Raw genomic sequence first — 72,089 nt, forward strand, 5'->3', positions numbered from 1 at the left:
AAAATATTTCGGTTCATCCACATTTTCGTTCTCAACTCTAGGTAAGGGGAAGTTATTGACTGTATTTCACCCAAACCCCTCTTTTCTACCTGGACAGAGTAAGTGAAGCTCTCCTGTGGCTTGCATGTGTGACATGATTCATAGAGAATAGGACAATGGGGTTCTCAATAACTAAAAAGAAAAATCAGAATTGTGCTAGATCTGGTGATGCAATGGGATTGTGCTAGGTTTTTGTAGAATAATATAATGGAGCGATGTAAAACAGAACATATAAACCTGCAGGGCTTAAGTCCTATTAAGAAGATTTTTATGTGAATATTGACACTGAAGAAAATTAGTTTGATTTTATAAAGGAGCAATGGACTGAAAAAAGGATAATGCAATGAAAACTTTACATTAAGCCTGTTCTTGGTTCAACTCAACACAAGGTGAATATATACCAAAGCCCAGATACGGTCAAAAATTATTAAATGGTAGTGATTGCGAGATGTTTTTTCCTTTAAAAGTAGATTCTGCATTGGATAAGGGAGAAATCTCTTGTTTCTCAACCTAACCTATGGCAACAGCTTTAGCTTATTCCATGGCTTCCTTTAGCAAGGAAGTAAGCTGTAGTTGGGTCTGTAGAGAAAGGAGCTCACTGACAATTGATGTAGTGGTTAGATGAGGAAGAGAGTGCCATTTTAGGAGTGCACTGGACAGAAGTGTATTATTATCTGGGGCAGCCTGGAAATGGACACATTATCTGTGTTCGTATGTTTATTCTGTGCCAGGCTTTTCACCCTTCCACAAATCTGCTAAATGATTAAATACATAATGACATACATTGATAACATGCAAAAAAAAAGCTATAGAAATGGTTGTGGAGACCATTACTTATTTCTTTGATTTTGAGAAATTCCTTTTCTGCCTTGTTAAACATTTACTTTCTAGCATGTCTTTTAAGCAAAGTGGGGAATCCATAACAGGAAAATGATGTATATCAGTATCTCTGAATTTTAATATATACTATAGCTATGATACACAGTATTCAGTCCTTTAAAGTATTAAAGGGAATTTCTGCAAAAAAGCTGTAGATAAGAGTGTTTAAATGGATTTGTTCAGTAGACATTTAGGATTTAAACCTGTGCAAAATTTTTCAAAGGATTGTGATTTTCTTTTTCATTGGCTCCCCTAAACTTCAAGTCATCATTAGAATTTGTTTTAGTTTCGAGACTTCAGTGGAATTAAAAATCAATCTTGTTCATACAGCTGCATGTCATTAGACCGACAACTGGATTTCAGCACTGCTCCACAAATTCTAATCCGCTTTAATCTGCTTTCCTCTTTTGAGAAACATTCATTCTATTCTTGTTTTTTGTATAGCACATTTTTGAATGCCACAAGGCACACTTTTTAAAAATATAAACATGTTTTGGCCTAAGACTTCCTAGTAGAGCTCTAAATATCCAGCTTCAACAATCTCATTAGCCAACATTTTTATGAAAATAATAGATTGTACCACAAAGCTTTGCTTAAGGACCTAAAATAATAGTGTGAAGTTGCCCTTCAGACTCGATTTGCTTTTCTCTCCTGCTGGGGGTAAATTTGATGTGATTGCCATCAGGTGGCTTAATGGATAATGTTAGAAATTTTAATATTTATTTTTAACAAGGTTGATGGTGTACTTTGCTGAAGGGATTTTTGAAGCCTAATGCAACTCCGACCCTTTTTTTTTTTTTTTCCCTTCTTGTACTGAAAATAATGTGACGATCATATACTTTTGTAGAATAGGTTCAGAAAAGTGTCTTTGGTATACAGGCTAGTAATATGTTGGCAAAAAATAATGCTTTTTAATTAACCCATCTAGTTTCCATACTTTTCATTTTCCTGGTGAAGGCCATGGACAACCAAAGGCTAGTAATAGAATCCACAGGGAAGCTAGCTTTGAATAACACTTTAAAATATGTCAGGGCACACCTGCTCAGAGACAGTTTAGGAGTCCCATCACTGTGACTACACTGTTTTCACTCGGAGAAACTCCACATAGAGAACACTTCAACCAGGAATAGATCAAGGGTCCAAATTCTATGTGATGACAACACCACTAGATGCTAATCCATAATTCTGAATTTTATAGGTAGAAAAATGTGCTTTGTACACTGTTCAGATATTTTATCTTTGCTCCAAATAAGCTTTTCAGCAGCAGCAATAATACCTGATTTGTTTTCAGTTATCTAAAGTCTCAAGTTTAGGAGGCTGCCATTTCCTGCTAATTCAAGACAGAATAAAGAAATGTGTGTTGCCTGAATGTTTTTGACATGTAAGTCATGTGGAAAGTTTACCTAGACTGGCAATGAAAATAGAATATTGTTATACAGTATAACAGTAAACATAATGAACAAAATAAAGAACAGAAGAGTAAATGGATATATAATATTAAAAAAAAACAGCTTAAGGATTTTTTCACACTTAATTGTTCCAAGCAAATTGTTAGTGATTAAAGATTGTCTGCACTTTGTGTTTTCCATATCTAAAAACAATGTTTTTATTGTTTTGTACATAAACACTCCAATGGTACTGATGCACACCATGCCCTGTGTAGCCCTAGAGAGATAAAGGTGTATTACTACATACAAGTCTCATTTTCTTTGAGGCTATCTACTCATTCATGTGGCTTCAAATTACCATTCAAACATGTAGTGTATTTTAAACCTTCTATATGTCTTAGCCCCAATTGCACTTTATTTATAGTTTAATGACTTTCTAAGGATAATGATTAACTGCTTTAGTTGAGCTATATTGGGCACCACATGCTGTGTACACAGACACCCTATGACATAAATATTTCTGATTGTGCTTTTTCTCTTTTATACACTTACTAAACCCCCATCCCCAGGGAATGTGACATCAGCCAGCTCCCAAGTGGGAACAAAACATCTTTTAGCTTTAGCAAAGAGTTCTAAAGTGCATCTAAAGTAATCTAAAGTGGAAGGGTGTAATCGGAGCAGCTCAGAGTCCCATTGACCTGTTAGTCACCTCCATTTAGACATGCAAACCTGTTAACTGTAGAAAAGAGTGTGTGTGTGTGTGTGTGTGTCGTGGAAATTGGTGCCTAATAGAGCAGTAAAGCAGATCAACTCCTGCAACCGTTAAGAAAATATTAGCATAATCTTTAAAGTTAATGCATCAGTCTTTGGATGAGATTATAACTTAGGGCAGGCAGAATTAAAGCACGCTATGAAGTAATTCCTATATCATATAACAGCCAATGAAATTTAGATTTATGAGGGTTGTGTGAATTCTTTACTGTGGATGTACACAACACACAGCATTATTTTTCCCATTTATAAAAAAAAAACCAACTCTTTCGTTGGTGCAACACAAAAATTAATGAGAGCACATACGCTGGCTACTACAGTATCCAGTTCAATAGAAGTCTGGTACCTTTTATATAAAAAATACAACTTTATAAACACTGAAAGAGAAAGCAGACCACTGAATATTTAAAGATTTGCCCAGGCTATAATAATCAGTTCATTCAGATGTTGTTTTTGACACCTTTTGGGGTGAGAACAATTTGCTTTGTGAGCATTATGAAAATAAAAAGACAATATTTAATAAGTGAAGAATTAAGAAATATACTGAATACTGTAGAAGATGTGACAATAGTCATTATCCTTGTCATCACTAGTTTAATGGTTTATACAAGTTAGCTGATTGCATCCTGCGTATTTTTTTTTTTTTAATGAGACCCCATTCTTTTCATATTATATGAAGATGGTATGACAATAGTAAACACTAGAATTCATGTTACAGACTTCCAAATGTAACATAAAAAAAGCAGAAAATTTAGTATTTCAATGTCTGCATGAATTTAAATTGACTATTTATACACAGAGCTGCACTGACTTTGCTGGATACCAGGCCATGAAGAAAACAAAAGAACTTAAAGATCTGAGAGAAAATCTGTTGATTTATATAAATCATTAAAAATAAATAAATTAAAATCTATCCAGAGATCAGAAAATGCCTTTTTGGTAGTGTTCAAATTTGTGTTCAAAGTTAGGGGTTCTGTTACTAGGCCACAGTCTTGTAGACCAACAGACTTCAGCTACAATTGCCAGGATCATTTGTCGAACTTCCAGGAAAAATCCACAAGTCACTTCAGCTGGGGTACAGGCTTCAGAGCAAACAAGTGGTGTTGCTGTTTCAAGATGTACAATAAGGAAGTTCTTGAACAAAAATCAGTTGTACAGTCGAGTTGCAAAAAAAAAAAAAAAGCCTTTACTGTGGCAATACCATAAAACAGCCCACTTACAATATGCCAAACAGCATCTAGACAAGCCTTAACACTTCTGGAGCAAAGTCCTTTGAAGTGATGAGACAAAAATTAAATTTTTGGTCACAACCATAAATGCTATGTTTGGAGAGGATGCAACAAGGCCCATGACAAAAAGCACACCATCCCTATTGTGAAGCATAGAGATGGATCTTAGAAGTTCCGGGGTTATGTAAGTTACAGTGGCACAGGTAACTTAGTGAAAATTGATGGCAAGATGAATGCAGCATATTACCAGAAAATATTAGAAGGCAGCTTGTATTTATTAGTCCAGAAACTGCGCATGGGATGCACTTGGTTCTTCCAACATGACAAGGATCCAAAAGATTCGGGTCAAGTTGACCCTTTGGTGCTGGAGTGTCCATCAGTCTCCTGACCTCAATTTCATTTAGCCACTTTGGGAAGATCTCAAACATGAAGATCACGCGAGGCAACCCAAGAATTAGCAGGACCTGGAAGCTTTTTGCCACCTGAGAAAATCTAGGGCCTCATCCACAACTATCACAAAAGACTGCATGCCATAATTGATGCTAAAATGGGCGATAAACAGTAGTAAGAACTAAGGGTATGCAAACATTTGAATGGGGAGCATTTCATTATTTTTCTTATTATTGTGTTTTGTTTAATGGCTGTGATGTTCTGTGTTGCCTTAGTTTAACTTGGACTTCATTAAAAGTAAATGAATATAATGTGTACACATACTCTAGGGGGTTTGCCACCTGTTTACTTCACTTGCCAACCCCCTCAGCCTGCACTATATGCCAGCCACTTCACGTCTCTGCCACTTGTGTTGTGTTGTGAAGATGGGTGCTGAATGCACCCAAAGGAGATGCGGTCGCTCCTCTGAAACCCCCTTTTAAATGGTGATACAATGGGAAACTTTTTTTTTTAACCTCCTTTGTTCGATCAGCTACTGGCTTGCTGCTGCTGCCATGCCGCGTGATTTGCATCTTATGCAGCACTTCAAACATTTAAAAGCCCATACAGCAGTGGTCCTACTTTGTCTTTTAATTCTGACCCCGGGCGTGGTTAAATCTCTTGGCACAAAGTCTCCTCTCACAGGATGCGAGTTCTTTATAATTATAAACTAAAAAAATATAAAGTGGAATAAGAATCTGAAAATCTAACAATATCACGTTAAAGTACGATAAATTCTGAAAAGAATGATTCCAAACATATATATGTAGATTTTAAAATAAGCCCGATTTTAAAGTGTGACAAAGTCATATAAAATCGTTGCACTTTTAGGCTTAGGATTTTATGTATGTGTGTATGGCTTTTTTGACACCGTAACAGAAAAACTTTTGTGTCAAAGTGTTCTAAACTAATTTACTAATGTATTCTATAGTTTGATGTTTTAATATGTTAGTCAGTGAATTATTTACAGGGGATTTTAGCAAATTCTTTAGCTGGTTTTAGTTCATTTTGTGAACTGCTCTTCTTTTGATATGTTGGTGTTGCTGAAACACAACAGTATACACAAAGCTTGATTAAACCAGATAATTGCAGTAAGGAAAAGGTGAAGGAGAACTGGCATTGCTAGCAAGGTTTTTATTAAACTGAGTATGGTATGGAAGAGTAGAACAAAAATATGTGCATATTTGGGTGGCAACAAACTAATATAAACTGATATTTGGAAGAGTCAAAGTCAGGGAAAAGAGGAGGATGGAAAATAAGAGTTAGATATCTGTAAATGGACTGGGTTTGTCATTGAAAGTTCAGTCCACATGGCCCAAAATAAGAAATCAATATGGACAAAGGAAAATGTTCATACCGTTGGCTCCGATGATCCACAGGGATAATGATGTGCAATGAAAATATATAGCTTTCAGATATCTATCCACAATTAGTACAGCAGTGTTGCCTACAGAATTAAGCAAATCTGTAATGAAATTGACCAAAAGAAGTGTTCAGTCTTTTAGGGGTAAGCAAGGGCTACAGTGGACATGTTGGTTCACAGAACAGTGATATAGACCAGTTACAGACTTCACCCTCTTTTACAAATGAATCTATGTTCAGCTCACACTAGTAAGCTAACAAAAATGTCTGCAAATTGGGTCCTTTATGTACCCTTTATGTTCATCTGTCAAAAATTTGTGAAGTCATTACACTTATACATGGAACATATGGAAGAATTGTTTTTTTTTTTCTAGTTGTAGGTTTATGATATGAACATTAATAATTATGTGAATGCAACCCACTGAAAAAGGTGCTGCAGCTTTTATGACTTCTACTTCCAGCATGCAGTGGTAGTCATTTATATATCACTTGACAAAGCTGGACCTGGTTTGGGCTCTGACTCAGTTAAAGAATGCTCACTTACAAATTGAACTGTAATAAAAAGATGAAAACATTAACTTAAAAAAAATTGCTGGCTCCTTAATTTGATCCAATCATGTTTGCAAGTAAATTGTTAGCCTCTCTTACATGTTTAACATGCATTTTACAGTTTGGGAGAAGATTAGACTATTGCCTATATAGACAGACATGAAGTTGCAGAGTACATCTCTAAAAATGTCCTTTAAAATGATTGAAAAATGCCAAGTACATTGCCCCATCCTCAGGGCCTTACTAGATAATCGTAGTGACAGAGGCTGTTAAATTAATTTTCTACTTACTATATCACTAGAGAACGTGCCAATTATTTGCTGGGTTTTCTTTGATCTATTTCTATACTCTTGGTCTCATGGTTGTACAAGGAATATATATACACACTTTAGTTTGGCAATTTGCCACTAGGCAATAAATCGATAAGACAAATATACGATCTGCAATGTGGTAATGACAGATGGGCAGTAGTGGCTGGATGGTTGTGTTCATTTCCCATTGGGATTAATAAAGTATCTATCTATCTATCTCTGGTACAAAACAGAAGCAAAACAAACCAGTTTTTTTTTTTTTTTTTTTTTTTTTATATATCATTTCTTAAAGGCAGTATTGTGTTAGTATATAAAATAAAAATCAAGCAAATGCAAAGATTGACCTAAAGCCCAAAACAAAGAAAAACAAACTGAAACAATGATAGAACTAAAATGGAGATTTGCCTAGAACACCAAAAATCCTGACATCCCTTTATGAATTTATTCCCAAGGCTCCAATTAATAGTGTGGTTAATATGCCCCAGATAACAATTTACTACAAAGTAGTTGAAACATATGGAACTGGAGGACAATTTTACTCTGTGTGGACCAAACTTCTTTTCCTTGTTTACTGTCACATTTTGTACACAACTTTAGCAAGGAGTTTGCCAGAGATAGGGGAGGCAGCAGAATGTCAGGGTCAGGGTTTATGTGAAGCACAACCAGTGAGTAGAAAATCTTTTTTGAAGGAGATAATGTGGCCTCCTGCAAACACTTAATAACCACCACCATATCCCCAAGCCCTGCAGGTAAGCCTTGTCAGCTGCCAGACAATCTGATTTCTAGTACCTCTGTTTTGTTCCCAACTAACACTCTGTCTGTCCTGTTCTGGCCCATTACACTTGTGGGGCACCCCCATGACATGAGTCTATCGCCTTCTAGTGTCCCTTGACTTACCATATTCACACCAACTACTACATTTGCCATTGTTACAATTCCACTTTCCTGGAGACAGCACATGAGTTTTCCCTTGCCTTGCTTTGCCTTGATGTTCACCTTTTTATTATACGGAGGGATTAATTCAGGCAATATTTGGAAGATGGATGAATGGTTTAGAACTGTGGTATTTTCATTACATGGAGAATAACGTGAATAAACTATATATTGAAAAGAATGTTCATAGAAAGTATTCCAATTAATAATGCAACAGCAAGAAAACAAAATAACTGTTGCCCTTCTAAAATTACATGGTATAGATCTTTTACCATCTTATAGTTACAGTATGGAGTGCTATCTCAGAAAATAGCACACAAGCAATCTCCCTTTATATCTCTTATTTCTGCACAGATACACACTGGAGCTGTGAGGCATTACTTCTAGCCACTGCACCACCATGTCATCCTATTAATGGAACATTTCATAAATGTAATGTCATTGTGAAGAGGGAAACACATTTTATTTCTTTTCTTTCTCAGTGACAAGAGGAAGCTTTGTTGTTTTTTTTTTTTTTTTTGTTTTTGCCTTTCATTTTTTTAAGGCATCTGGGAAGACTATACTTTTCAGATCGCTCTGATGAAAACTGTCAGGTTGACAGGAGTTTTATTTTGGAGAGCCGGTGATATGACTGCATTTTTTAGATACCTCTGATGCAGACTAGCAGCACGTGGCAAACACGAAATGAAAGGTGTTTCCTGAATGTGCTGCATTCTTGGATTCAATGTTAAAGCTGAAATGACTTTCTGTGTGTATTTTTTATTGCAAAACTCAATTTTATTTCTTTGCATCTGTTGCTATGTCTTACAAACACTAGCGCAATGTGAAATGAAGCAGTTGAAGTCAAATTCTTACCTCTGTTTATTATTAATAAGAATAAAAATAAGGATTCCTTTTTATTTTCATTTAACCCCTTGTGCTTACTATTGTATGTTTGAGCACTTTGCTGTGTTGCTGGCTGTCATTTTGAATACAAACCATAATTTTAAAGGCAATGTTTGCAGATGCTTTTTGTGTTGAGAATTTGAAGAATTCTTGACATCAGTAGCAGTATGAAACTGTTGATGAAATGGTGACAGATGGGTAGATATTGCCCTTGTTTTGAAAGAAGCATTAGCATTTCATTTCAAATAATTTTTTGCAAGAGCTTTAACTCACACATTTTCTTCAAATAGTTTAAGAAATGAAAACTTACTCTAAAAAGATTACAGCGTTAAATTTCTATGATTGCATATCAGAAGGTGTCCCCGCAAATAACAGCATCTACTGAAAGCTTAACAGTCTTTCTTGAATACAGACCGTATTGGTGTTCTGCTCCATTAAGAGCCAAATATGCCGATTCTATGGCTATGAATAATTCATAAATTCGGCACAGTTATTAATAGCTATCAAAATGAAATTGATAGAGGAAGAAAAAAAAGCAATCATTTTGCAATAAATGATAGAATTAGCCATTTAAGATGCAAAATAATTAATATTTTCACCTGTTGTGTAATATTTTTAAAAATATGCCCTTACTGGAAATATGTATCTTTTTTTAAATTTATTTAATTCATTTTTCGGGCAGCCATAAAAAGGGTGCTATTGAAATTGTCATTAGCCATTGTATTTTATACAGCAGCACCCATCTGTCATTGTGCCGTAAATCATTTAGCAGTGTTGCTGTGAATATGGTAATTTTCTTCTATTATTCAAGGGGTAAAATGTTTGATCTTTAACTGACAACTAGCAATTTGTAAAAAGAGTCTAAAATTTGCTAGCTGACAGTTTTGACAAATGTGAAACAAGAATGATAATGTAAGCAATTTAATCCAAAAAAGTGTCAAAACCTCATTACGAGACTAAATGGCTTTTTTTAATTTTGACAATTATGATACCACAGAGAGCTTGACCAAAGTTGTTTACCTAGTTTATGTGTCAAAGCTGTAAAGTTTCCGTTAAAGTCTACAACTTCATTTATCTTAATATATTGGAAATGAAATAAATCATGCAGTATCTTTATTAATTACTGCCTAGCTTAATAATCTTGTCTTTATTTAGGGATGTTGTATTTCTTTGTAATGATTTTTTTTTATTGGAGTTAAGTAACCAACAAGAGCAAAAATAAGCAATCTGTTTGAACAAATAAAGTGTTGTGTTATTCAACACTGCCAGGTTCTAACCTTACTCAACCCAACCTCATCCAGCCCTGAAAAGTTGGTCATCAAGGGATTTAGAGCAGACGCGCCTCGTTCTCCGATTATTCGAGGTTTAACACACACACTGTCAAAGAGCAGCATAAATATAAAAAAAAATGAACACAGTAAGGAAAGAAACAAACATGGACGGATTTAAAAAAACACCATCTACCTTCAACTCCAAAGAGGTATAAACCACACTCCTCATTCATCAGCACCTTCTTAGAGATTCCTATTATCAGTGAACCAAATCAGATTATATCATCAGACAGTTTTTACTTTTTGTTCATAATTTAGATTTGAGTGGCATAAATGTATGTGCTTATGTTAGGGCATTTATTTGGGGCATGGAGCAAACTACTGTAAATAAAGGATCAAAGTTGGTTTGAAAAGTGTACCCTCAGGGACAATAGTTGAGAAACCATTTCTATTCATTGAAATGTGTCAGAAGATATTTCTGAAGAAAGCATAATGCCTGTGGTATTCCCTAATTTGCAAAATTGCACCTTTTTATAAGATTATTTGCTGTGAAGCAGCCATCTTAGGAGTTGTCCTCATCCTTGTTTTTGATCTAATAACATCATTTTAAGACCTCATGATTATGGCATACACTTCACCAGAAAAGCACTTTCATTAAAAATGACTGTTCAAATTGCTGTATTTAACCTGATCTACAGTACATTTATATTTTTTCCTCTGGTTCTCAAAAAGTAAATATTACCATCAAGGAGAGTGCATATCCATTCCTAAGCCTTTTTAATGGTAAACAATTTAAGATAAATGGAAATGTTCTGTATATGCTTTGATTATCTATCACTAATCATTATGTACCTATTAATCAAAACACACATACATACTGTATGAGGATAGTACTACAGGTTATATATATATTTTGTTTCTGTCATAAAGAGCTCCTCCAAGCTCTAATGAAAATTAAATGGAGATTACTAATGGATTTTATTTATTTTATTTATTTACATTTTGATTTTTATTACCAGAACTCTGTGTACAGCATTTGCTCTGAGAACATTACCCCAGTGACCACCGCTCGAAATGGGAATGATGCTTGCTTAGCAACACAAACATAACATGGCAAGCAATATTAAAAAGGAAAGAACGAATATATAAATAAATTCCTCTTTCCACTTGGGTGCGGAAGCAAATAAATGACTAAAGAAATGATGCTCATTTCCTGCTTTTAATTCCAAATTGTTTACCACTGTATTTTGGTGCTGCTTGGTAAATGTCATGATCTACTTCTTAGCATTCAATGAAGTATAATATCTCAGCCTACTAAATTACTGTCAACCTTATATACTAGTCTAGATATTGCAGCTAATCTGACAAACCTTCCATGAACATATTTGTGTCAAAATAACCTTCACATTGCCTTGGGTCTGCTCAGAAGAATAGCTGTTGTAGGTGAAAAGCAACCAAGTAATAATCATATACATTAATTTGGAAATCTAAAAGGAAAATAAAACATCAGCAGGGCTTTGGAAGGCCACAGGTTTGAGATACACTCTGACAAAGGCAGCCAAATTCTCTTCGGCTTCACAAAGTTAAATGTTTACATGAAGCCAAACCAGCCTTTTAGTGCAGGAACCTTGCAGTATGTTATAAGGTGATGCAATAAAAACTGACATCAGTTTAATTTACCCTTTACCAATAATTTAAGAGAACAGGATGATTGTCAATACTGTACCAAAAGTAGAAGAGTATAAATATCATAATCTATTTGGGGCTGGGGTCTCACATGTTGTTGTGGTACAGTGGGGGACTTTGGAATAATAAAGGATGAAAACCACTGGACTAGATGGAGGCATTGTATGACATCAATGTGGTCCACAACTCCAGCCTAACAAAGTGTATTTTATTAAATCAAATAATGCCAATGTTCCAGGAAGATTATTTCAGAGAAATGTCTATCTTTGATTTTTTTTTTTTTTATAGTAGGATTTATGTCTTTACTTGCTTACACCAAGTCACTGTCCTCATTCCTTTCTGTGTTCTCTTATCATACAAGTAAACTTCAGTTGTGATGTTCTTCAGTTGTCCTGCTGCATCACTGAATTAATTCATATGCTAAACTGTAACACACACTTCATTGACTTAACTTGGTTTGTACTGAGTCAGGCAAAAAAGTTTTTATCATTGTCTCTCACTGTATCCAAGATATCTAACACTTAAATTTATTTTATTTATGTATTTATTTATTGGATGTTGTTTTTGAAATGGTCAAGTATAGAATCGAATATTGAAAAACAAACTAACATTAACTAACTGAGAAATGTAGACCTTGCCTAATGTGCTACAGAATGCTAAAATTGGTTTATAAATTAATCTAAATCTGGTTACATAGAGTAATAATCCATTACCAATCCATTAACATGCACAAGAAAATTATTAAAATGTTTTAATTATTTGAATTTCATAAACAGTACAGTTATGATTAATATAGGAATGTGACTACAGCAGGGCAGGAAATGATGCTTTCCACTTTTAGGAATATCATAGCTCAATGCATCCTGTATATTCAGCAACATTATTACGTATTTCAGTTTCATAACTATGGTAACTACTGTATATGGCCATTTCTAAATGAGAACTTTTATATAACAACTGAAGTACAACTACAGAGTACAGTATAGATTTTTGAATTTAGTTTATTTTTTATAAATCCATCTTTCTGAATAGGCTCAGATAGCTGCATACAGTGGGGAAAATAAGTATTGAACGTGTCAACGTTTTTCTCGGTAAATATATTTCTAATGGGGCTATTGACATTAAATTTTCACCAGATGTTGGTAACTAACCCAAGTAATCCACACATACAAAGAAATCAAAACAAGTAAGTCCATAAATTGTGTGTAATAAAGAGGAATTTAATAAACCTGACCCTGATTTGTATGTTATGCATTTCAAACAGACCTAGGAAGAAAATTCAAGAAAGTAGGAGTCGCAAAGCTTAAGGAGTGTTTATGAACAGTTACATAAAGTGGTGGTGTTAGCTTAAAAAAAGGCATCATGAGAATATGTGAAATGGTTAGAGGTTAGATGGCATTTTGGTTTAAACAAGTGTTTTGTTGGAGAAAAAATATGACTGGACAATGCAAATTGAGCCTGCTTAAGGGGGTACTTAATATCAAAAAGTCAAGGCTCATAGGAGTAGCATTTTGAATATATATATATTTTTTTTAAATGTCAGTGGTCCAGTCATGAAGTAATTCAGGGTGAAAAATGTATCAAGGATGAACAGTAACGTTTTCATTGTACCAGAGATCTTGCATTTAAAGGTAATACTACTATCAAGGACATATCCAAGGTGCTTCAGAGTAACTTCATGATATAAGAATTAAGGTTTAACGGGAAGATGTCAAGATTCTTGAGGTGAATCCGCAACAATTCATTTCCTGTACTCCTGTGCTGAGACATTTATTTTAAGTTCTTAAGTCAAAGAGGTGGATTGTCTGCTTTCCCATGGTAGATGTTTTCACACTGAGCTGTATGTCATCACTATAAGATCAGAACCTTATGGTTCACAGTAGATAATCAAGCAATTCGCTGAAAACATGCATACGTTAACAGAAATGGACAAAGGGGTGCAAGGAGCTGGATTCACCTTCACAGACAACCAACAGCATGCCAGTGTGATAAAATGGCATGCTGTAGAAGCTACTTTTGGTTAATTCAGGATAATTCTGGAGGTTATGGTGCAGAGCCATGTCAAAAGTAGTAATTTTCCAATTTACTGTGCATATATTAGGCATATTGAATATTTAAAAAAAATCATGATTTAAGGACGGGTGACCTTTGAGTAAGGACAGTTGGCAATGAAACCCTACTGTGATGTGAAATTTGCAGAAAATAATCCTAAAGTCGAACAGTTGGTTACCTTGGCCTCATCAGATCTTTTGGCTATATCTTCTACACACCTATCCTCTTTTTGTTTTCTTGCACTGTGTGAATCTGAGAAACTGGTTCTTCCTTAGCTGTGCTCCAAGATGTTCTCCATCTGAAATATACCATGGCTTTTAAAAAGTCATTACAACTTTTGATTGTTATAAGGACTTACATGGCCTACTTTGGATGTAGATGGTGTAAGAAGACGCTATATAACGCCTGACCCGATACAGATTGGACACAGGAGGCACGTGTGAAATACCAGGACTTTTATTTATCTTTAGCTGGAGGGCACGTCTTCCCCGTAATCCCCCCTGCCACAACACAGTCCCAAGCACTAGTCACCACCAGTACAGCACCAGCACAAACACTTTCTTCTCCTTGCCACCACCACTCTTCCTTAGCAACCTTGTCCTCCTCCACCCGACTCTGGCCACTGAGTGGTGGTCGCTGGCTCCTTTTATAGGTCACCTGGAAGTGCTCCAGGTGTTTGATCACTGAGTTCCGGTGGCACTTCCAGGTGTGATGAATCTTTTGCCCACACGGGCTCAGGTGTTCCAAACACAGCACCCCCTGGCGGTACCTGCGGGACCCAACAGGGCTGTCCCCAACTCCAGTTCCCAGGGAGCCCTGTGGGAAACCCAGGCACTACTCCAGCCCAGGGGGGTGGCCATCTAGCATCCAGGGGGAGGTATTGCACTTTCCAGGGCTGCTCCCCCTGAATATAGTGTGCAGGGGCGTCCCGGCTGGGCATGGATGCCAGCTGCCTGCCACAACGGTAAGACACTTGGCACTGGTGCTATGATGTCATTTGCATGCAAGTAAAATACATGTCATGTACAATTAATCACAAATTTGTGTTTTGAGGGTTAGAAGGCATATGGTCATAGCTCTAATCACATCATAAAATTTGCCGATGACATGACTGTGGTGGGTCTCATCAGCAACAACGAGTCAGTATACAGAGAGGAGGTGCAGCAGTTAAACTGGTGTAAAGCCAATAACCTGTCTCTGAATGTAAACAAAACAAAGGAGATGATTGTTGACTTTAGGAAGACTAAGTGACCATCTGCCATTGAACACTGACGGCTCAACTGTGGAGGTCGTCAATAGCACCAAATTCCTGGGTGTCCACCTGGCAGGGAACCTCACCTGGTCCCACAACACCAACTGTTTAGCCAAGAAAGCCCAGCAGCGGCTCTGCTTCCTGTGTAGGCTGAGGAAAGCCCATGTTCCACCAGCTATTCTAACAACATTCTACAGAGGAACCACAGAGAGTATCCTGAGCAACTGCATCACTATCTGGTTTGGAAATTGCACAATCAGGGATCACAAAGCCCTACAACAGATAGTGAAGACAGCTGAAAAGATCATCGATGTCTCTCTTCCCTCCATCATGGACATTTTACACCACACGCTGCATCCGCAAAGCCTTCAGCATTGTGAATGATCCAACACACCCCTCACATTCACTGTTTACACTGGGGAAAAAGGTACCGAAGCATTCGGGCCCTCACCACCAGAATGTGTAACAGTTTCTTCCCCCAAGCAGTCAGACTCCTGAACACTCATGGACCAGACTGATATCTGAAATGTATTCTGTTCTGCAGTGTTGCACATGTTTGCACATTTGATTTACATGCACCTTATGTGTCTTTGTTTTGTGTCATGGATTCTTTGTTGTCCTGTTTTATGTAGCACCATGGTCCTGGAGGAACGTTGTTTCGTTTCACTGTATGCTGTACTACTGTCTATGGATGAAATGACAATAAATACTCTTGACTTTTGTACTTCTGGGAATGGGGTTGTGGGCATTTGTGTTAAATGTGTGTATCAACCAGAGCCAGTTAAAGTGGGAGCAAGATACACTTTTGAGCACGAATAAAAATTTATCCAGTTGAGCCAAGTACATTCTGGGTATGCTTTAATGACAAAAAGACACTTTGCAGGATTTTTAGGGAGACTAGATGGATAGATACTGTATTAATCCCAAGGGGAAATTCACAAATTACTACTACTAGTGGTAATGTACTATACAAATTGTAGTAGCTGAATAAACTACTACAGGTATTCCTTTTTAAATGTTTCTAACAGTGTATTGGGATAAATGTATTTCTTATGCCCCCAGGGGAAGAAATACCCATTTATATTTTTAAAGGCCGAACCTGCAGGCTGGCTGGTTGATTGGTCGCTCAGAATTAGCATGGTATGACTGAGTGGTGCCCTCCTCCAGGGCTGGTCTCTAACATGTAAAATGTATTTTGAATAGGCTTTAGAAATTCAGCTCCCAAACCAGGTGAAAACCTGAACACTAAATTGAAGGATGAATGAACCTGAAGGTGACAGAATGAGCTTCATAGTGGAGAAAGATGTGAGGTTTTTCCTTCCAAAGGTTAAGACATCCATCCATTTTCCAACCCGCTGAATCCGAACACAGGGTCATGGGGGTCTGCTGGAGCCAATCCCAGCCAACACAGGGCACAAGGCAGGGAACCAATCCTGGGCAGGGTGCCAACCCACCGCAGGACACACACAAACACACCCACACACCAAGCACACATTAGGGCCAATTTAGAATCGCCAGTCCACCTAACCTGCATGTCTTTGGACTGTGGGAGGAAACCGGAACACGGGGAGAACATGCAAACTACACGCAGGGAGGACCCGGGAAGCGAACCCAGGTCCCCAGATCTCCCAACTGCGAGGCAGCAGCGCTACCCACTGCGCCACCGTGCCGCCCAGGTTAAGACATATTTTTGCTTATTATTTGTTGCTGTACTGGGTAGATGGACTATGAAACCGCTTGTGTCATTCACCTTTTTCTAAACAGTTGAGATGGAGACTTTTCATTTTAAAAAGCATTTAAAGGAAAAATGGAAAATTGAGTGCATTGCTCGGTATACTGGACATTGGATAAACAGTCTGAGTGTAAAGCCTTTTTCTGAAACGAGGTTAAGTGTTACATATAGTAAATGTTGCACCTCACAGAATAACCTGCTTAAAATTTGTTCTGCTCATGTCTAAGCAGACTGTGCCCACTGAGAGGTCTCTGTTTCATTCTGAAAAACTCCTCAGATCTTGAAATTAAATTCTGTAAAGCATACAGGTCAACGGCTTGGCACCTTGGCATTAATAGAACTGTTCTTGGGTTTGAGTAAACATTAGAAGCACCTCTTGAGAACACATTGTAAACCTTCTATTAAAGAACTGCTTATCCATGTATTTTTGATTTCAAATCTCATTCAATAGAATAATATTCTTACGGGGGCATTTTCATCTGTCTATAGTCATTGCCATTAAATGCAAATTTGGTAGTAGCTCATCTTCTCACTTGTTTTGCCTTCATAAAGTAGTTATTTAATATAAATTGGAAAAATGAAATAAAATGTAAATGCAAATATTTTTACAGCTTCAGTTGTCTGATCGATGTAACGTAACAGTCGGGGAGTAAGCAGCTAGAACATGTGGATTGTGTTGATTTCTCTTCAGTTTCTTTTTTTGTGTGTTTTCATGAAAGAAGATGTAGATTAGGGATAAATGAATGGAGTCATTTTCAAGCAATGACAGAATCTTGCCCATGGTGGAAAACACTGCAACTAAATGTGCTTGTCAGCGGAGCTTTTGAAGTGGATTGTAATAATAATTCTATAGTTCCTGACCCACACATGTGCCGGGTGACCACCTTACAGGCTCTGATGAGGTAAGTCAGACTACAGCAGGGTGAGAGGGGATGCTAGCACTGATTGTATCTTCTTTTTCTCCTGCAGCTCAGAGTGACTGACCAAGGAGAAAGCCTAGCTCTGCCCAGAACGCCCAGAGAGGCTCTGCCCCTTCTGGAACAGACCCCATAAAAGCAAGTCAGTCCCAGACTCATATTTTAGACTTAATGCTTGACAAAGACAGAGCTCATTTATTTTTTTTAAAGTAATTTTAAATAGATGTTTGAAGCCGTTTTATATTACTTTAAATTCAAAGGTCAGTGTTTTTGTTTTCTGCATTAAAAGGGGTGATTCAGCTGGTACCACATTTCTTCTGCATAACCTGGTCTGTTTTCATCCGGTCACATCACAGGTACACTTTTAGCATGACTGGATGCTAAAATAATTTTACCCTTCCAAAGAACAATACTGCCATTGTTCATTATTAAAAGTTGGTTTAATAAACAAACACAAGTTCTATACTCTATCAAGCAAGGAAACTGCTGATCCAGCAGTCCATTCTTTTTACATTCAAAATTATGGATACCCAAAGTCAATTGTAGCAGCAGTGGATATAAGGCAGATACCAGCCTTTGGCAAGGTGCCAGATCATTGCAGGTACACTTGGCTCACTTACACATGGCCAATTTAGAGTCACCAGTTAATGTAAGACATTATTTAAGACACAGGACACAGAGATACCCCAAATGGATACAGGGAGAAAATGCAAACGGATTTTGCACAGGCTGGGATTCGAACAAGGATTCATGAGATTTGGGACAGAAATTATAAAAATTACACACCGGTGCTAGACCAAAAACTAATCCGTACAAGAAAATGCAAAAGGAAAATAAAAAATAGCATACATGACAAATATCAGAAAGAGCCAGCAAGTGCAGTTCACCTGATATATCAATATAAGCTGAATTGTACTATCAATAACACAATAGTAGTACTTTCAAAAGTATTTTTTGTAGATCAGATAAATTTATAATATAAAACTACAAAGTAAGGTAAATGGTAAAAGTGATAGTTAAAGTACACGATACAGCTTGCAATATCAAGAAAGAATATATAGCACAATACTGTAGTGACTTTCTTATCACAGTAAATCAGATTGGCATTTGAAGGCCTGTAAATGAAGAGACAGCAAGTAATATGCCAGAAAGGACAGGTGTGTTTTGAGAATGGATTTAAATATCAAGACAGATGGAGTTCCACAAACAGACCTAAGAAGAAAATTACAGAGAGCAAGAGCAATGAAGCTGAAAAAATGTTTGCCAAGAACTACATAACTAGGTTTTGGAACAGCAAGGATGGCCTGCATCAGCATATATGAACTGTCTAACAGGTTTATATGCCTTGAACAAATATTCTGCAGTAATGGAGCAAACAGTGTTACAGGTCAGAACGTGTATTTCAGGTCAAGGTTCTGGCAGTAGTATTCAGAACCTGCATTTACCAATTGAAACTTCACACAGGAAGACCATTAAAAATATAATTAGTGGTCTGAGATAAAAGCATGGCCAGATACCACAGCATCTGAACTAGTGAGGCAGGGTTGATGTTTCATCAATTATAAAATGAAGTTTTGAATGCAGTAGAAACCTGGCACTCAAAGGTCGTGCAATTATCAAATGTGACTACATGGCTGGGCACGGAGGAAGATAATTTTACAAGAACCATGACTGAGGAGCAAGTTCAGCTCTTGAGTTGTTCTTTTGATCCACTGCAAAATAATGTATTCACCTTTTGTTTTAAGCCCAAGAAATTTTGCAGCCATTGAGGCAGTAATGTTTTTGAGGCAATGTAACATTTCGAACCATAAAATTACATTTACATTACCATTTATACAGTATTATGCAGGTCTCAAGAAATGTTTTTCATTTAAAAAAAAAAAAAAAAATCAATTCAGAAAGAGTAAAATGATGCTCACGTCATTGTTGGAAGTATCTCAATCCTTTTAATTTCATATGACCCTGTCTTTATACTAAAATAGACTAAATATTCTTTACCTTTTCAAGATGAATATATCCAGTTCACCATTCAGGTCATATCAGCATGTGAAATTTGCGAACATGTATCTCAATGAAAAATTGGTGGAAGGTCTGAGAATTTTGATACTGGAGCAAATGTTGCAAGTAGCAACAAGTCTGGGTGCTAAAGTGAAAGTAGACATTTCTAAGTCACAATAAAATGATTGCATTAAGGCAGTAAGAAACAGTATTGACATGTCTTCCTCTCCAATTTCAAGAAGGATTTGCTCCAGATCAAAGTCAAATAGTTTGTGACGGTCATTTCGGCCTCTTTCCATTTCTGTACTCTGAATGCTCCCTGTAAAACTCAAATATTAAAAAAATGAGCAATTTTTTTTCTCCTTCCAGATGTTGTTGTAGGAGGCCTCTGATGCAGAAATGAAAGAGTTTTTAATTTTTTTTGTTAGTCTTTAGGGATATGTTGTAATATTGCAACATTGGGCCTAGTTGGGAGCAGAACTTCCACATTTTGTACTCACACTCTCTAAACAAATATAAACACCTAAGGGTTTAATTGCAAGTTTTACTGCTCATGTACCACCATAAGACTATATATTATGAATAATAATTGAACAACATTTGCATTTTTATCGATTTATTGATAATAATAATGTAGAAAACAGGATAAAATTGTATTTAGTCAACTTAATGAAAACTGTCTATAACCAATGACTATTCATTTGCAGTGACAGTCCCAAAAACAGTTCTTGTCATCTGAAAAGCAGAGACGGACATTGCACTTGCTGCACAGCGTGTTGGTATATCCTTTACCACAGTGTCTGCAGCGTCCTCTTTGTTTTCATGGGGAAATGTGCAATAATGTCCTTGCACACATCCGGTGGAGGATGCACAGATGACCTCTTGGCTGAGATCCTATTTGCTGGACTCCCATCACCTGAAAATGGCCTCTTCTGCGCATTCAAATGGCTCCTTGATGTTTCTGGGCTGTTATTGCCTGACGATGGTCGTCCTCTCTTTCGTCTGTTAGCAGCAGCATTCATCAATATAAGAGAAGATACGAGTTGCGCCTGAAACTGTCTCCTGTTCAAAATCTCCTTCTTAGGAATGTTGAGGGCTTTGCAGTCCCGCTTGTAGAGGAGCCAGGCGATGATCACAGCAAGGATAATTGTATGCCAGAAGATGTGTATATATACCAGCGGCGTGATTTTATAGGGAACTTATATTTGGCTGCAAATGAGTCCAACAAATCCACACCTCCCATGTATTTATTGTAGATACCCACAATGTAAGGCCTTTCAACTTCAATGTAGGTTCTGGTGGCTTTGTCCCAGCATTGAATTTTTTGCACTGGCTCTGGGCCAGCAAAGGTTGACACAAGTGTAACCGCCCTGTTGTCATACCATTTGACAGCACAGATGTTGTGGTTCCTCTCCACTCTGGCATCAAAGCTTCTTCTCCCCTTTTTCTTCAAGCTCTTCTCATCTTCAAGGTTACAGTTGGGTAGGCGTACTTGCCTGGCTGTTCCCACATAATGAATTCCACAATCAAGTAGCTTAGCTACCAATGGGACAGAGGTGAAGTAGTTGTCTGTGAAGATCTTGTAGTTCTGACCTTTTTGGAGTGTGGAGGCAAGCTTCATCACAACATCACCTGACAATCCAAGTTCAGATTTGGCTCGTATCCCATCAACACTGCCTTGGTACACATCGAAGTCACAGAGCATGCCAGAGATGCCAGTTCTTGCCCACAGTTTGAACCCCCATGGGTGGGGCTTGCCTCGCATATATTGCTTGATGCAGCTGAATTTCCCCTTGAAAGGAATCATCATCTCATTCAGAGTTGTGCTGTTCTGGTACCACCTGCAGGCATTTTTCTCTGAATGAATCAAGCCATGGTCTGAGTTTCCAGAGTTTCTTTCTTTCCTGTCTCCGACACTGTCAAGTTGTTTGTGAAATGTAATGATGTCAGCAGGTCAAAACTCCAAATTATAACAAAGAAATTACATGCAGAACTTTGGAATCACCATAGACATTGCATATCGATTATTCTATTCTAGTTTTTTTATTTCCATATGTGAATATGAAGTGTAAAGTCCATCCATCCATCCATTTTTCCAACCCGCTGAATCTGAACACAGGGTCACGGGGGTCTGCTGGAGCCAATCCCAGCCAACACAGGGCACAAGGCAGGAACCAATCCTGGGTAGGGTGCCAACCCACCGCAGGACACACACAAACACACCCATACAAAGCACTCACTAGGGCCAATTTAGAATTGCCAATCCACCTAACCTGCATGTCTTTGGACTGTGGGAGGAAACCGGAGTGCCCGGAGGAAACCCATGCAGACATGGGGAGAACATGCAGCCCATGCAATATGTAAGGTGCATATGCTGCTTTGACTACCAACCTCACCCAATGTTGTAGAATTACAACATGGACATAATAAGCTCAAAATCTAATTTGATGAAAACGTTCCACAGTAACTTATTTTTTATGTGTTTATTACAATGTCTTGGAGCATTTAGATACTATTTCAGGCATTTTACTTACTTGAATCTTGTTATATCCAGTCCAGTAAAACAAGGGGATGAGCTTCAAGGAGCGGTTGCAGGTTGAATGAGTTCATGACCAAATATACATATTTACTATCCAATAGCATTGCAAGGCTAAACAATATGACTCAATGACTATGTAAATGTGGTCATTTAAAAAAAAAAAAAAAAACATTTACAGGTATATTTTCAGGAGAGCTAAAGGTAATGTAGTAATTTTACAACAGTGGGCCTTGCAGGGATTATTAATACACAGTTTTACCAGGTAGGTCTTCCTGCATTGTAGCTTGGCTTGTGCACACCAGGGATCCCTACAGCCATTTTATAATAAGGCTGACACTTCTGCTGGTTTTACCCAAGCAGGTTGATCTAAAAGGAGGTGTCTGACAAACAACAATCCAAAACTGACTGGTAGTGTTTTCTGATAAACTCCTGTTGGCTGATTCATTCAGGAACCTCAGTCAGACTGGTCATGTAAAACCTGTATGACTGTACATTGTGGTTTATTTATCATAGACCAATGAGTGTGGGTAACTGGCGATACTTCTAGGAAAGTAATTATTCATGATTTTCATATACAGTATAGGAGAGCTTGATTCAGAAAGATTAAACATTGGTAATGAAAAATGGGATCTTTATTTTACTTGTAAGAAAGGAGCCAAAGTGTTTGTGTGAGGCTAAATAATACTGGCTATGAGTTTCTGATTTTGATTGTTTAGCATTGTCACTGGAACCAGACTTCCTAATCCACTGTGGTCTTCCTGCGCTTCATCAGACTGTTTTCCTCAACACATGCACATGCCTGCTGGGGAGGTATGTCTAGGTTCTCAAATGGGTTCTATACAGTTAGAGTTTGAACTGGTGGACAGCAGAGTCATCTTTGAGTTGCAGGAAGGAAATTAGTCAGTGTGTGTTTATACAGTTGCTTAACATTCAGAGTATTTGGCCACTTAAGAAGAGCAGATGTTGCTTCTAGTTATTCAATAATACTACTGAAAGACTTCATATATCATGCAGAAAATGAAGAGAAATGGTCAGATAAATCTGAAACCCAGTTCTAAATTGTTGAAGGATTAATGTTCTAGTCAGGAACTGTACTCAATGAAGACAATGTTTAAAATACAACTGATAGGTTACATGCTCATTCCTGAACATTATAAAGGATATACACAAATCCTATAATATGACTCTTGATGCTACATATCATCATATAACATGTTTTAGATGCCCAGGTAAGGACAAATCCTGAACTGTTAACTGATCACCACTTGACGATTGCTGGTTTGTACAGTACAGGATTCAACTTAAAAAGACCCTGTCAAGAGGAGGTCGGTATGGAACTACAACTGCGATATAATTGAGGAGATACCCAGTCAGTGCCCTGGTGGGTTTATAGGACCAACACTAGGAGCACTAAACTACAATTTACTGATTTGTCCTTGGCCTAGTCATTCTGTTGGTGCAAAACAATAGTGGATTGAAGTTTTAACAGACCTCCAGAGAGGCAGATGACAGCAAGGAGATCTTTAACCTTATCAATGGTCTCCCACTTCCACCTATAATGGATTGGTAAACTAGGGTTGCCATGGCCCTTTAAGTGGGGATTGGGAACCAGAACTACAGAGATGCCTGGGACATATAGGAGCAGTGCTTGTCAGTTAGCTTTTGGAGTTATGGGGGATTGACTCCTGGAGACTCCAAGGAGAAATCTGGGATAGGATGTCCTGTTGAGCTTTGAAAGGCCATTTTGGACACCAGAAAGGAAGGTTTAGAGCTTGGGGGTCAGTGGAGACGAGAGCATTTGCTGGGAGAAAAGTCTGAGGAAAATGATACAGCTACTCTACCAAGAATATAAGAAGACAGAATATTTGTCATTAATATTAACCTGCTCCTTTCTTTGTATTGTAACTTAATTTTTTGTTATAATGAACTTCTTTCCTTGTACAATTTGCAGTCTAGTTTGACTGGTGTCAGCACAAGAGCAATCCACTCAAAAAATCATATACCCAAAGAAATACGGAGATCATCCAGGGAACATCTACCAGATAATTCCTTTCAGGCAGAGTCCAGTTATTGGCTGGACAAAAACATTTCTTGTATTTTGGGAATTCTGGAAGCTGAGAGCTATAGGTTTACAGATTATGCCAAAACCTATAAAACTTCAACCCCGCATTGAAGTGGGAAAAGAGGACGAAGAATGGTCATTACTGTCATGTAATGCACAGTAATAATAATAATTCTTTACATTTATATAACGCTGCACGCTGGGAGGCCTGGGACACAAAAAATATTTTATACATGAGCTATTCAGTATGCAACATGACACCACTCTCCAACACCATGATTCATCAATATAATTCCTAGTTGAGTTTTGAATTTCCTAAAGTACTACTTTCTAACAAATGCCCTGACAATTTATTCCATGTGTTTAAGGTTCTCTGTGTAAAAGAAAACTTCCTAACATTTGTGAGAAATTTACTCTTACTAGGTTTTTGTAAGTGTCACTGTGTTCTTGTTGAAGAACTAATTTTAAAGTAAACACCTGGGATTTACTTTACAAATTCCTGTCATAATTTTAAAAAACATCAGCCATGTCACCTCTTAGTCTCTGTTGCCTTAAACTAAAAAGGGCCACATTTTAAAAAAAAATAATTCTTATGTTGTAGCCTTGGAATTCATCTAATCACTCTTCTGTTAAATTTCATCCAGAGAACGTCTACAACAACATTTATTTATATAGCACATTTTCATACAAATATTGTAGCGCAAAGTTCTTTACATGATGAAGAAAGAGAAAAAGACAAAATAAGTAAGAATTAAAATTAGGGAACACTAATTAACCTAGAATAAAAGTAAGGTCCGATGGCCATAGAGGACAGAAAAAAAACACAAAAAAAAAAAAAAACTTCAGACAGCTGGAGAAAAAAATAAAATCTGCAGGGGTTCCAGGTCACGAGACCACCCAGCCCACTCTAGGCATTCTGCCTAACATAAATTGCCTCAATCAGTCCTCATTGTATTCAGGGTTCTCATGGAAGAATTTGATGATGATGGTCATGTGGACTTTAATCCATCAGTGTAGGGACATCACAGTGCTTTGATTAGGCCATGGTGGCACAGAGTGCCACCACAGAAAACTGGAAAAAGAACAGAAGAGAAAGTAGGGGTTACTACGGATTTTGGAGCCACCATGAATAATAATAATTAATTGAATATACAGAGCATCAGGATTAAACTAAGATGAAACTATGACAAAGCCATTTTAAAGTAATGTGTTTTCAGCAGTGTTTTAAAGTGCTCCACTGTATTAGCCTAGCGAATTCCTGTTGGCAAGCTATTCCAGATTTTAGGTGCATAACAGCAGAAGGCCACCTCACCACTTTTAAGTTTAGCTCTTGGAATTCAAAGTAGGCACTCATTTGAAGATCTAAGGTTATGATTTGGAGTGTAAGACATTCCGAAATATAAGATGGAGCGAGATTATTTAAGGCTTTGCAAACCATAAGCAGTATTTGTCAGTTCTAAATCACACAGGTAGCCAATGTAGTGACATCAGGAGAAATGTGCTCGGATTTTCTTTTCCTAGTTAAGATTCTAGCAGCTGCATTTTACACTAGTTGCAATCAATTGTCTTTTTTTGGGTGGTCCTGAGAGGAGAGCATTACAGTAATCTAGTCGACTGAAAACAAAAGCGTGAACTAATTTCTCAGCATCTTGCAATATTGTAAGAGGTCTAACTTTTGCTATATTTAAGTGAAAAAATGCTGTCCTAGTAATCTGATTAATATGTGATTTAAAATTCGGGTCAGAGTCAATATATTATTAACAAAATAAATAAAACTTTACTACCTTGTTTGCTCCTACAGCCGCTTGCGCCTGATTGGCGCCTTAACGCTGGCCGCTTACCTGCGCACTGCTGAGCCTTTTACTGCTTTGAAGTCGGCCGCAGCCTTTATTTCTTTTCCTTTTCCTTTAAACTAAGGAATCACTGTTATAACGACGCGGTTATTTGCTTACAAATGCCGATATCAGTTACTGCTGCTTTCTACCTTACCTCCTCGATGCTAATTCCAATACAGATAACAAGAACAAAAACAGGTACAAGTAACTTTTCCAAGCGCACCTTCAAACACCCAGCTACTTTTGCTCTTGTGCGGGTGAAAAAAAAGCAAAAAAAACCCTTCTAAAGGGAAAAAAGCTTTAAAAATTCCCACACAGTTCCTTAGCGGCAACCAAAACCCAAGTTTTAAGAGCAAAATGTATTTTTTTTATGTAAATCTCACACCACAGAACAGACCAAAAACTCTCAACAGCCTCTAATGTTTGCAAAGCACACGTCAGCCACGCGTATCAATAATCAACAAAAAAAGTTATTAGAGTATTAATGCAGTGGAGGGAGATCTTGTTACCGAATTATCACGTCCTAGCAAAGCACTATGGAAAGGGTTAGGAGTAAAAATAGAAAGTCGAGACAAATTACCTTAGCAATGTTTTCAGAGAGGACCCAGGCGCCGAATCTATTTGGATGCAGACCTTCAGCTTGAAGAAACACGGCCTCTCCCAGAAGAGGTCCCAGTTGTCTACGAACCTGATGTTTTGACTCTCACAGAAGCCTTTCAACCAGATTTTAATGACCGCAGATGACTGTAATACTTGTTTGATCTTCTAACGAGAGGTAGGGGACCCGAGATGAAGATTCTTGCAGCTGGGGTCCTCTCCTTCGTGGCTTTAATTAGTGCTGTGAAGTCCGCCTTGAGAATCTCCGACTGTTGGTATCTCACGACGTTTACCCCAGCGTGTATCACAATGGATCCCACTGCCCTGTTCTTGTGCCTCTCAATGACTGTCGGCGCTTGTCTCATAACATCTCGGAACAGGGGATGAAAGTAAACTATAGGCACAGAGAGGGTCAAACCGGTTCTGGGTGGAGATGCTTGCCTGTGCCAATGGAGGTGTTCTGGCCTTTAATCCCCGCCTGCATAGCTGAAACAAGCAGAGTTCTTCATCGTTGACGTCGTTGCTGTGACAACAAGGCATGGGGGTAAAGCTCACTTGGCCTTGAAAATGAGCAGCACAGAGTGGAGTCGATGTTACTGAACCACGATTTGCTGTGACAATTTTAGGTGTTGGGGAGGATTTTTCCAGCAGATGAGCCTTCAAATCCCTCAGGTGTCTCCGTCTGGACACAGTTTCGACACTTCTGGTAATGGGACTCCCGAAGGATTTCCCCCATCCCCTTCATGATGCGAGCAGCCTTCCTATGGGCGGCTGCAGCAGAGCTACTTCCGCGGACAGCAAAAGAGTCCTTTGTCATCTCGAAGCTGTGTGAAGTTTTTTTTTTTTTTTTTTTTTTTTTTTTTTACGGTGCCAGGAGTGCCAATCCTGCCACCAACCCCCATGATTTCCCTGCAGGTTGGAGGACTGCTTGCAGGGCCGGATGCAGTTTGACGTCATACCCAGGACAGAAGTCAGTAGACGGATTGGGACAGCATGTGAGTGTGGTGCTCCCGATATCTATGCAAAAGGACAAAGGTCCAAGTCTTTAGAGTCCTGGTACTTCCTGTCTTGCTATATGGTTGCGAGACATGGACGCTATCCAGTGACCTGAGACGAAGACTGGACTCCTTTGGTACTGTGTGTCTCCGGAAAATCCTTGGGTACTGTTGGTTTAACGTTGTGTCGAATGAGCGGTTGCTCATGGAGTTCCAAATGAGGCACATTGACGCTCCCTCACAATGCAGGTAGTTATGACACTACGGCCATGTGGCGTGTTTCCCTGAGCGTGATCCAGCATGTAGGATCCTCATTTTTGGGGACCAGAGTGGCTGGCCAAGGCCAAGGGGTCACCCACATAACACCTGGCTGCAGCAGATAGAGGGCCATTTCAGGAGGGTGGGACTGGACCGCATGTCTGCCTGGGGGTTTCCGAACCTGGGATCCCGAGTTGTTTCGTTGTGTGGTAGGTGCGTTAGCGCACTGTACCAGTGCATACTCCCCAACTTGACTTGACTTTGTGCCATTAAAATATTCACAAACTTGGTAAAAAAAAATATCAGATTATCAGAAAAGGTGTTACACCCCCTCTACTGAGCATATACACTATTTTTCTAACATAACACATTTTAACAAAACAAAAGAGTAAATAAAAGAATTACATGGAAGTGTAAAAAAAAAAAAAAAAAAAGTTACACAGACCTTAACAGTAAGAGTTCACATCGTAGTACTGCAAGTCAATTATTTCTTTTTTTTCTGTCCATAAATTACCTGTCTTGGATCAAACATTCAATACGCTGCCAGAACTTATCATCTTGTATAATTTATGGCTAATTTCTTTTTTTGTGCATTAGACTTTCTGTAATAAATGATTGCAGTATGATCTAACAGTAGCCTTCCTAGCTTTAACAAAGAATGTTGCTTACCTCTGCGTTTTTCAGTTTTTTTCTCAATGAAAGGAGGCACACATTTTTGTTCAGATCCTAACAGGAGAAAAGGGCACTTGGACCAATGAAAGGAAAAGGGGAAGGGACTTGAGCCACTGAAGCTACCCCTTTGTGCATGTCCCTGTAGAAATGTTTTAGAAAGCAAACTCTGCCCAGTTGTCAAGTATTGGATTTAAAGGATCAATGTTGATGTGATCCTAGCTAGGGTAGAATGAACCAATTTTGTGCCTTTGGATACATTTTTGTTGATCCTCTCTATACTTGCTTTATAGATCTGACTAGAGTATATGACTACATGAGCCTGTGGAAGGTGGGGGGGCTGTAACTTTTCAGGCTTGCTGTCTGAAGACAGTTCCTTCTAAAATTTCCATACTCATTTACTGTGATGGTAGTATAACCATCACTGGGACCTTTGGAGGCTCTAATGAGCCAGTAAGACCACAGTAGTAAGTATCCATTGCGAGTGGGATGATAGTATTTAAAAGGTGTATTTCAACCTTGTTAGGCCAGGGTGCATTCTAGTTTTTGGCAGTGCTTCAGCACTGGTTTGAAATTTAAAATTTTTAGCTGATACAGGGCCATTGGACTTTTTTCCATTATTTTTTTATTTGGCTTCATTGGACTATCTGCTTCTACAGAGCCCTTACTAATAACTACACTTTATTATGCGTTTTAGTTATTTATTTAATTTTTTTTTTGGTCTTTGCTGAATTGATGCATATTGTTTTTAATGACTTACTTTTACTTATGTAAACTTTTTATTGTACCCTCTTTTTGATCTTTTTTTTCTTTTTCTCACTAACAAATACTGCATTGTGACTGTTCATACAATTAAACATCTACGCTTTGGTTTATAACTACTTTGTGCTTCATGTGGTTTTTGGGGCATTTTGAGCACCATCCAGCTAGATAGATAGATAGATAGATACTTTATTAATCCCAATGGGAAATTCACATGATATGAACAACTAGCAGGCACTGACACATGCCAGTGTCTCATGACACTCCCTACAAACATTTTCCTCCTTCCTTATGTTTGCAGTATTGATATTTGTATCTTAGAAAGTTGTTTTGTTTCTCACCTCTGCAGGAACAAAAACAACTTTTGTTCACGTGCAAACCTACAAACTTGGACATCTTGAGCAAAAAATGTTAAGCAGTTTTTAATCTTTGAAGCATTAACTACAAGAACAAGTAATACATTGTGTTCTGACAATAGTGTCTAGGAAAATGTAGCCCAAAAATTAGATATCAACATGCAGTACCCATCTCAACAGCTAGGTATGTACTACTTTTCTGTCTTCATTTTATACTCGCCTAAAAACCGATACTCATTATTTACTTCTGTATTTCTGTTTTTGGAAAATAAAGTTAAATTAGAATAGAAAAATTGTCTGGAGCTTGCATTTTCTTAACTGTCTCTCTCTAAAAGTTACCTTTTCTCTATGAAAGGAGATCACACTTAGAACTTGATGTGTGAATATGCAATATTTTGAAGCTCATGGTTAACTTTTACAAATGTTCACAATTGTTGCAATTATAACAGAGGCTAACAACTGAGTAATGAAGTAATGTCAGGTGAGTTTGCTTAGTTTTTAAGTACGATACAGTATGCGTATCCTCAGTCCAAAATTCCAAAACCTGAAATACTCCAAAATCTGAAATGTATATATTTATTTATTTTTTCTTTCTGAGGGAGTTGTCTGGTCCCCTGTGAATCATCGAGCACAATGAAGTTGTGTTTAGGATCCTTCGTGAAGTAGCAAGTGCCAAAACACATCATTTGATAGATTATTGGGGGGGTCGGGGGGGGTCCCCTGTGAAGCGCTGTGGTAATTTCAAACTGTTGCATGGGTTGGGGGTAAGGGGTGAAAACAACAACAACAACATTTATATAGCACGTTTTCATACAAATGATGTAGCTAATAGTGCTTTACAAGATGAATAAAGTAAGGTCCCATGGCCAGGGAGGACAGAAAAAACAAAACAAAAAAAAAAAAAAACTCCAGAGGGCTGGAGAAAAAACAATCTGCAGGGTTTCCAAAGCCATGAGACTACCCGGCCCCCACTAGGCATAATAGCTAACATAAATGACCTCAATCAGTCCTCATGGTTTTCAGGTTTCACGTGGAAGAATTAGATGATGATGGTCATGTGGACCTCTGGCCTTGGGACTGCATGGTGCTTTGATCAGGTGGTGATCAGAAAAAGATCAACAGAGAAAGTAGGGGTTAGTATGGATTTTGGAGCCATGAAAAAAAAAATGTATATGCAGAATATCAGGGTTACACTAAAATGAAGCTATGAGAAAGCCATGTTACAGTAATGGGTTTTTAGCAGTTTTTTTAAAGTGCTCCACCGTATTAGCCTGGTGAATTTCTATTGGTAAGCTATTCCAGATTTTAGGTGCATAACAGCAGAAGGCTGCCTCATCACTTCTTTTAAGTTTAGCTCTTGGAATTATAAGCAGACGCTCATTTGAAGATCTAAGGTTACGATTTGGAGTTTAAGGTGAAAGGCATTCCAAGATTATTTAAGGCTTTGTAAACCATAAGCAGTATTTTAAAGTCAATTCTAAAGGGCCTGGGTAACCAATGTAGTGACATCAAAACTGGAGAGATATGCTTGGATTTTCTTTTCCTAGTTAAGATTCTGGCAGCTGTATTCTGCACTAGTTAAAATCGATGTCTTTTTTGAATAGCCCTGAGAGGAGAGCGTTACAGTAATCTAGTCAACTAAAAACAAGAGTAAACTAATTTTTCAGCATCTTGCAATGTTATAAAGGGGTATAATTTTTGCTAGATTTCTTAAGTGAAAAAATGCTGTCCTACTAATCTGATTAACATGTGATTTAAAATTTAGGTCAGTCAACAATTACCCCTAAATTCTTTACCTTCGTCTTGACTTTTAATCCTACTGGATCAAGCTAATTTCTAAAACACTCATTATATCCATTTTTGCCAATCACTAAAATTTCCGATTTCTCCTTATTTAGTTTGAGAAAATTACTATTCATCCATTCAGAAACACAAGTAAGACATTGTGTTAGTGAGACAAGCGAGTTGGAGTCATCAGGCGCTATTGATAAATTCAGTTGAGTCATCAGTATAGCTGTGGCAGATCACGTTATGCCTTGAAGATAACCTGACCTAATGGAAGCCTGTAAATCGAAAAAAGCAGCGGACCTAGGATAGAGCCTTGTGGAACACCATATAGAATATCATGTGTCTTTGAAGTATAATTACCACAACTAACAAAGAATTTTGTACCTGTCAAGTAAGACTCGAACTAATTTAAGACACTGCCAGAAAGGCCCATCCACTGACTAAAGCAATTTATTGAGAACATTGTCATCAATGGTATCAAATGCAGCACTCAGATCTAAGAGGATGAGAACAGATAAATGGCCTCGATCTGCATTTACCCACAAGTCATTTATTTCTTTAACTAACACTGTTTCTGTACTGTGATTTGTTCTTTAACTTGACTGAAACTTGCCAAGAACAGCATGTTTATTCAAGTGATCATTTAGCTGCATAATGACTGCCTTTTCTAGGATATTACTTAAGAAAGGCAGGTTAGAAATAGGTCTAAAATTTTCAAAAACAGAGAAGTCAATTATTTTTATTGAGCGGGGTTTAACAGCAGTCTTAAGACTGTCTGGGAAGACCCACATATCTAATGATGAATTTACTATGCAAAGAACACTCTGTTAGCGCATCAGATACTTTTTTGAAAAAACTTGTTGGTATTGAGTCAAGAACGCAGGTAGAGGGCCTCAGTTGAGAAATTTATTTTATATAAATCAGGTAAATGTACTGTATCTTGAAAGAATTTGCTTAAAATGGAATACTGGGGTTTTAAAGGATCAGTATTGGGGGGGGATGTACTATATTTCTAATATTAATTTTGTGATAAAAAATGTAGCAAAAGTTTCACTGGAAGTTTTTCGGAGGCGTTCCATTGAGTGACCTGGGTTTAGCAAACAAACAATAGTAGAGAGTAAAACTCTCAGATTACTAAGCACTGTTATTTATAATTTTAGAGAAATAGTTCATCTTGAGAGGTGATGCTATGTTGTTGTATTCTGTTATTTTAGCCTTCAATATCTCATAGTGGATAATCAATTTAGTTTTTCTCCATTTATACTCTGCTCTCCAGCATGTTTTCTTTAAATCGGACACTTTGGATCTTCCATGGTGTAACAGTGCTGGAGGATTTTTTAACTGTCTTTTCAGGAGCGACTATGTCAGCGGCAGCTCTCACTTAAGTATTAAAATTTTCCACCTTACTATTTACATTATTATCACTATTGTAGTAAGTATTACAAATGGACTAGTTGCTTAAAATTTTTGTAAACTTTGAAGCTGCAGATGAATCAAATGAAAGCATTTTTTAACAATATGCTTCTCATTAATTTTATCTCAGTATTTCTATATTAAATAACAAAGTGGTCTGATAAATCGATATACACGATCTGTCTCACATCAACATTTAGTCCTTTAGTAATCACTAAATCCAACGTGAGTCCTCCTTTGTGTGTTGGCTGACTAACGTGCTGGCTCAGATCAAGAGTACAGGAGGCTCATGAATTCTTTTGCTTTCAAGTCATACTGATTATCGATATGAAAATTTAAAGCTGCCAACTATTAGGAACCTATCATAGGTGGTAACCATAATTGACGCATTTTTCTTTGAAGAATTCACAGATTTAGTATTATATTTAGGAGGTCTATACACGGATAATACTGAGACTGAGAAACTCCATGAATAACAATGGCAAGATACTCAAAAAACTTGAATGTTCCAAAGTCGACATCGTTACACTTTAACTGGCTCAAGTAAATATTTGCTAAACCGCCGCCTTTCTTACCTTGGCGATCCACATGAGTAAAGCAGTGATTCAGAGGTGCAGATTCGATTAAAACAGCTGCACCTTCAGAGCTAAGCCACATTTCACTTAATGAAATAGAATAGATTTTCCTATCACTAATAAGATTGTCAATGGAAAATGACTTGTTGGTTACTGCTCTAACATTTAATAAGGCCATATTTAAGGTCTCAGAAGAGCAGAACTGAATTGTTATTCGTATTAATGCCGCTTTGTTCAGATTTTTTTATTTAATTCTATAGTCTGTTTTATAGTTTTAATAATATGCACATCTAGAAGTGAAATAGTAATTAAATTATTTGCATTTATGCGGCACTGTCTGGATTTTTTACATGAGCTGAGGTTGGTTATTAAAGTATTGATGCACTGCACTGTTGAAGAAGAGTTCGCTACAGAGTTATGTCCGAGCAAGGCATAATGGAAAGAATTTGAATTAAAAGTACATAGTCAAGAGAGATGAATTACCTTAGGGATGTTTTTGGAGAGGACTCAGGCGCCGATATAATTGATATTAATTATAATTAATTAATTAATTAGGATGCAGACCATCCTGTCTGAAGAAAGGCGGCCTCTACCAGAAGAGATCCCCATTGTCCACGAACCTGATGTTTTGTCCCTCACAGAAGCCAGATGTTTAATGCTAGCAGACAACTGTAGTACTCATTTGATCTTCTAACCAGAGGTAAAGGACCCGAGATGAAGATTCTCACAGCAGGGGCCCTCTCCTTTGTGGCTTTAAATGCTGCAAAATCTGCCTTGAGAATCTCCGTTTTCAGTATCTCATGTCATTTGCCCTGGCTTGTATTATGATAGATCCCACTGCCCTGTTCTTGTGCCTCTCGAAGACTGTTGGTGCTCTTCTCATAACATCTCGAACATGAGCACTGGGCACAGTGGGGGAGCGAATAGGGTCAAACTGGTTCTGAGTTAGATGCTTGCCTGGGCTGATGGAGGTGATCTAACCTTAAACTCCCACCTGCATAGCTGAAATAGGCTGATTCCCTCATTGACATCATTGCTCCGAGGCACGGGGGTAAAACTCACTTGGCCCTGAAAGTGAGTGGCATGGTGAGGAGTCGAGGTTGCTGAATCGCAATTTTCTGTGAAGATCTCAGAAGTCAAGGAGGATTCTTTCAGTAGGCAAACCTTCAGCTCCCTTAGGTGCCTCCGTCTGGACAGGAGTTTCTGGATCTAGTTATCAAGGGACTGGAGTTATTTGACAATGTGTTCCATCTTGCCATTGGCCACTGTCTGCTTCTGCTTCGTGTCCTAAAGACAAAAAGAAAGAAAGAAGGCCAGATCAGGAAACTATAACATCTACATGTTAGTAGCCCTTGTTTTTAAAAAAAAAAAAAAAAAAAAAAAAAAAAAAAAATTGCCACAAGGGAAAAATTCCACACCCACTGTCAAATTTGTAAAGATGAACGTTTTCTGGAAAGTTGTGTATACATATTTTAGTTCTTCAGTGCAAATATGCAGTACTGGCTCTCTTATAAGGGAACTAAAATTGAGCCTATGTATCATATTCATCACTTTTGAGGTTTAATATGTTACTCACATCAATGCACATTATAATTTTTTTATTTGAGTAAGTTGTCATTTACCAGGTTTGGCTGCATTTCCCTACTTGTTCAAAGATTTCTTCATGATATCTCATTATGTATATGCAAATATTCCAATATGCAAAATACTTCTGATCCCAGCCATTTCAGATTAGGGATACTCAATCTGATAAGTAATAGACTGTCATTTTACACTTCATAATTCCAGGCACAGTTTTGTTCCAAGATAAAAGCAAAAATTAGGTGCAGGGTGGCAGAATAGTTTGGACTGATGCCTTACAGCTCCACAGTCCTGGGTTCAGTTCCTAGTTGAGTAAATGTCTGGGTGGAGTTTTAATATTCTCCCAGCATTTATAAGGGTTTACCCCCTTATACTGTGGTGTCCTTGAAAAATCTGAAAACAGGCAGTTTAGATGAATTAGTCACTCAAAATGAGTAAGCATTGGGATGTACATGAGTATACCTTGTGCTGAACTGGTGTCTCATCCAAGGTTAGTTACTACCTTGTGCACACCTTGTTGGGGTATTGTCCAGCTCCCAACTAAACTTGTTTTGGAATAAATGTTCTTGAGTAAAGAATTAATGCAAAGAAACACTCTGCTGAACAATGCAGATAACTGTTAGTTATTAATGCAAAGGTCAACTGGGATAATTCTATACATGTGTTTACTTGCATGATAAAAACATAGTATAGTGATAAGAACATAACTCATTTTACAAAAGAGAGAAGCCTGATCAGTCTTTTGAAGTCACTTGCTAATGGAAAATAAATTCATATTTGCCTAGTGATTGACTTGTACACTCAGTGGTTAAACTGGTAATGGAAAAACAGACAGAAATTTTAAAAACTAGCCAGCCTCTAACAGGATCAGGGATTAAGAAGATGGAATCAAAATTATATCGGCTCTCATTGCGGCATTTATGATTTGAATTGACTGAGTGTTGGTCCTGTTGATAAATCATCTGCAGTTTCATATCCTCTATGATCATGAAGAGTATAAAATATAGAAATTTGGACAACATGATTGCACACATGAAAGACAAATCTGCACAATTTACTTTTTTCCATTTCCGTAGATCTAACTTTATAAAAAGAATGAAATTTATGAAATCTAATATGACCAATTATTCTGAGTGTATTACAGCTCAAAGTTATACTCATTAAAAAACAGCACGCTGGGGTTGTAAGTCAAGACAAAACTCATGAAGAAAATTACTGATGGGCTGCAGCATCTCCTCTATATTCTGTGGTGTATCATTTGCATGATAATAGCTACCCTGCACGAATGCCTATCACATTTCAGTTATGTAACAACAACAAAAGAGTGTGTTTGCAATACTACAATAACAGAGATCAGAAAATGGCAAACTTAGATTGTTTTGACGATTTACTCGCCAGCAAACGTATTGCCATTCTTGACAAGTGACAGCTTCCAAATGCCACACACTGTTCAAAGCTTCGTCTTCTTACATTTACATAATCCTTGCTCCTGGGCATTTTAAGATAAAATAATATCTGTCACTTCAAGGCTGTTGGAATGCCACCCTGATATGGATTAGTTCAAAGTATCTGTCAGCTGAAAAGAAATTCAGTGTTACTTTTGTGAATCTGATGGATACATGTACCACCTGAACAAGCCAGTAAATGTTAGAAGTTGAAAAAGAACCTTAAGATTTACTGTCAGAGCTGCCAAAGCACACACATTCTACAGTTATCTTTAAGTGCAGATTTTTGTCCTATATTTTTCATCAAGAATAAGTAATTCCTTTGCTTATGTACTGTAATTAGAATATTCTTTTAAGATATAAAATGCTTTCAATGTTCATATTCTCTTGTACACTCTGTTCTTAAAAGCACTTAGAAGCAAGCACCTATTTAATCAATCCTTTTCATTCCTACGAAACAATCAAACATTTAGCCAAAAACTTTATGAAATGATAAGAGTGCTTGTACAACAGAAAATTAAATAGGATGCATCTGAGATTGCATAAAAATGAATGTTTGACTGGGAGATTTGAACAGAATAGATTATTTTTGAAGCTGAGCAGAACAAACTTTCATAAGTGAGTTTCTTCTATCTTCCAGTATACAGCTGCTGTAGAAAGTTTTGTTGTGCTGCCATGGATGACTGAGTTTTTTGCTCATTCATGCTTAATATGCATTTTAAGAATTTTTAGTTGAAATCAGCATTGACTTCATTAATAAAGTAAGTGCTAGATGAGTTATTGAAAGGGAAAGATTTTTACAGGGTGGTGCAGTGGTTAGGGTTACTGTCTAGCAGACCCAAAAGACTGGGACAAGGGACTGAATTGATTTTTCTCCATGTTGCCCAGTTTCCTCCTTGATCCTGGGTGAATGTATATGTGTAAGTGGGTCTTCCCTGTCCAGGGTTTGTTCCTGCCTTGCCCCAGTACTGCTAGCCCAAGGTATAGACTCCACAACCCTAAATATAAGAGGTTATCAAAAATGGAAAGATGGTGTAGCAAGTAGACTAATATTCAGTAAACAGTGATCAACATAACATTATTTATATTCTTGTTGCATTTCTACATAATACCTGCATACAGGTGCTGGTCATACAATTAGAATATCATGACAAAGTTGATTTATTTCAGTAGTTCCATTCAAAAAGTGAAATGTGTATATTAGATTCATTCATTACACACAGACTGATGTATTCAAATGTTTATTTCTTTTAATGTTGATGATTATAACTGACAACTAATGAAAGTCCCAAAAAAAAAAAATTAGAATATCAATTAAGACCAATGCAAAAAAAGGATTTTTAGAAATGTTGGCCAACTGAAAGGTATGAACATGAAAAGTATGAGCATGTACAGCACTCAATATTTAGTTGGGGCTCCTTTGGCCTGGATTACTGCAGCAATGCGGCGTGGCATGGAGTCGATCAGTCTGTGGCACTGCTCAGGTGTTATGAGAGCCCACGTTGCTCTGATAGTGGCCTTCAGCTCTTCTGAATTGTTTGGTCTGGCGTATCGCATCTTCCTCTTCACAATACCCCATAGATTTTCTATGGGGTTAAGGTCAGGCGAGTTTGCTGGCCAATCAAGAACAGGGATACCATGGTCCTTAAACCAGGTACTGGTAGCTTTGGCACTGTGTGCAGGTGCCAGGTCTACTGTTGGAAAATGAAATCTGCATCTCCATAAAGTTCGTCAGCAGCAGGAAGCATGAAGTGCTCTAAAACTTCCTGGTAGACAGCTGCGTTGACCTTGGACCTCAGAAAACACAATGGACCAACACCAGCAGATGACATGGCACCCCAAACCATCACTGACTGTGGAAACTTTACACTGGACCTCACGCAACGTGGATTCTGTGCCTCTCCTCTCTTCCTTCAGACTCTGGGACACTGATTTCCAAAGGAAATGCGAAATTTACTTTCATCAGAGAACATAACTTTGGACCATTCAGCAGCAGTCAAGTCCTTTTTGTCTTTAGCCCAGGTGAGACGCTTCTGACGCTGTCTGTTGTTCAAGAGTGGCTTGACACAAGGAATGCGACAGCTGAAACCCATGTCTTGCATACGTCTGTGCGTGGTGGTTCTTGAAGCACTGACTCCAGCTGCAGTCCACTCTTTGTGAATCTCCCCCACATTTTTGAAAGGGTTTTGTTTCACAATCCTCTCCAGGGTGCGGTTATCCCTATTGCTTGTACACTTTTTTCTACCACATCTTGTCCTTCCCTTCACCTCTCTATTAATGTGCTTGGACACAGGTCTGTGAACAGTCAGCCTCTTTAGCAATGACCTTTTGTGTCTTGCCCTCCTTGTGCAAGGTGTCAATGGTCGTCTTTTGGACAACTGTGAAGTCAGCAGTCTTCCCCATGATTGTGTAGCCTACAGAACTAGGCTGAGAGACCATTTAAGGGCTTTTGCAGGTGCTTTGAGTTAATTAGCTGATTAGACTGTGGCACCAGGTGTCTTCAATATTGAACCTTTTCACAATATTCTAATTTTCCGAGATACTGAATTTGGGACTTTCATTAGTTGTCAGTTATAATCATCAACATTAAAAGAAATAAACATTTGAAATACATCATTCTGTGTGTAATGTATGAATCTAATATACAAGTTTCACTTTTTGAATGGAATTACTGAAATAAATCAACTTTGTCATGATATTCTAATTTTATGACCAGCACCTGTATTATTGATTTATAATTATTTAGAATTATGATTTCTGTCTTGCAATGCCACTGCTGATTCAACTTTACAGTTCTCATTTGGTGCCACAGGCAATACTATTTGTCTCACATTCCCCATTTCCATGGTCTGATTAAAGCTGGGATATTTAAGAAGAACCATTAATGCCTATGCACCCAGGCCAATGGATTTTAGCAGAAAAGAAGCACCTTTAGCTTGCAGGGACTAAGTGCGCTCTGTTTAAGCAACTTCCAAGTTCTGCACAGGCTCCTTTCATGGCTGTGTGCTACATGGCTTTTCTGTTCTGCACCCTGTACTCTCTTTACAATCTGCATTTTAGTTCCTAAAGATATCAGTTTACATTTTCGTGAAATAGTGGGCATTTTGTTATTACTTTATACAAATATGAAAATACAGTAACTATAAATATGAAATACCTATAAGGACTCATGTATAATAACTTTGTATCCTAAAGTATACATGATAACTATAACAGACAAGACGTTTGTGTATAAAGATTGCACATTGACTGAAAAAATGATCTAGCAGACTGGTACTTGAACCTGCGCATGCACTATAGCATGTCCTATGCCAACTATGTTATTATGGAGGTTCATTAACGGAGGTGTTATTGTACATGGTTTTGTGCAGGAATCACATTTTCCAGTTAGAGAGAAGTTAAAATATGAAAATTAACACAATTAGCACTTAACCTCCCAAGAGCTTTTAAGAAAGGATATGACATTGAAGTATATTGATCTGGTAACTTTACATGCTCCATTTTCCAAAAACTCATCATCTGCAACCTGGACTGAGGGAAGACCCTTGCAAATTCAGTGGCGATCCCAGCTTTGTAACTTTGAAGTGTTGTCCTGCCAGCTCAGAGGAAGGTGAGGGTCTTGTCCTATGTACAGTATGAAAAGGTTATACATGTGCTTCAGTTCATCCAGTGCGAGCTCCTAAGAAAAAATTGTCATGGGCTTCAGCTAAATCTCTTACTGCTTCATATAATAAATCGTGTAAGTGTTGCTTACCAAGAAATAAGACTGGGTAAAAGCTGTTTTAATTGTATTCAAATGGCTTATGTGTTGTTAGCATACATGAACTGTACCAATTAGCTATTTAGAACAAGTATCAATGAGCTGTCTCTCCATGTCCCTGTCTTTGGCTCTTCGTAGGTCAAACAAGTTCCAATCATATTTGGATGATTTTGTCCAACTTGAGCTGACCCTCTAATGTACTCATTTCTAATCCTATCCATCCTTGTCACACCCAATGCAAATCTTAGCATCTTTAACTCTGCTACCTTCAGTTCTGTGTCCTGCTTTCTGGTTAGTGCCACCATCTCCAACCCATATAACATAGCTGGTCTCACTACCATCCTGTAGACCTTCCCTTTCACTCTTGCTGATATCCGTCTGTCACAGATTACTCCCAATACTCTTCTCCACCCATTCCACCCTGCCTGAACTCTCTTCTTTACCTTTCTTACACAATCCCCATTACTCTGTACTGTTGGTCCCAAGTATTTAAACTCTTCCACCTTTGCCAACTCTGCTCCTTGCATCCTCACCACTCCACTGTCCTCCCTCTCATTTACACACATGTATTCTGTCTTGTTCCTGTGACATCCCGTGTAGTGGGAATTGGGGTCACCAGCCTACACTCTAGGTTTCTCCCTCAGACTAGATGGCAACACCAGTCTCTGCCCATAGTCATCTTGATGATACAAGAGGTCATCTTTAATGATGATAAATTTCTTTCCAGTCTTAGACTGAGAACCCTTTGTGGCCTTGTCAAAGCAGCTATGTAGGCTGGGGTCGTCCCGCTGAGCAGAAGCCACATCACTCGGTAAGTCACTACTGTTTCCTGTGAGATCCAAAGGCAATATGAGCTCCCACTGCTTCTGGGGAATGCCCCAGCACTTCTCACACCTTCTCTGTCTACAGGGTTTACGGACTGTGCCCCAAACGGCAGTGCATCCTAGCCATCCTGTGCATTTTGCTTTTGTCTTGCCGCTTGTGCTCTTGTGACCATCAGAGTCTCCTCTTGCAGAGTACCCTGTAAGAGATCTTTGATCCCTGGCATGTCCAACCCCAGTAGAAATGGGTAAAGCATGTTTTCTAATACACCTATGGGTAACTCATAACCCAAAGCTTGAATCTCCAGGTTCACCCAGATCAGAGGATAGGTGACTTCTTCACAACGGACACACCTCAATACTACCTGCTGACCTGACTCTACTACTTGGTCGACCATGCAGTCTTTCCTCACCAAAGACTGGGTGCTTCTTGTGTCTATTAATGCAGGGTACAGTTTACCTGCCATAGAAACCCTTACAATCTTCTCCCTGTTCTTAAAAGGCATCTTCTTTTCAGGTAGGGGGCATGGGACAAAACAAAGTTTTGTCTCCTTTCGTTTGTTTGGACAAAACTTAATTAGATGGCCTTTCTGTCCACAACCATGACACAACCAACCTCCCCTATTATCTGGCTTTGCAGGTGGGTTGACTAAACTTGTAGGACCACGACCCATTTCACCTCGAGACATACCTACGGGCTTAGCTGTGGTTCTAGGCCTCTGAATGACTTTATTTTCCTTCCACGGGTTCCTTGGACAATGGGCAGCCAGGAACACCTGAGCCAGTTCTGCTGCTTCTTTGGAATTCTTTGGCTGATGCTTCTCTACCCATGTACGGATTTTAACGTCAAATACCTGCAAAAGTTGTTCTAACAAAATAGTCAATTATCTGGTCTATTGAGTGTTTCTGGGGTTGTAACCATTTTGTGCACAATTCTTTCAACAGTGTCAGAAGTTCTTTAGGAGACTGACCTTCCTCCCATTCAAGAGAATGGAACCTCACCCTGTAAGTTTAGGATGGCAGTTTTTAATGAGTCATAGATCAAGGACTCATCTACTGGCATGGCCAAAAATGGCACCCTGGCCCCTCCTGTACGTAAAGGAACAAGACGGATGGCCCAATCTGCTCTTGGCCAGTAGCCACCCTTTCGAATATTGAAAGGTAATGTTCTATGTCCTCGGGCTCCTGGAAGGGCATCAGACAAGGGTTTTCCCATGTTCTTGCTGAGGCTCCTCTACTTCTTTCTACAGATTCATCGGGATTGGAGGAGTGGGACTGTTGCACCAAATTCACCTGTCCCTGTAGCTGGGTGAACTAATGCTGCAGACTTTTGAATTGCTGTTCGAACCATTGGTCCTTGTCCTCCTGCAGAACAATAAATTTGTCGCAAAAGCGCCTCCACTGTACGGATATCCCCAGTGACTTGGACTTCTTCCCCTACCAGTGCTGCTCCGGAGACCAGTCCTGTGTTGCGATCTGGAGTGCCAAGTCCTTGAAGCTTCTTTGGAGCCATACTGCCCAAAACTGTCTTCGTCCATACTCCAAAATCAAAAATACTGTCTCACTTTTACCACTCCTGATCGGATCCCATTGCTGCCACCAAAATGTGACACCCTGTGTTGTGAGAATTGTGGTCACCAGCCTACACTCTAGGTGTCTAGTATGTTGGACCGAGTGTGATCAGGATGATGGTGTAAGACAGGGAGACACGGACACAAAAGAGTTGTTTTTTTTTGTAAAATAAAGTGAGGTTTTATTTACAGGTGCAGTTAAGGTAAACAAAAATAATGTCCTGTGGAAATTATATATCAATACACAGTCCAATACCACAAAGGACACACAAAAACAGTAATTAAATAGAGCCCAAAACTGATGACTAAATACAGTATTTATAGTGCTGACTGAAAGTCCCAAATGAAAAAGTAAAATACACACAAACTAGTGAAACCCATATATACACAAAACCCAATATGAAGCTGTCTTCCTCCACAGTGATCCAAGTCAGGAAGCTGTTCCTTCAAACAGTGTATAGTACAGGATTCACCAAAAACAATAATATTCAAAATACAGAAAAAGAGAAAAAGTGTATATACAAAAATAAACACTGCACCATTACCCACAACCCAATAAATACCTCCACCAAAGTTAATCCATAGATATTTATCAAATTATATATACAGTGATCCCTCCTCGATTGTGGGGGTTGTGTTCCAGAACCCCCCGTAAAAGGTGAAAATCCGCGAAGTAAAAACCATATGTTTATATGGTTATTTGTATATATTTTACAGCCCTTATAAACTCTCCCACACTCTTATAAACATTTCCCGCACCGTTATACAGCATAAACCTTTTGTATTCTCTTAGATATTAGGTAAGATTCGTTGAAATTATGTATGTAAACACACTGTTTAAAATAATATTTAGGTTTTACTGTATATAAAGATATTGAGCGTCTCCGATATCACATATGTTACAGCCATTACAATAGACAGGCCACCAGCAATAAATACGTACAATGCAAGAAAAGTTGTATTCAGTAAAATGTTTGTACATTGACACTAAACGTACGTACATGTACTAAGTACAATGGACTCATTGATGCCGTAATGGCATCCTACAGCAGTTTAGCTGTTCCCTTCCTTCAACATATCCAAAACTTTTACCTTTTCGGCAATTGTTAACATCTTCCGTTGGTGCTTGGGCACGGCCCCTGAAGCAGTAGCAGGAGCAGATCATTTTGGAGCCATAACGAAGGGCTTGACTATGCACAAAGATAAACACAAAAGAGCACAAAAGTTAACTCTTTACACAGCGAAACACGTTGATGCTGAATGAGTGAGACGAGACTTCCTGGTTAACGCAGCGGAATCGAATTCGGCGCTCTGTCTCTGAGCCAATCAGCACACAGGAACTTAACTGCGTGCTCTGATTGGGTAGCTACTCAGCCATCCGCCAATAGCGTCCTTTGTATGAAATCAACTGGCAAACCAACTGAGGAAGCATGTACCAGAAGTAAAAAGACCCATTGTCCGCAGAAACCCGCGAAGCAGAGAAAAATCCGTGTTATATATTTAGATATGCTTACATATAAAATCCGTGATAGAGTGAAGGCGCGAAAGTCGAAGTGCGATATAGTGAGGGATTACTGTACAAGGGAAAAAAAAAATTTACAATAATCAAGGCACAAGCCATAGTGCTTGGTAAATTCAAGGCAGAGTTCTACCAAGTACCTTTCTGTTAGCAAGATTAAGCCAAAAGACCCCATCTAGAGGCCGTAATTCCCTTTTGTATTCGGCGCCCTCGCGCTGACCAATTAAACTACTCTGCATCATCCCTGCACTGGCACACGATGACGTGAATGCGTCTGTGAAAGATGGGTCTCCTGTCCCGCACAATTACTATAAAAATTCAAACAGCAGCAGCAGGCGTGCGTGTAGCTGTGCCAGCCTTTGAGACATGGACTGTGCTACTACCTTAAGTGAAAGTAAGCACTTTAATTTTTTTTTCGTTCCCTGAGCTACAGCCCAGACAACTGCAAATATGGGATCCCTTTTCTAAACTGCGGCTAATTAATATTAAGGCGCTTCACACTTTCTTTTGCTCTTCTAGTGTTATGAGGTTGTGGGAGACACACGCAAGAGTGGAAGACAGACAATGCCATCCCGGCCGGTCAATGGCAGGGCCGCCTTTCCACTCTACACGAGACCCGCTGCGACGCTCCCCAAAAGGCGTTCATATCGTCAGCAAAGACGTCTCTCTGCATTATCTAAAAGAAAAGAAAAAGGCAAATTTCCTTTTTCTCCTTTTTTGTCCTTCTTTTTCCCCAAACAAATGCCTCTCTCTTAACACTACAGTGGACACTAAACTAATTTTATTTAATTGCTGGTAATGCCAGTGAGGCACATTACCACATTTCCTACTGACCTTCATTCTCCACCTCTCCAGGGTCTCCTCAACCTGCTCCCTACTATCACTACAGATCACAATGTCATCAGCAAACATCATAGTCCACAGGAACTCCTGTCTAATCTCATCTGTCAACCTGTCCATCACCATTGCAAATAAGGAAGGGCTCAGAGCCGATCCCTGATGTAATCCCACCTCCACCTTGAATGCATCCGTCACTCCTACCGCAGACTTCACCACGGTTACACTTTCCTCATACATACCTGTACAACTCTTACATATTTCTCTGCCACTCCCGACTTCCTCATACAATACCACAACTCCTCTCGAGGCACCCTGTCATATGCTTTCTCAAGGTCCACAAAGACACAATGCAAATCCTTCTGGCCTTCTCTATACTTCTCCATCAACACCCTCAGAGCAAACATTGCATCTGTGATGCTCTTTCTTGGCATGAAACCATACTGCTGCTTACTAATCATCACCTCACTTCTTAACCTAGCTTCCACTACTCTTCCCCATAACTTTATGCTGTGGCTCATCAATTTTATCCCCTTGTAGTTACTACAGTCCTGCACATCCCCCTTATTCTTAAATATCAGCACCAGTACACTTCTTCTTCACTCCTCAGGCATCCTCTCACTTTCCAAAATTCCATTAAACAATCTGGTCAAAAACTCCACTGCCATCTCTCCTAAACACCTCCATGCTTCCACAGGTATATCATCTGGACCAACGGCCTTTCCATTTTTCATCCTCTTCAAAGCTGTCCTTACTTCCTCCTTGCTAATCCATTGTACTTCCTGATTCACTATCTCCACATCATCCAACCTCTTCTCTCTCTCGTTCTCTTCATTCATCAGCCTCTCAAAATACTCTTTCCATCTGCTCAACACACTCTCCTCTCTTGTGAGTATGTTTCCATCTTTATCCTTTATTACCCTAACCTGCTGCACGTCTTTCCCAGCTTGGTCCCTCTATCTAGCCAATTGGTACAGGTACTTTTCTCTCTCATTAGTGTCCAACCTCCCATACAACTCATCATATGCCTTTTCTTTAGCCTTCGCCACCTCTCTCTTCACCTTGAGCCTTATCTCCTTGTATTCTTGTCTATTTTCTGCATCTCTCTGACTATCCCACTTCTTCTTTACCATCCTCTTCCTCTGTATACTCTCCTGTATTTCCTCATTCCACAACCAGGTTTCCTTTTCCTCCTTCTTCTGTCCAGATATCATTCCAAGCACCCTTCTTGCTGTCACCCTTACTACATCTGCTGTAGTTTCCCAACTGTCTGGTAACTCTTCACTACCACCCAGTGCCTGTCTCACCTTCTCCATAAACTCAACCTTGCAGTCTTCCTTTTTCAACTTCCACCATTTCATTCCTGGCTCTGCCCTCACTCTCTTCCTCTTCTTGATCTCCAACATTATCCTACAGACCACCATCCTATGCTGCTTAACTATACTTTCCCCTGCCACCACTTTGCGGTCTTCAATCTCCTTCAGATTGATTCTTCTGCATAGGATGTAATCTACCTGTGTGCATCTTCCTCCACTCTTGAACGTAACTCTATGTTCCTCCCTCTTCTTAAAATACGTACTCACCATGGCCATGTCCATCCTTTTGGCAAAATCCCACTATCATCTGACCTTCTTCATTCCTCTCCTTGACACCATACCTACCCATCATCTCCTCATCTCCTCTGTTCCCTTCACCAACATGTCCACTGAAATCCGCTCCAATCACCACTTTCTGTCCTTTGGATACACTGTTCATCACTTCATCCAACTCATTCCAAAAATCTTCTTTCTCATCCATTGCACACCCAACTTGTGGGGCATATGCACTAACAAAATTCATCATCACACCTCCAATTTCCAGCTTCATAATCATTACGCTGTCTGACACTCTTTTCACCTCCAAAACACTCTTGACATACTGTTCCTTCAGAATAACCCCTACCCCATTTTTCCTCCTATCCACACCATAATAGAACAATTTGAATCCACCTCCAATCCACTTGGCCTTACTCCCCTTCCATTTAGTTTCTTGCATGCTCAATACAACATCCTTCCTTCTCTCCATCATATCAGTTAACTCTCTCCCCTTACTAGTCATACTGCCAACATTCAAAGTTCCTACCCTCCGTTCCACTCTCTTTACATTCCTCCTCTCATCCTGCCTCCGGACACGTCTCCCCCCTCTTCTTCTCCTTCTTTGGCCAACAGTAGCCCAATGTCCGCCAGCACCCTGTTGGCTAACAGTACTGGTGGCGGTCGTTGTTAACCCAGGGTTCAACTGATCCAGTATGGAAATTTGTATTGTTGTCTGCATATTGATTTGGCAAAACTTTACACCGGATGCCCTTCCTGGCGTAACCCTCCCCATTTATCCAGGCTTGGGACCGGCACAAAGAAACACACTGGTTTGTGCATCCCCAGTGGCTGGGTTGGGCACAAAATACAACCAAAAAATAAATAAATATTATACTGTAAAGAGGTGTTTATTGAGACAAGGCCAGGATTATACATTATTTATTTTGCTTGTGCTCAGATATAGTGATGGTGTCATTGTTATCATAAGAATTCAGAAAATGAAAACAAAAGCATAATAGTGCAGGGATACACTTTTGTATAAACTTTATTTCTACTCTAAGGAGGAGTGATGTGCTAATAAAGTATTGACCGTGAACATGCCCAGCTAGAGTATAAACGTTACAGGGTAGAGTCCTAGAAAGGGAAATGCATGGCTTTATCTAGCACTATTTGTAAAGTGAAAGTGGAAATTGGAGAAAAAAATAAAGGTAATAACAATTGCTCAAAAAGCATAATTTAAACCCAGACATTGGGATGAAGGCAGATTATACAAGAAGGGATATACAGCATGAATTGCACTGTCACTTATATGCTTTTCATTTAAAATGCTTCTAATTTGCTGTAAAATGTATTTGGTTATTCTTGCAGTTTGCTGTTAATTACAAAAGAAAAAGTATACATTCAACTAACCAGATTACCTTAATAAATTTTTATTTTGGTTTACTGCAACATCATACATGGTACATAGGTGCAATTGAACAAAAAAATTGAGAACTCCTTGGACAAAGAACAATGACTACTGAAATTATATTTAAAGTCAAAAACATGAACTCTCTTTGATGGAACAAAATAACAAAGCCTGAACTAATCATTGTTAAACAAAATATAATAGAGAAAAATTGTGCATGTTATGGTTTAAAGGTTTTCTTAACTAAAATGGTCCAGGCAGAGTCAAGTTGATTACTCTAAAAGACCATTGAGCTGTCACATTTATACTTCTAAGTTCATATTAATATATACACACCATCTAAAATCTAGTAATTTATTAATTTTTGGGTTGTAAATATGACTGTGTGTTGCAATTTATGCTCTAGGACATGTTATAATATCTTTTATAAGGCTTTTGTAAGCTATGAAACTTTTAAATATTGATGTCAGTCTATTAGAATATGAAATATTTGGAATTATCCTCAATTAGTGAATATCCAGCTTTGATCTTTGTCAGATACTGTACATTATGTGGTTTTCTATTCACCTGAACCTTAGTTATGAAATATATTTTTCTGTGCTGGGGGACAAGCAAATGAACGTTGCAACTCTGTTAAGAAAAAAAAAGGTCTACAAATTGCTATTCCACAAGTCTAGGAAAATAAGGTTTACAGGAACAAGTTAATGAATTGAACACAATGCAGAGACATTCCTAGTCTCCAGGCCTCATTCCAATTTAACATCATGAGATAGAACAAACTATAAAGAGCAAATTTCCATCGTATATTGGACCTGACATGGGCCAGCATCTTTGCGCTGCAAGTTTGGGACATTGTAGTGTCAATACTCTGAACTCAAGCTACCCTGAAGGCAATAAAGTGAGCCTTCTGTGCATAATATATGTTGACTACTTTGTCCAGCTGCGGTGGGCTGGCGCCCTGCCCAGGGTTTGTTTCCTGCCTTGCGCCCTGTGTTGGCTGGGATTGGCTCCAGCAGACCTCCATGACCCTGTAGTTCAGATATAGCGGGTTGGATAATGGATGGATGTATACTTTGTCCAGGCCTTTCTTGGATTGTTTTTTTTTTTTTTGCCTTATCATATTGGTATTTTAATAATTTTATTCTCTGTGTATGTCCAAATAACATAGGGGACTCAAATAAAAGCACAATAAAAAATAATGTGTGTAGTGCAGGGGTAGGCAACGTCGGTCCTGGTGAGCCGCAGTGGCTACAGGTTTTCATTCCAACCCAATTGCTTAATTAGAAACCAATCATTGCCAATCTCAGACCTTATTTAATTTTATGGCTTGTTAGTCTGTGCAATGTAAGGCTCTTATATCGTAGATTTTTTTCCTTTCCAAAGATATCATCCAAATGATATGAAGCCTAAAACAGATCATTTTCAGTCTGTCACATTTTTCTATTAAGTGTTTTATTAAATCAAACAGTGCATGATGAACACACACAGATGTAATTGGAAAAAAGCTAGCTGGAGAACTGCTGGCTGCTTTGTCTTTTACATCTTATTGCTAATAAGGAGCAATTAAAACACTGAATGCAGCAGTTTAAGATTGAAATAAGCAATTAAGGTTGGAGAACCTTAACAAGTGAGACCACTAAAATGAAGCATCAAAATGTCACTTAAGCAATATGTGCTTCATCAGCAATAATTGAGTTCTCGTTAAGGAACTGGGTTGGAACAAAAACCTGCACATACTGCGGCTCACCAGGACCGACGTTGCCTACCCCTGGTGTAGTGGCATACAATTACAGTAGTATGATTCTGAATGGATAACATTTCAGAGTGCTCATTTATATAGATATTTTGATATGGGCAATTATCGCATATTGTATTTCAGACAATTAAGAATAAAAGATCAACATTTGTCAAAAGGACATAATACATAACACTGGAATCAGTTGAAAGATTAATTTAACGTCTCAGATTAAGACGAAAGAAGTAGTGGCAAAAAAGATTCACATGTGTACAATATAAACTTGGTGATGTGCATACAAGATGGAGATTTGTCTGTTTTGATTGTTGCCTCTAATAGGTAACATTTCTAGTTTAGGAAAGATGTAAAAACAAGTGCAACAGTAGAATTAGCGTGTTAATTATCAGCTATGACCAGAAAGATGGAAATCAGAAGGTAGAAGTAAAAAATACAGCAAATAAACAAGAGGAACATGTTCCAAAGTCTTATTCTGGCAAAGGAGCAAAACAATAACATTTAACATTAGCAGTGACACTGACTAGCTGTGTTGGTCATTCACAGCTCTGCACAGATGTAGCACTGAGGCAACCTCAAATGTCTGCCATACAGAACTGGCATTGACCAAATTAGTGCAAGTTTGCCTGAAACAATTTCTTAAGCATATATTTATTTTCAAAATAAAGAAACTGAACCAATGAGCAATATTTATAAGGTGAAAATTGTTAGCGAGAACTCTGGTTTACAATTAAGGTAAGATTCAGCTAGCTGCTGAAATGTTTTTGTTATGCTGAACAAAACTATACAGTGTAGTATAAAGTAAGCTGCTTTTAATAGTCAATGTGATGTCATAACACTCACTAACAGTCTTTTGCAGAACCAGCAAGATATTAAGTCAGCGCTATTGCAGAATGGGTGTTATGTCTTGGATAAAGGAGAGATTTAAAATTTTTGAATGAAACCTACAGCACCATCACTAAAAAGATCAAAGCAACAGGATTACTTTACACAGTAAGAGAACTCAGCTCCAAATTCACAGTGAATATGATTCACAAAATGTCACTGCTATTGCACCCCCCCCCCCCCCCCAAAAAAAAAAGCTGTTTGGAATTAAACTTAATAATATAGCACTGCTCTTACAATTTATTTCTAGTGTAAGTGACTGCACTGCAAATTACCGTTTGAAAAGAATCTGAAGAAAAACTGTAAGGCCACAGAAGCATCTCCTCCTAAACGAATGCAGCCAGTTTGTGAATCTACAAAAGAATTTCTGGTAAAGGGAACACTTGGTCACCAAAAAGATATTGAAAAGATGTTGAAAAGGAGTATAAACATTTTTTTTTAGAAATACAGATTCTGGTTTGAGAGAAATGCTACAGTAATTCAGCAAGCACAAAAGCAAGCTGATTGCTGCACTTGAAGGCCTTGGATTCAGGCACCCAAAATTTTCTGGACATGGAGAAAGTGATTTAAGACAAATGCGTTCAAGGTCTACCTGCCTTCTATCATCATCATCATCATTAGAAATGTAAGATTGGAGTTTTTAAACTTTTTAATCTTTTGACCCAAATTAGAAAATTGCTACCATACTGAGACACAAGAAAAGGATTATTATCATAATGACAGCATAAAAAGACAAATAACAGTGGCCATATAGAGAAAGTAAATATATTTTAGTTTCCATTGAAGTATACTTTGTACATGAATATATTACTAAAAGAGAAATGTGGGAATTTAATGTACTGTTTAAAAAAAATACTCCATCCATCCATTTTTGAAACCTTATTCAGAGCTAAGTTGTGGGGCAGCTGAAACCAGTCCCAGAAAGCACTGGGCACAAGGCGGGATGGACCCCTAGGCCAGGTGTTAATCCATTACTGGGCAAGCACACACGCAGGCACAGACACACACTAGGACCATTTTAGCAACGGCAATCTACCTAAAGCTGAGAGAAAGTAATTCTTGGGGTGTGACGTGAGGATACCAGGATTTTTGAAAGGATAGTTTGAAAGGTCACTTAATTTAGTCAATTGACTCATGGTGCCAGATAAGAAATGAAGCAGTCTAAGAAGTAATGAATGCAGTTTATTTACTTTGTTTTAAGTATTCTTTTTAATAGTGCTTTCAAATGAGTTTGCAAATAATTTAACATACCCTGGATTCCATTTAACAATTCAATTAACAGTTAAAAAAAAAAAACCTAAATTATTGCGAAAGATGTATGCACTTTTTGTATTTTATACAGGTGATGGGAAATGTTGTTTAACCCTACTGAGTGACACTGTGCTGAATCTCTACTGCTTGTCTTAACCTTTTAATATTTTCTGGTGTTCTTATAGTTACTCAGTGGTCTAACAAACATATCCTTTTCAATACCAGTAGATAGCCATTAATTGAACCACTATAAAAGAGAATTACGAGAAGGAATTTTTCCTCACTGAAACATGTTAAACTTAATGCAAAGTCTTATTTGAACCTCAGTTACAGATTTAGATTCAATATATGCTGTAACACAAACACACAAAGAGGAACTGACCATTGGTTCATGGCCACTGAAACTAGATTTCATTTTCAATACTGCCATGCCACTATATACAATTCACCTGCCTTTCATAACATCCTGAAAATCGTCACATCCCTGTGCCTCAGCAGCTCTTTTCTTTTCAATATTTCAAATAAGCACTGCAGTCCCTACACGAGTCACCTCACAAGTCAGTCTGTGTCAAAGCACCAATTTCTTGTATATGCAGAGGTGGGTAGAGTAGCCAAAAATTGTACTCAAGTAAGAGTAGCGTTACTTCAAAATAATATTACTCAAGTAGAAGTAAAAAAGTATTTGGTGAAAAGACTACTCAAGTACTGAGTAACTGTTTGAACATAATAAATGATATATTTTTTTAGAAATGCTGTAATAAGACAGACAAAAATATAAAATGTGGAAATTCTGCTATTTCCAAATAATAAAATAAAAAATGAGTACAAATAAATAACATCTTTACAAAATAAAGATGCATAAATAACACAAAGTTCCAAATCTCAGTTTTTCACAACAAAGCTTTTGAAGCTGATATCTGCAATAGCAGTAGCATGTACTGTATGTTTGAACAGTGCAAACTGCTTAGTGACAAGATAACTTGTACACTGACAGTATAATATAAATGCAAAGAATTATTATTATTATTATTATAATACTGTATATTCACTTTGTGGTGTAGCAGGTCCGCAGCTTCAAAAAAAAAAAAAAAAAAGGCCAGGTTCAAATTCATAAAGCCGTGTCACTCACCGCGGTCGTGCAATTGCACCTACGGAAAGTTAATGAGGTAGTTGGAGCGAGTCACACCTGCACGTGCGGGTGTGATCGTTCTCAATTGCTTCATTGGCTTTCTGCGGCGTGTGATTAAGGCCCACGGAGACGGGAGTGTATATATACGGGTCAGCACAAACAAAAAAAAAGAGGGGAATCAAAGAAAAGGAGAAAAGAAAAGAGTCTGTAGGGGACGGGCATCGTTACACACTTGCCCACCAAATAGCACAGCTGAAAATAACATTAGAACAAGACAGCTTGTGCACATACAAGAAGTCTTACTTTACCATGACTGTCTGTGTCTGTGCATGTTTGGTTAAAATGTGCTTGTTCTTTACTCAGTGAAGTGATGGTTAGGCTTCTGCAGGAGTTGGCTCTCTAGGTTCTTGTAATGAAGCTGTCACCGTTTAGCAGTGAACAGGAGCATGACTAAAAGTCTCTCACAGGCTGCAGATGCAGGAAGTTTGTGTGTGATCATGTGACTTCATGGCTACGTCTGATTTGTGAAACGTGGTCATCTGATTGGTGAAACAGTCATGCAGTAGATCCACTGGCAACTTCTTTCTGGCAAAAATATAGCATATATAATGGAAAAAAAGAAACGATTCGAGTGTTGCCCAATGTAGCGGAGTAAGAGTAGCGTTTCTTCTTCACAAATGTACTCAAGTAAAAGTAAAAAGTATGGTGCAGTAAAACTACTTTTAGAAGTACAATTTTTTTTAAAAGTTACTCAAGTAAATGTAATGGAGTAAATGTAACTCGTTACTACCCACCTCTGTGTTACTGACAAAGTAAGTTGCCTCTTTTTTGCACTGTTCACTGTAACTTAATATCTTAGCTAATGTTGCAACTTATGTTGATGTTCAGTGCAAGTATACAAAAGCGCTATTATGGCTATGTTTGCTGTTTGTGAATGAACATATTGTTAAGTCTGCACTGTTGAGCTTTGGGGAGAGATGCGCTGTACTTTACTTCGCTCCAGGACATTAAAATGTGTTGATTTTTGCAGTATTAAATGTACATTTTTTTTTTTTTTGTAAACGAATGCCACCTTGGGCATTATGCTGTACCTTTTATTCTGGTTAATAATGCCACCTACTGGTTTGATTAAAAAATACGTAAAGTTGAGTAATTGATGTTTAACATTGCTCTTCCTGAATACTATGTAACTTTGACATTTAATTAGTTATGTTCATATATGTATTCCATTTGTATTTGTGCACTTATTGTATTAATTTATTTTTGTTTAGATACCACACATACACTTATGTATACAAATCTATTAAAGTACTTGAAGCAAGTTGGAAAAGGGTGTTATCTACTCTCTGGTGTAGCTCAGTTCTTTCTAGCCAAAGAATTAGGCCAGCAAGTGTACAATCAGCACAGTAATGTACAACTGTCCCTCACACAATTGGTTATTCAATATCATAGCTTTCCACATGGGTTGAGGATCTTGTTGAAGCTGAATCCAACGTTAAATATTTTATCACATATTGCCTTAATGGAATGTATTCTCATAATACAAGTAAAGGGAAGAAAAAATGCATCATTTAAACTATTTTTCCTCTGGTAAAATATTTTAAAAATGTACATTCATGCTTAAAGTAGAGTTTCAGCAAGAAAAGCCAAAATGATCAACAGAAGTAGATCTAGCACAGACAGAAGGATATGTTTTTTAACATTAATACAAATTCTGTATGTGTTCTGCTCTGCACAGTGAGGAAAATTAAATGTACATGTCAGTATAATATAATTTTTAAATAACTATATTATCAAACAGCTCTGGGCTGTGTAGGGTGGTATTCTGTACATATTAGTAGTTGCTTGTTATATACATGGTGAGAGACAGATCACACACATAGGACACAATTTGACACCTGTAATTCAACAGGCTTCCATTGATTCATATTCATGTACTGTACATTACATTACTCTGACTCTGCAACAATACATGGAATCTAACTTCTCACATTCTATTAATTTGCTTTTATGAATTGAAGCAGATGGCTGTGAAACAAATTTCAATAGTATATAAAAACATACCGGTCTACTTCTACGAATCAAAACAAAACATTCAGAAGTGCATTTTAAAAAATCATTTCAGCATTGAGCTATGACATCAGTAGAATGAGTGAATATCTGCTCACTTTAACATTGTATTATTGAGAGTTATGAACATTAAAATTCATTTTTGCTGTCTGATTTCAGTGTCATTTCTTTTATGACAAAAATTTCTGAGGAATGGTTTGCAGAACATTTAATTAACCAAGTGTCATTTTTTATCTTAAATTCAAAGAGAATTACAGTAATATTTAAGTGGCATTCTACCCATTCAGAAAACACCTTTTTAAGTTTCGAGGAAAATGGTTTTAAGTGACCCTTCAATTGCACTTTAGTCTTATGAAATGTCAACAGGTCATACTTGACATTATATTAATACTAAAGCCAGATGAAGGGTTTCCCTTGTAATTAATGAATAAATATAAACACAAATATACATATAAAAGACCTGATTATGTTTTAAATCTCATTTTTGATTTAAATGAAAGTAGTGAATGCATACTTTGACTCATGCATCCTGCATTTTAAAAATTACTCTTATCTAAATGATGTTTATTCAGTAATGTCAAAGCAATTACAAATGATATCATGGACTATATATTGTTTTTAAGTGTGCTTGTTAATGTGAGATGAGGTTCAGAGCTGCTATGCCAAATGTAATATTGTTTTCAGTGTAGCTGTAATGGACTTACTAGCTAATCTGATTTTCAGATGTATTTGAATAATGCAGAACTAATGGCAGTTATTTTCTATGCGGAAGATGCTTTCATTTACATGATAAAAAAACAAGAACTTAACAGCTGGAGAATTAGTGACAGAATCAGAAATATTATATATTTTTATCATGTCTATAATTATTTTTGTAGAGCTTGCTTTGTTTATGCATTTTTAAATTATTGTAATTCTAAGTGAAACCAGGGAGACAGTAACTGCAAACAACTCCAGAAGACTGCATTGGGATCTTGCACCGTTGTGTCTGGATGGAGTTTATTGCCCCTCCTCAGTGTTGTGCACAGACAATTTGGTGGGTGGTGGCTCCAAAGTAAACAAGGGGTCTACAGTATATGGGACAGGAATTGTTACATTTTAATCATGGACACAAATTATATTTGTGTGTTTTTAATTTCACAGGGCATTTCAGTTTAACTTCAGAGATATTATATTATTCACCATCTTGGTAAAATGTTTGCCTATGATTGCGGAAATTACCACACCTGTACCTTATTTTCCTATTATAACAATTTTGTATAATCTTAACATGACCAAACAACAAATTAAACAATTCCCATTTGATCACATGAAATACCAACAGTAACAGTTCTCATCATAGCACATCATATCAAAGATTTTTATTTTTCCATAAAGTGCCTATTGTGGACTAGATATTCAAGAAATCACTAGAACTGACTATATGGTTCGATCAGCATTCTTTTTGGGCAAATAACTTTCAGCAAGGGAAAGTAAAATTATTATGATCCAGAAGTTGAAGTACGATGTAAAATGATACCACAATAACACAATACCAGTGCTTGCCATCTACAGAAATTTATAGATGACTTGTCCATCTTAGGCTTCATTAATAATGGGGATGAAACAGAGTACAGGAAGGCTGTGGAGGACTTTCTATTGTGGTGCAGTTACAACCACTTGCAGTTCAACATCAGTAAGACAAACGAGCTGATGGTGGACTTTGGGCATGCCAATGAGACTCTGAGACCAGTCATCAGACCAGATACCTTTCAGGGGGATCACGTGGAAGTTCAGAGTTACAAGTACCTGGGGGTTCACATAAGCAACAAACAGGACTGGTCTGGCAACACAGTAGCACCATGCAAGAAGGTGCTTCAACACACTGTACTTGCTAAGGAGACTCTGGTCTTTTGATGTGTGCAGCAAGCTGCTGGAAATGTTCTACCAGTCTATAGTAGCCAGCGTGATGTTCTACGCTGCAATCTCCTGGGGAAGTAACCAGAACACAATGCTTGAACTTCTTAGGAAAGCCTTGCTCAATCACAGGGGGAACATTAGACACACTAGAAGCTGTTGTGGAAAAGTGGATGATGGCATAATTGGATACCATCATGAAAAATCTCATCCAGGAGGTGCTCAGTTAGAGCACTTTTAGCCAGAGGCTCATTCCACCATGGTAAGCTAAAAAGTGCCTCTGGGGGTCTTTTCTGCCCACTGCTATCAGGCAATTCATTACATCCTCCAGATGTACTCCTTAAGTGTATTTTAAGTTATTTATCTATGTATTGATTGATTACCTATATTACCTGTTCCTTTGAGTCTATATCCTTGTTTTTTGTATCTGCTGTTGTATGTGTCTGAATGTTCCCTTGGGATTAATAAAGTTTATCTAATCTAATCTTTTATATACAGCATATAATTACACAGACTACAATAATAGAAATAAAAGAGCTACGTTCCACGTCATAACAATAAGTAAACTTGACCAGCACTCAAAAATTTAAATACATGCAATTAATTGAAGTGTTCATCTCTGTATAGGACAGGATTGAGTAATCTACCTAGTTTTAGCAAGGCAAGTTGCTTATTGTTGCCTTTTCTCTGTTTCCTACAATACAAAGTAGGAATGCGCTTGTACTTGGAGGTGAACAGTTTGGACATAACTTGAAGAAGCACAGAAGAAAACAGGGCCTTGAGCCACTCTAGTCACTTCTTTGTGCATTTCCCTGATCTTCCCCACTTACTATGTAAAGTGCATTGAGTAGTAAAAAAAGTGCTATATAAATGTAAAGAATTATTATTATTTTTGTGGGTGGTCTTATTTTCCTTTGTCATGTATATAGTGTATGTGTTAAGTTAATTAATGACTCTGAATGGGTCTGGTATCTGAAAGTGCCCTACAAAGCTCTGAAGTTCCATCTAGAAATTATTTCTGCCTTGTACCAAATGGTGGTAGAATTAGCTCACGCATGCACAGCTCCTATAAAGAGAGTGTGGGTTAAAATAGGTGGGTGGATGGCTTTGAAGTACTGTAGAATAAAATAGGTATAACATGCCTGTAGTGGTTGATAAAATTAGAAAAGATGAAAATGGTGCTGTGGACAGGTTTTATTTCATAAGCCTGAATATATATGTTATAGAGTGAGCTGTGAGCATTTCAGCATTTGACGTGACAGCATTGAAGCACCAGTATATACAGAGAACGTTTATCTCACAACTGAAATAGAAAAGATAATCTACTATTCATTAGCTCTATTTAGTCTGAATAGTACTTCAACTATCTTATGAAACAAGTTTTGAAGGCTTATAATACCTATAAAACTACACATTTGGAAACATTGGTCTAAGTTTATGTTTAATTTAAATGCCCACTTTCTCCGGGAAAGTGTTGTGGGGAGATGAGCTCGGTACATATAGTACATCGTGGGGCTCAATTATGTATACACTCATACTGGAGTAATTTACATAGATTAGCACTTGCGAGGAAATCCAGTTCCTTTAAGGAAGCATTTGTGAACTTGGTGGAATTGTGCAATAATTGTACTATAAAAAGTACAGTACATATTTGTGTGATGAAAAACATCATCAGAAAACACACTCAATTCAGTGACATCACTATTGAGTGGTGGGAAATCTATAGTGCAAAAATGAACTGGAATTACTACAAATGGAATCTTTCAATCAGAGACAAAAATCACATTTTGTAAAATTATAAAACTAAATGAATTGCAGTAAACATTGTGGACACTTTTTGTGACTGAAGACAGAGAAGAAAATTAAAATTAGTCAAAACCTTTTATTAATACATACCAGGCAAGGGTAAAATGTCAGAGAAACACAGTCCTAGGACACCGCACTTCATCTGCCTCGAGCGCAGATGTCCTTGTTCTTTTATACCTTTCTAATCTCCTGATCGTTGACCACGTAAGCAAAAAATAGCATCCTGACTCATTGTACTTTTCCAATTTTTGTAAAGTCATTACCCTAAAGGTATATTTTCTTGTCACACACATCATCAAAAGAAACTTCCAGAAAGTATACATACTTCTTGTCACGTACGCAAAACACAAACAAGTTTCATCATTCTGTCCTATTTTCTATACACACATACATTTTGTTCAATTACATCTTTTTATGTTTTCACACTCCTCCCTTTTTGAACTAAATGATGTGGGCAATATAATTCTATCTTGAAATGGTTGATGAAGGGGAAAGGGGAGAGAAAATGGAAGAAGCTATACGAGACATGCGCTCCTCATGTAGCATATATGCCCTTTCCATAGAGGCGGTAAAGTACTTAGATATTATTTAGCGAAACAAAGGGATAATACAACAACCAAACAGGAGGAGGAGACAAAATGTCACAACCAAAGAAATGAAAACAGATCTTATCCATTGTCCCCAGGATCCGAAGGAGGATGCAAACCACTGATCCCAAGGATTTGTAATGCCAGAATTAGTGGAAAGTTCTTTAGAGAGAGCAGTAAGGCCTGCCAATGCACGAGTTATTGATATATGTACAACAAGCATCACCAAACATAGCACAGACACCTCCCTTTTCCGCAAGTAACATGTCCAGGGCTAGACGATTTTGCCAAGTCATCAGAGAAGTACGATCAAGCTGTTCAAAACTGGCAGCGACTTGATCCCTAGCTTTAAATCTGTCTGGGACACCCCTAGGGACTCCAATAGCATCTATGTATACTCCAGGGCCATGTAAGGAGATATTAGTAGGCGTATGGAAAAGGGAGCGGGTATGTCGGTAATAAAAAGGAGGTGTGGAATAATATGGGGAGTGAGAGGGAGGTAAGGATAGAAGTCTAAAAGGCATAACTAATTGGATTGGAGCACAGGTACCAGACCAGTTAGGGGGAAGGGTGGCAAATAATTTGGACCTACAGCACATCCACCAAATATCTGATCTAGGAGTGGTTTGGGAGAGAAGAAAGGAAGACAGAACGGTGTTCAGAGAAAAGTTAACCTGAAAAGTTTGAGAACAGAAAGAAAATGGTAATTCTCCTACCCATGTCGTTCCATAAGATTTGAAACATGTATAATTTCCTTCGTGAGTTTGAAACATAGGGGTATCCATGTGACGGGTGGGGGGAACAAGAATAGATAGATTAGAACACTTTGAACCAGAGAGGGGTTTCTTGGAAGTAGTGAATAAGTACAGAAGGCAGGGCAACCCCACGGGGTCAGAAATGTTAGATAATGGGAAAGGGACTGTAGCTAAATGGGGACGGGCTGCAGCGCACGCATAACAACGAGAACGATTAACTTGCTTAGCTGAATAGAGAACCCACTGCAACCATCTATTCTGATCCCCATAACCAGTTTCTACTGAAAAAGTGGATGAAAGGGTGGAAATATTCATAATCTTAACAGGAGAAAAATCTGAACCAAAAGTTGGGGTGATGGGTGTGTGTGCCAGAGAATGAGGGGTGTTAGTAACAGGATTGTCAATCTTAATTAGAAATCTCCTGAAAGGGTCTGTTCCAGATACATATGCCCCTAATACACAAATACCTGAGTCATGTAAAGAGGGGTTCTTCAAAGTAATGATCAAAGGGTTACAATGGTTGTCAGCACATTCATGAGAGGCATGTCCTTTTATGATAGAAAACCGATTTTTCAAACCGTATTTTTGGGCCTCAAAAGGTTGATAACCCCAGTTCTCAGTTCCAGTGTTAGCAAAAACCCATTGCCAGTTGTCGCAGTCACTTCCCCTCATACACACGTATTTGTCAGATCCGGTCCACTGGGCTTGTCGACCAGTCCCACAGTTGATAATAGAGCAGAAATCAAACTGCACTGATGTGGTAATTCCCAACGGGAAAGTCAAGGTGACCAGGGCAGTAGACAAGGGAAAAGAAAAGCATAGTAGCACAACAATCAAGGGTGCCATCTCCTGCAATGTGAGGCGTGAATCCAGGCAGGCAGTCCTTCAACTTTCACGGCGTGTGGTGTGGATAGAAGAATTTGGAATGATCCTCTCCACCTAGGCTGATGCCAGTGTTTCCTCCGAGTATCTCGAACCAGGATCCAGGTGCCCAAAGGAATTGGTAAATCCTTGGAAAGGGGGCTGGTCCTCCAGGCTTGATTAATCTGCTGGTGGATTTCCTTCAACGTGGTTCGCAAACCTGCAAGACTAGAGAGAAGATCATTGTCCACAGTATGCAAATTCACATTACAACCATGCCAACGGGCATGGGACGTCCGGTCAGAATCTCAAACGGCGATAGTCCCAGTTGTCGGTGTGTCCGTCCCCTTAGTCCCATTAAAGCTAAGGGTAGTGCATCCGGCCATGATAAATTAGTTTGTTCACAAATTTTTGCGAGTTTAGCTTTTAAAGTGCCATTGCATCGTTCTACGATGCCTCCGCTTTGGGGATGGTATTCACAATAGCCAGGTGGTTAATTCATTTATAATGGAGTTCACAAAATGAGTGCCATTATCTGTTTGTAACTTTTGAGGGATACCCCATCTTGGAATAATCTCTTTAATTAGTGCTTTAGCTACTGTTTTGGCATCACTGTGTTTTGAAGGGAAAGCCTCTATTCATCGGGAGAACACATCGACAATCACAAGACAATATCGGTACCCTTTAGACGGGGTTAGTTCAATGAAATCCATTTGGAGGTGTTCAAACGGACCCATTGGATTAGGGGTAACGGCGGGACTTACCTGAGTACCTTTTCCCACATTAAACTTTTGACATATTGCACAGCATCTGCAAAATTGCTCTGCATATGTAGAGAAACCTACAGCTTCCCAATGTTTTTCAACATCTCGAACCATGGCATCTCTTCCTGCGTGATCGAGGCCATGGGCGATTTTTGCCATTCCTGGGAAAGAGGCTTTTGGGAGAAAAGGTTTGTTAGTGTGTTTATGAGTCCAGACTCCATCAGAGAGGGACCCTTCTTTGGACCATTTTCTCCTTTCGATATCCGTGGCTGCATTCTGTAAAGAAATAATTTGATTATCAGGGTCCTGGTCATTTCTCTGTTGGAATAAAGAAATTGGTGTGTTATTATATGCAGCCTCTTTAGCAAAGTGGTCAGCTAATTCATTCCCTTTGCTAGCAGGATCCTGTTTTCCTGTGTGAGCTTGACATTTAACAATTGCTAGCTCCGATGGTTTGGTTATAACTTCTAAAAGGGATTCGATCAATTTCTGATGTTGGATGGGTTTGCCAGTACTGGTCTTAAGTTGTGCTTAAAGGTTATCTATGCAACATACTTAAACGCGTCTTTTCCTTCATGCTTATTATTAACAAGGAAAACATACGTGCTTGAACCTTTATTCGTATTAAGTGTGTTGACCACTGCGTCACCATGCTCTTCCTTTATAGTACCTAAAATACACAACTTCCATTCATATCACAATTAGACACACATTCATATCACAATTAGACACATTCCGCTTATCGCCAAAAAACTTGTCTCCCTTCTCATGTAATATTATTAAAAGAGTATTTTTCCTTCAAACTTGATCAGGGTTTAAAAGGAAAAATATTTTTGTATATTTACAAGCCTTAAACAAAAGTGGAGACATTCATTTGCGCTAAACCAATTACACAAATCGATAATTATCTTTTTTCAGTTTTTAGTTAGAGCTCTCCAGTACTGGTCTTAAATCCCCTTAGTTTCCATAGTGCTCCATGATCATGGCAGACTCCAAAAGCATACCTGGAATCTGTATAAATTGTTACGATCTTCCCTTCGGACAGCTGACATGCTTGAGTGAGTGCTACGAGTTCAGCTGTTTTGTGCACTTAGCTTGATGAAATTTGATTTGCCTCCAGCAGGCGGTCCCCTTGGACCACTGCGTAACTAGTTGAGATGTGAAGTTTTTGCTTGTACTAGGATAGAATGTACAGCGTGAGGCACTTTAACTGTTAGGGGGCTCATGAGAACTACATCCGTGCTTGCTAATACAGCTTCTGTTGTTGCAGCCACAGCACGAAGACACGGAGGAAGTGCTGCGGCCACTGGATCCAGTTTTTTTTTTTTTTTTTTAGGAAAAATAAGTCACCGGTCTTTGTTTATCTCCATGTTGTTGCGTCAGTACTGCATTCATAATCCCTGCTTTTCGTCCACGAACAAAGTGAATGGACGAGAAATGATCAGGCAAACCTAGCGCGGGCGCAGATAAAAGAGTAGCTTTGAGGTTACAGAGAGCCTTCTCAGCCAATTGTTGCAACGGCTGTGCTCTTTCAGTAAAATTTAGAACCCACTGTCTGCAGTAGCCCAGAATACCTAAGACAGACATAACCTGTTGTTTTGTGACCGGTCTAGGAAGATTTTGGATGGCTGTATTGCAATCGCTAGAGAGAGCTCTTGTTCCAAACGTAATGTCATGACCTAGATATTTTACAGTTGTTTTGATTAGCTGCAGCTTAACTTTTAGAAACTTTATGGCCATTGTCCCCCAAAAACATTCTGGGTATCTATTGTCCCCCAAAAACAGCAACAATTTCTGGGTATCTATTGTACAATTTTCTTCCGTAGCGCTACATATCATTTCCATCTACATACTGTATCCCATCCGGCAAAAAGCCTACTAAATTTTGGGCAAGAGCTTAACCAGAAACACAAAGGGCTTCTCTGTATCCCTGAGGCATGACGGTCCATGTCCATCGGCGGTACCGCGTTTGACGAGATCGGGATGTACGGCGGAGATGCCAGCCTCTGCTTCGGGAAACAAAGGATATTGGGCACGGTGCGGGCGGAAGGAGGATTTCGGGTGGATCACCAGAGGCTCACAGTGGGCTATCCTTTGAAACACTACTTTAGTTATTAAATGGTCAGGAGTATCAAAAATACCTGGAGTAACTTGTAACCAGTCTGTTCTTTCAAGGCATTTTTCTACCCATGGTCCTATTTCCTCCCATTTAACAGTGCGGGATTTAGCTAAGGAAAAATATGAGGCACTATTTTGCCAAGATAACATATGTGCTGTGAGCATGTAAAATGAACAGAAGCAGCTGCCTTTGTGGATGAAATAAAAACATTTTAGATGTGAAGGGTTTCGGGGCAAATACCAGAAGTAAGGAAAGATTCTAGCCAGGTGGTGTCTACTTCTATAGGGAAGTATTGGGCAGTACAGTGTAAAATGTCAGGGGCCTGTAAATTGGGAAAAAGACAAGGGGAAAAAGAAATGTAGGGCTTTGAGGAGAATGGTGTGTGGGGAAATATCTAAAGTCCATGCTGCAAAAGAGGGTTTGGAGTAAGGGGTAATTTGACACAACAACTTTGGGGTTGAACAAGGTATGTCCGCCAGGACGTGACTGGACTTGAAGAAGTTTTGATACTTGAAGAAGGTGAGGTTGTCCAGAAGCAGTAAGCACAGTAACAGTTTCGTTTGAGGCAGGGACCTTTGCCAGCTAGCGAGTGGCACCAGTGTCGATTAAGAAAACAGTCTCAGTGCCATCAACGAACAATGTCAGTAAAGGATCAGTCTCTGAATTATGGGTGAGCAAAGGTAGTTGAAAAAAGTGGCTGGAGGTCCCAGCGTTTTCCTATGGCCAGTATTGTTAGTCAGGGGTGTCAGAAGAAACAGGTGGAATAAGGGGAGGTGGGGGCTGTTGCTGTCTGTAAGGGCACTCCCGACGAAAATGTCCAGTTTCACCACAAGCGTGGCAAGAGAAGGAATTAGCATTGGAATTTAAGGGAGAGGGAATAAAAGGATTCTTAGTGTGGTCAACAGGAGGAGCTCTAAAACCACCTCGTCCTCTTCCTCGTCCTCGTCCCCTTGCTCTTAAGCCATATCCTCGACCTTGGTCAGGAGCATTCCTGGTATAATAGTTCATCTGTGCTGCCAATAATTTGGCATGAGAGTTCGATTCGGCATGTTCAGCATGTCGTTTGACTTCATCAAACGTGGCACTTTCCCACTCAATACAGGAAGTGCGGACCTTGTTTTGTATATCAAAGTGCAAACCGGAAACAAAAGGTGGAACTGCAGCTCGGGTGCGGTCATCAGCATTTCCCAAGCCCGAGTGATTAGCCATAAGGTCTTGAATCCTATGTGCCCATTCATCAACCGTTTCGTCTCTCTTTTGTTTTACAGCAGAAATAAGGGACCAGTCCGTTCCTTTTTTATACGCCTCCCATTGTGGGTTAAAATCGCCTTCTCCACCTATCCCCTGTCCTCGAGTTAAAGCTGGGTTCCATACCCATGGAACGTCATTGCGGACACCCCTGCTAACAGTGGCCCATGTGGTCCCAAACTTTCGACGAAGTACCTGGGTCCATTCAGCAGCATTAGGCTTATACATGCTATCTAACTGATCAAGTTGTTCAACAAATTTTAGTCCTCCTACTTCCTTTGGATCTGGAAGTGCATTCACGACATCTTTTAGTTCTTGGATGTCCCAATTCCGATGTATCATAACTGTTGTGGGATTTTGGGGTCCAGCTGGATGGGCAGGGTTATAATGGGGATTGGGAACTTCTATTAAAGGGCAAGTAAGTGAAGGATTAGAGGAGAAAAAAGTTGGAGCTGGTTTGTGACTTCGAGTGCATTTGGAGACGGGGGTTTGTCTAGTACAGGGTGAGTCATAGTGATCTGTGCCTGGGGGATCATCGGGAGAAACTTCTGCTAGTTGTAGTGTAGGGGGGGCAGTCGGAATGGGGGATAGAGGAGGGGATAATGGAGGTGCCTGAGGTTGGTACTGAGGAGGGGAAAAAATAATAGGATAAATCTAAACCTGTCTTCTTTTCTATAAATTTTCTAGGAGACCCATTTTTACGGGGCGTCTGTTGATCCTCCGAAAATAATCCCTCCAGCACTAATGATTTTGATCCCCCTGTGCGGCGATTAACAGGCTTACTGTTATAAGTTCCCATTATGTCCCCTTGCTCTCCCGGGTTCTGTATTTAATTTTCCAACTATATACTGATTCGCCTAATCCCTTGTACGTATGAATCAGCGAGGCATTAAGTGTGCCACTCACTAAACCTAAACTGTTCCCTTCTTAGTTTCAAGGGGAGACACCTAACTATCGGTCCTGTCCCAGTTCCCAGGAGAACACGGTATTGTTGCTTATTCCGTATGTAGATTTATTTATTTTCCCATAGCGCTACATATCTTCCATAGCGCTACGTATCATTCCGTCCTAACAGCAATCCTGTAATCTGTGCTCTTTTCGGTTTATATTTCCATACCACCCCGTTACTCGTCCCGTTAGCCTGTCCGCTCACATCCCCGGATTCCAGCTCAGGTGACTTCGTGTCCGATTCGGTTCAGCAGAATACTACATCAATACGTCCAGCCGAGTCTAGGATATGGGTGAGGCCAGTATCCTTTCGTCAGACCTTTCGTATGCGTCAAACTGCTTGGGTCAAGTCTCCATCACCTTAAGCAACCCGTTGAGATATGAGTATGACTAGACGGTCAACAGGAAACTCGCCCTCCCGTTATTTAGAAAATAAAAAATGTTCGGAATCCCCCGGTGCTTACCCCAGCCTGGAAGTGTGCAAGCTCTGTCTGGAAATCCGTTCAGTCACCGTGGATGTAGCAAAGAGGAGACCAGGGGCTCCTCACGCAAGAACTGTTTCAGGACAGGGCAGTCCTAACTTTTGCCGGAGCTGCATGCTCTGCTGCCGGAGCGCTCAAGTTGACGGCAGTCCGCTGGTAAGACGGATCACTGAAATGGTCTCGCTGGAGGAGTCGACCGGCCGTCTCTTGCCCCACGTTCGGGCGCCAAAAACTGTGGACACTTTTTGTGACTGAAGACAGAGAAGAAAATTAAAATTAGTCAAAACCTTTTATTAATACATACCAGGCAAGGGTAAAATGTCAGAGAAACACAGTCCTAGGACACCGCACTTCATCTGCCTCGAGCGCAGATGTCCTTGTTCTTTTATACCTTTCTAATCTCCTGATCGTTGACCACGTAAGCAAAAAATAGCATCCTGACTCATTGTACTTTTCCAATTTTTGTAAAGTCATTACCCTAAAGGTATATTTTCTTGTCACACACATCATCAAAAGAAACTTCCAGAAAGTATACATACTTCTTGTCACGTACGCAAAACACAAACAAGTTTCATCATTCTGTCCTATTTTCTATACACACATACATTTTGTTCAATTACATCTTTTTATGTTTTCACAACATCCATCTATCCATTATCCAACCCGCTGAATCTGAACACAGGGTCACGGGGGTCTGCTGGAGCCAATCCCAGCCAACACAGGGCAGGAACCAATCCCAGGCAGGGTGCCAACCCACCGCAGGACACACACAAACACACCCACACACCAAGCACACACTAGGGTCAATTTAGAATCACCAATCTACCTAACCTGCATGTCATTGGACTGTGGGAGGAAACCCACGCAGACACGGGGAGAACATGCAAACTCCATACAAGGAGGACCCGGGAAGCGAACCCAGGTCCCCAGGTCTCCCAACTGCGAGGCAGCAGCGCTACCCACTGTGCCACTGTGCCGCCCCTGCTGTAAACATTCCAAAGGCTAATGTTGTAGTACTACACCAGTAGTGCATATATACTGTAGGTTAGGTCTTAAGGTTCAGCGCATCATAATGTTGATTGAAAACCAATGGAAACATTATTAGAGAAGTCTAATGCATTATGTCTAGTTTCCTAACCCACTCTTTTTTAGACTTCTGAAAGTCAGAGGGATTAAAAAGTGCCTGACTGTCACCACAGGAGATGTATCAAATTAAGTAAGAAAAGGTGAGCCTTTGGCCTTATATTTAGATTGACAGCTTTACATTTAATAACTTAGTTTTCTGAGTGCTGAACAAAATAATCTCTGCCAAGGTGGCTGTTGGCAAAGATGATGTCATGGCTGAATGAAGCATGAATTCTTGCTATCAGAACTGATGATGCATGAATTAATTTAAATAAGTAGATGAACTAGCATATGTGATTATTTAAGGTCAGATCCGATTCACCTGTGAGTCAGTAGTTGGGGGCAAATAACATTTAAATGAAGCTTCTAAATTAGGAATTAGAACTACTGCTGCATCACAAAATGTTGAAAATGTACACCATTGAACTTTTGGATACATTGACTTGGACACTTACATAACACCAGATGGATGGACTATGCATATTTTTGGAATTAATACAGTCACAATTCCCAATAAGAAACCTGGATAATAGCAGAAAAAACTTTCCATTATCTTTCATGGTGTTGTAAGTGCCTTTCAGTGTTCACAGCACAGATCTCATGGCATTTGTACTGTAAATCAAAGATAGCTGCATGCGGGAAGTTCACTTAAATAACTGAGATTGTTTTTGTCTCCTATAATTCTTTAAATGAACAAATAGGTAGCCCTGCTGTATCAAATCTCCTTAGACACAGGTTCAATTACTATACTTGTTACATTTTTTTGTGGTATTTTCATCTCCTTGTGTAAGCATTGCTTGTCTCCGTGTACTCTGGTTTACTCCAACAACTCTGTGAATTACATGTTGGATTAGTTTGCACTTCTAAATTGGCCTTGTACAGGTGAATGATTGTGTGTGTGGGGGGGGTTAGGGGTGTCATTAGGCCCTGTGATGACACATTGTCCTATATGGGATTATGGTCATGTACCTAAAGCTGCCAGGAAATCCTATGTTTCCTTGTAATTCTGTGGTGAAAGAGCAGGTACATAAAATTGAAAGATAATCAAATGCAGTATATACATTACCTTTTAATTTTAGTATATACATTACCTTTTTTAATACAGCACCCAGAAGCGCTCCAGGGGGTACACATGCACAAATATACCTAATAGTTTGAGAGCCTCACTTTTACATATGTAGAAAGTCAAGAAAATGACCATTTTACTGTTTAAAGTTCTGATCTTTCATCTTGTTAGACTGCCCTTTTGCAATGGCAAGTTTCATTTTCACTAGTTTATCTTATAATTTGCTGTCTCTACTAGCACTTCCTCTTTCTGTGGTTAGAAAAGGTACTTTTACAGAATCAGAAGTTCAAATAAAATAAAAATAATAAAAGTCACAGTTCTATGCTATATTTATTGTCCAGAAAAAAGACATTTAACAAACTCAGAATCAAAGAAAGATAACTAAAACACATTTGAACATTGTTGATTACTTCTACTGCATAATAAAATCATATTTCCCTACAGCTGTACATGTCTGCATGTGCTTTGAGGTGTACTGGCACCTGATAACAGTTATATGTTGCACCTTAAACCCATTGTGCCTCTTGACTGTCTCCTGTTCCCAGTTAACCCGTAAAAAAAAAGCATTATTTAGAAAGTAATTGAATAAATGGTTGTTTCACTTAACTTTTGTTACTTCTGTGCTACAAATTAAGTGGCAACAATTTATATTTTCATTATAACTGCCTTTTACAGGTTTCCTTAATGAAATGAAGATACAATAAATTTAATGAGTGGAAAATGTTTATACATTGTTCTTTCATTACCTCTCTAATAAACCATACATTGAAAATGTAAATTTACCATTCGGTAAAATTTGTAGCACATATAAATTAAATTGTAATTCTCAATGTCTGAATAGTTAACAAATGATGTGAACCTAGCATTATAAACAAATGTCTAAAGTAAAAGCCAGCTAGAAAATAAATGAAACAACAATTACAGTTAACTAATGATATAAATAAATACAAGATAAAATTAGACATGGATCTATAATTGGATTAAGTCTTTTCACAGGAAGATTATGATCTTAAGCAATAGTTTCCTTCTGTACAATCTAATTCTCATCTTCTCATCTCTAGTCAATTTCGCTCAGTCTGTTTCATTAGACCAAACGTATTTAGAATAAAAAACTTAATTTATTTTTATTTTATTATTATTTTTAGCATGAATGATGTAATCACTACTGTGCTCATAGGACTGTACAATTCAAGAAAATAACCAATTTTCAAAATATGTTTTTCTCGTAATCTGTTCTCTGTGGAGCCTCTTAAGAGATTTTCCACTGACAGTATTATTGTTAAAGATACAAAAGATAATGCTTGAGTCATAGATGCAGCCTTTAAACAATTCACTCCAAAGGGGCAGTTGATAATCTCAAATCAAAAACAAAGGATGTTCTAATATTAAAAAGACAGCAGTTTGTAGTTCACTTTTTCCTTATCCTAGTGTCCTGTCTGTGATAGTGTGAGCAAGAAGGAAGCAGCCATTAGTAACAAAGTGGAATACTTCCAATTTTTATGTCTTTGATGGCTCCAATAATGCTATTATATGTTAGATAAACATACATAGTCCATATGTTATTATCTAGAAGGTGGTAAAAAATCATCTGCCCTGCCCTGATAGAAAACCTCATATATAGTAATTGATACAGGACTGGAGCTTTGTGGCACCATTAATTTGAAAAGCCTTATTCAGAAGGCATAGCAAACTAAAACTATTGACAATAATGAGAACCAGTCATTAATTTGCATAAATATATTTAAAATATCCTACTTTGTTTTTTTATAATATTCAAAACATGTGAGAATGGTGATATATCACAGAACAGTAAACATCTTGTCTGTATTTGAGCCCATTGGAACAGTTAAAGCATAAACACTCGCCCACTTGCTTTACTAGCTATCTAGCCAAACTGCTACACTTCACCATATACTCACCCCTGCATTTCAATGTGCCACTGGCAGAGAAGTGAATTTATAGCCAGACAGAACAATTATGGAGTCATAAAAACAATATGCATATCCCTGGGCCTTACTTTAATTGTCCCAGACACCTTACCTACCAAACACAAGCTATCCTTTATAATTGTAAGGTGAGATCCTTGGTAGCTCATAGATTCCCTGCCATGCATAATATTTGGCAGTATATTACTTATCCAATTTAAGGGCCGTAAGTTGCAACTAGTCAGTCTGACAGACATTATTAACCCTTTCCAATTGATCTAAAAAGAAAAACCAGTTATCTTTGAACATTTCTCTCAGAGTGTGCCCTCGTCCCACTCAATAGACATTGACCACATGAACATTTAAATGTAGTGTTTACTAATGATGAAAAAAGTAATTAATACAATGATGTAGGAGGGAGTGATATGGAAAGTAACATAACTACATAATACAATGTACAAATTAGTTAATGCTGTCAAATTACACCTTTTGACATCCACCGTTAAAAAAAAAAAATGAGAAAGTCCCAGCTTTTTACCTTTTATATAACTCTGAAACATATCAATTACTGATTTGTCCTATTCATCCATCCATCCATGTGCATTAACTGGGCTGCAGGGAGACCCTATTTATAAGGGAGGCAACAGGTGAAAAACAGAAATGAATCTTGGACAAAATATGACTGAGGCTAAACAACTTTATTGAATTACTTATTAGTTGATTCTTTATTGGTAATCTGCACATGCATCATAATTATTGTTTGTATGGCTGTTCTTCATTTCCTAAATTAAAAATAGTAATGTTGAATTAAGTAGATTATGTTCATAGGATTTCACATATATTTAAATATGTGCATAGTACCTTTTCAAAAGTGATCACACTGGCACAATACATGCTTCATAAATACTAAATAAATATAAATAGGATGACTAAGTGCTGGAATTTACTATTGAATCAAGAAAAGAATTTTATTAGTAATCTAGCCAATCAGAAATGATTTGGATTCAATTTGCATCTCCAACAGTAAAGCAGCAATAACACCTGCTCTAGAGCTGTTTGTTTTTAAGTTCAGTATTTTAATTCAGTTATTTATTTTTATATTTTTGACGAACTTTAACTTGAACTGTTGTTTTTTCAGTACATGATTCACTTTTTGCGTGGCACGGTGGCACAATGGTCATGCTGCTGCCTCGCAGTAAGGAGACCTGGGTTTGCTTCACGGGTCCTCCCTGCATGGAGTTTGCATGTTCTCCCCGTATCTGTGTGAGTTTCCTCCGAGTACTCCGGTTTCCTCCCACAGTCCAAAGACAGGCAGGTTAGGTGCATTGGCGATTCTAAATTGTCCCTAGTGTGTGGGTGTGTATGTGTGTGCCC

The sequence above is a fragment of the Erpetoichthys calabaricus genome, chromosome 2 (assembly GCF_900747795.2).
Source record: "Erpetoichthys calabaricus chromosome 2, fErpCal1.3, whole genome shotgun sequence".
Classification (NCBI taxonomy): domain Eukaryota; kingdom Metazoa; phylum Chordata; class Cladistia; order Polypteriformes; family Polypteridae; genus Erpetoichthys; species Erpetoichthys calabaricus.